The sequence below is a fragment of the Agelaius phoeniceus genome, chromosome 26 (assembly GCF_051311805.1).
Source record: "Agelaius phoeniceus isolate bAgePho1 chromosome 26, bAgePho1.hap1, whole genome shotgun sequence".
NCBI classification, from domain to species: domain Eukaryota; kingdom Metazoa; phylum Chordata; class Aves; order Passeriformes; family Icteridae; genus Agelaius; species Agelaius phoeniceus.
The window spans coordinates 240312-307682 of NC_135290.1; the positions used below are offsets into that span (position 1 = coordinate 240312).

A 67371-nucleotide genomic window follows, 5' to 3' on the forward strand; every position below is an offset into this window, starting at 1 on the left:
ATACAATATTTACACACAAACCCCACAGCTCCCCACCCCAAAAAATAACCAAACACACCCAAAAGTGCATTTGTGGTTCATATCAAAACCCATCATTATTAATATTATTATTATTAATTAATTTTTTTTCATTAAATCTGAAAGATTGGCCTGCAAAGTCCGTTTGGTTTTTTATTATTATTTTTTTAACCATTTAGTAACTTTTCTCATATATTTATGAAAATAAATTATACAGCCACTATTTGAATAAATTAAGCACACACAAAAAAAAATAAGATTAAAAATTAAAATTAAAAATTAAAAAAAAAAGGGGGATAAAAATAAAAATAAAATTAAGCAAAAGCTGCATTTTTTTTTTTAATTCCAAAGGGTGATTCCCAAAATCCTGGGAATCTCCTGCCCTGGGAGCTGCTGGAATCTGCTCATTCCTCCTCCAAAGGTGAGGCTGGATCCCGTGAAATTCCTGGGATTTGGGGTGAAGCCCTGGACTGGGAGCACTGGGAGCACCCCAGGCTGGATTTTTAAGGACTGGGATTTGCCCAGGTGGATTTTGGGACACTGGGAGCTCCCCAGGATGGCAAAAAAAAAAAAGCCCCAAGAAACCCCAGCTCTGCTTTTCCCTGATCTGCTGCTCCCCTTCCCAAGCCTCTCCCATTCCCAAAGAAGAGTGGGAATGCTGTCACCACCGCTCCATGGAGAGAACAGGAATTTCCCTGGATTTTCCCTGGATTGACTCTCACCTTCCCAATTCCCTGCATCCCATTATCCATCCCTGATCCATTTTTCCTTATTTTTTTTTCCCAAGGTCTCTTTTATTTTTATTTTTTTTTGGGAAGAAAAGCTGGAGCAGGCCTGGTTCTTGGGAAGGTTTTCCCTCACACAGTCCCATGAGGTATTTCCATGGATGTTCAGGCTCAGTTTCACCCAGAAACCTGGAATTTTTTTAAGGATTGTGGGTTTTTTTCCCCTCCAAATCCCAGCTGGAGGAGGCAGGCAGGGTAGGGTTTGTAGCACCTTTTATGGCAAAGCAGCTTGGAATTTTTTCCATTGAAATCCACAGGAATTCCAGGACTGGGATCGTCCTGGCTGCTCCCAGGGCTCCGGGGAATCCTCAGATCCAGCAAGAGGGGGCAATTCCTTGGATTCAGAGCACTGCCAGGAATGCTGCTCCTCGAAACACAGCAGGGAAGAATTCTCCCCATGGAATTCCTGCTCGGGGGCTGGAGCAGCAGCCCGGGATCCCAGGGGGTGAGGGAGGGAATTTGGGCCCAGAATCAGGGAAGGAGCCAAAACTCTCCTGGATTGGCTGTTCCTGGTGTCCCGGGGAGAGGAGGGAGCTGCTCCAGGAGGATGCTCCAGAGGGAACCACTCCATTCCCAGCCTCTGGAACCCACCAGGGACAGGCTGGGAGCGCCCATCCCAGGTCTGGGGTCCCTGCAGGATCCAGGGGCAGCTCCAGCAATTGCAGCAGCAGCTCCTCCACCTTCCCAGGGCTCCAGGGGAACCCCCACAGCCCACGCTCCTCCCTCCTTCCTTCCTTCTTCCACGGCTCCAAGCTTTTCCCAGGACGCTCCTGCCACTCCTGGAGGGTTTGGATCTCTTTTCCCAAATCCTGGGAAGTGGGGGAGCTGTGGAGCTGCTCAGGACTCTGCACTTTGTTTATTCCCCGGGGTTCTTCCGTCCCCCTGGCTCCGTTTGCAGCTCTCCAGAGAGGATCAAAGCCTTGCCACGACGCCTGGGAGCAGATGGATCTTCCCAGAGAATTCCCCCTTTTTCCCTCCCTCTCCCCCACCTGGAAATTCCTGAGGTGGGATCCGAAAATGCGGCTGGATCAGAAAAACCCAGTTTTTCCTCATGCTGAAAATCCAAAAGCAAAAAATAAAAATCCAGAGACGTCCAAACTGAAAGCTTCCAGGAAAACTCGGGAATAGTGCCGTGACATTCTCTGTTCCGCGGGGACCCCGCGGGGCCGGGCTGGGTTCCCCCGGGATTCCTTCTCCCAGGAGCCGGGGCTCCAGATCCTGCTCTGCTGGGCTTCCTGGGAATGCTGGGCCCTCTCCTCCAGGAAAAGAGCAGCAGCAGCAGCAGCTCAGCCTCCTCCCCACCATGGCAGGAGGGCAACATCCAAATCCCTGCCGGGACAAAACACCGGGAACTGGGATCAGATGGGACTGGGAGGGATCCCATCGCGGGGGCAGAGAGGGAATGGGAATGGGAACAAGGGAGGAGCAGGAGGGTGGAGCCCTTCCCAAGGAAAGATGGGAATGGTCAAAGGCCAGGAAGCCTTGTTCCCCTTCCCAAGGAAAGCTGGGAATGGTAGAAGAGCATGAAACCTTGTTCTCCTCTCCAGAAAAAGTTTGGGAATGGTAAAAGACGCCCGAGGGAGCAGCCACGGCTTCTCCAGGGGGGCTCTGAGGGAACAGGGTTGGATCCTGGGATGAGGAACCATTCCCAACCATTCCTGGGGCATTCCCAGCCATTCCTGGGGCATTCCCAGACCACTCCAAACCATCCACGGACCATTCCAGACCACTCCAAACCATCCCCAGATCATAACTGAACCATTCCAAAACCAATCCCAACCATTCCTGGGGCATTCCCAGACCATTCCTGGGCCATCCACGGACCATCCCAGACCACTCCTGAACCACCACCAGATCATTACTGAACCATTCTGAAACCAATCCCAGACCATTCCCCAACCACCCCCAGAAAATTCCAGGACCATTCCCCAGCCATCCCAGACCACTCCCGGACCATTCCAGGACCATTCCCGCACCGTCAGTGCTGGGGCGGCTCCGGCTCCGCTACGTGGAGGATTCGGGCTCCTGCTTCTGTCGGGAGATGAGCTGCGCCTCCTTGAGGGACAGGTACTGCTCCTCCTGCGGGTCGTAGTAGTAGAACTTGCGGATGTAGGAGATCAGGGGCCTGGAAAAACACCGGGAACAACCGGATCCCTGAGCCACAGCCCCTCTGAAACATTCCCAAAACACACCCAGAGCCTCTTCCCTGGAAAAACACCGGGAACAACCGGATCCCTGAGCCACAGCCCCTCTGAAACATTCCCAAAACACACCCAGAGCCTCTTCCCTGCAAAAACACCGGGATCAGCAGGATCCCTGAGCCACAGCTCCTCTGAAATTCCCAAAACACACCCAGAGCCTTTTCCCTGCAAAAACACTGGGAAGAGCTGGATCCCTGAGCCATAACCCCTCCGAAATTCCCAGAGCACAGCCCCTCTGACATTCCCAGCACCTCCAAAGAAACAGGAGCTGCCTGCCAAAGCTCTGGCACAGCAGGGAATTCCTCATTCCCAAGCTGCTCAGAATTCCCACTGCACCCACAGGCCATCGTTCCCGCCACCCCAAAGCTGGAAAAGCCAAGGATTCCCTCCCGGATCTGAGCTCACAGATCCCTTCCCGCTGCCTGGGAGGGAGGGAGGGAATTCCAGGGATGATCCACGGGGGAATCCCAGCACTCACTTGGGCAGCGGGAGCTCGGGAATGTGGTCGATCCGGACCAGCTGCCGGATCCGGAAGCGGCAAAGGTGCTGCAGGGATTTGACGTTGCTGAACCTGGAGACGGGGTACAGGAGCTGGACGGGCGTCGGAGGGAGACCTTTTGGGGGAAAAAAGGAGATTTTGGAGATCCGGATTAGGCAGGATTAGGCTCCCAGGCTCACCTGGAACATCCCATTCCCAGGTTCACGTGGATCACAGGAACGTCCCATTCCCAGGCTCACCTGGATCCCTGGCCCATCCCATTCCCAGGCTCACCTGGATCCCTGGCCAATCCCATTCCCAGGCTCACCTGGCCCATCCCATTCCCATGCTCACCTGGGACCCGGGAGCGCAGGAAGTAGAGGAATTTCCCGTTTTTGGAGTGCATGATCGCCCTCTTGATGAACTCCACCACGGACTGGCAGCGGTCCTCGAACTTGGGGTGGCACCACAGGCTGAAGGTCCCTTCCACGAGAGAAAGAATTCCCATTATTCCAGGGGAATTTTTGGGAAAGCACAGGGGAATTATTCCTGCTATTCCAAGGAATTTTTGGGAAAGCACAGGGGAGTTATTCCAAGGAATTTTTGGGAAAGCAGCTTTCCCAGCACCGCCACACAATCAACAGGGGGAGGATATTCAGTGACAAATCTGGCATTCCCAAAATTCCGTGGAATAGGCTGTTTGACGGATTTGGGAACAGCTAAACTTTTCAATATTCTTATGTTTAATCAATTAAATATTCTTATATTTAGTGAATTTAATATTATTATATATAGGAAATTAAATATTCTCATATTCTGGAGTGTCCCTTGTCCATGCCAACATTCCCAAGGGAAGGTGACCTTGGAGCTCCAGGTGCTGCTGTCCCCATTTCCCAGCCTGGGATCATTTTCCATGGGAGCAGTTTCATGTTCCTGCTCCTTGATTAAGGGGATTGTTAATTAGGCCCTGGGTCACCCTTTGTCCCCGTGCTGTCACCTGACCTGCCAGGTGGCCCAGGATGAAACTGGAGCTGGGGACATCAGAGCTCCCAGTGGGTCTGGACACCCCCTCCTCCCACCAAAATCCGGGAATTCTGCAGGCTGGGAAAGATCCCAGCTGTCCCCTGGACAGCGGTGTCACCGTGTCCCCAGGTGCCACCTGCATGTGAGGCTTGGACACTTCCAGGGTCCAAAAGCCTGATCCAACGCCTGACCACACTTCCCAGGAATAAATTCTCCCTAAAATCTCCATTTGTCAGAATTTCCTCTAAATCCACTTTTCCAGGGCACCGCCAGCCCTTTATTCCTCAGTAGTGCTCCATGCAGGTGTGGTGGGTGATTTATAACCTCCTGAAGCTGGTGAATGGCACCCCAGGGACTTGGGATTCTGGGAATGGCTCACCTCAGTAGTGCTCCATGCGGGTGTGGTGTGTGGGTTATTTATAACCCCCCTGGAGCTGGGAATGCTATCCCAAGGATTCTGTGATCCTGGGAATCACTCACCTCGGTAGTGCTCCATGTGGGTGTGGTGGATTGTTTATAACCCCCCTGGAGCTGGGAATGGCACCCCAGGGATCCCAGGAATCACTCACCTCGGTAGTGCTCCATGCGGGTGTGGTGTGTGGCTGTTTATAACCCCCTGGAGCTGGGAATGGCACCCCAGGGATCCCAGGGATCCCGGGAATGGCTCACCTCGGTAGTGCTCCATGCGGGTGTGGTGTGTGGTTGTTTATGGAGCTGGGAATGCTATCCCAAGGATTCTGTGATCCCGGGAATGGCTCACCTCGGTAGTGCTCCATGCGGGTGTGGTGTGTGGTTGTTTATGGAGCTGGGAATGCTATCCCAAGGATTCTGTGATCCCGGGAATGGCTCACCTCGGTAGTGCTCCATGCGGGTGTGGTGTGTGGTTGTTTATAACCCCCTGGAGCTGGGAATGGCACCCCAGGAATCCCAGGGATCCCAGGAATCGCTCACCTCGGTAGTGCTCCATGTGGATGTGGTGTGTGGTTGTTTATAACCCCCTGGAGCTGGGAATGGCACCCCAGGAATCCCAGGGATCCCAGGAATCGCTCACCTCGGTAGTGCTCCATGCGGGTGTGGTGCGTGATGCCCTGCGAGCGGAAGCTCAGGCTCAGGATGTAGCGGGGGTCGGAGCTGTCCCGCACCAGGAAGGACCCGTCCGGTTTCCCCTTCAGCTTCATCTCGGCGTCCTCCCAGTTCATGGGGCCCCAGTACCACCCGCACTGGGAACAGAGAGCGGCGGCTGCACAGGGATCGCCTCGGGAAAGCTCCCGGGAGCCGATCCCCATGGGAATTGCACCCGGTGTGGGCAGCCGGGATTGAGGGACTGAGGGACGCCAGGCCCTGAGGGGACAGAGGGGATCCAGACCCCCCTTCCACACTCAGAAAAGGTATTCCTGGAGCCCAAAATCATGGATTCTCAAATCCCAAACCCTGAGGGGCCGCATTCCCAAAACCCAATCCCTGAGGGGCCACATTCCTAAAACCCAGTCCCTGAGGGGCCGCATTCCCAAATCCCACACTCTGAGGGGCCACATTCCCAATCCCAGTCCCTGAGGGGCCGCATTCCCACATCCCACACTCTGAGGGGCCGCATTCCCAAATCCCAGTCCCTGAGGGGCCGCATTCCCAGTCCCAGTCCCAAGGGCTCGGATTCTCCCCCTGTCCCCGGTACCTTCTCCAGCTCCCTCAGGCTGGCGGCGAAGCTGCTGGGGTCAGGCCGGGCCAGGGGACACTGCAGGTGCGGCGGGGGCGGCTGGCCCGGGGCCTCGGGGGGACGCAGGGGCACGATCCGGGGAAAGGCGTCTGCAGGGACAGACGGACAGACAGACAGGGTCACTGTCACTGTCATTGTCACTCAGACACAGCCAGGGTCACTGCCATTGTCACCTACAGACAGCTGGGGTCATTGTCACTGTCACCCAGAGACAGCCAGGGTCACTGTCATTGTCCTTGTCACTCAGACACAGCCAGGGTCACTGCCATTGTCACTGTCACTGTCATTGTCACCTACAGACAGCTGGGCTCACTGTCACTGTCACACAGAGACAGCCAGGGTCACTGTCATTGTTGCTGTCACTGAGAAACAGCCCAGGGTCACTGTCACTGTCCTTGTCACCCAGACACAGCCAGGGTCACTGTCATTGTCACCTAGAGACAGCCGGGGTCACTGTGACTGTTACACAGACACAGCCCAGGGTCACAGTCACTGCCATTGTCACCCAGACACAGCCAGGGTCATTATCATTGTCACTGTCACCCAGAAGCACCTGGAGATTGCAGGAGAGAAAAAGTGGGGACTCCAGGAGGGGAAAAGGGGGAGATTCCCAAAGGGAAAAAAGCAGAATTCCAGGAGAGGGGAAAAAGCAGAATTCCAGGAGGGGGGAAAAGCAGAATTCCAGGAGGGGGGGAAAAAGCAGAATTCCAGGAGGGGGGAAAAAGCAGAATTCCAGGAGGACAGAGGCAGGGCTGGCCAAGCTGAGCTGACCTGGGGCGTGGGGCGGAGGAGGCGGAGGCAGAGGGAAGGATTGCAGGGAAGAGCCCATGGGCCCCACAAGCACAGCCGGAGGCAGCGTCCCACTGATGTCATCTAGGAGAGAGCAGAGACAGGTCAGGAAACAGAGAGAGAGCAGCCCCAGAGCCTGGGAAACAGCCTGGAAAAGGGAATCTGAGGATTCCCCATGGAGCCCCAGAAAACAGCACGGAAAAGGGAATTTGGGGATTCCCCATGGAGCCCCAGAAAACAGCACGGAAAAGGGAATTTGGGGATTCCAAGCAGCACCTCCTCTCTGGTTTGGGTTCTAGAGGGATCCCTTTCTCAGCACTGGGATTCCCAGGGCTCCAGGGATGAATCCCAGGGCCCATCCCCAGGTTTCCAGGGCCCATCCCAGGGCAGTACCCAGCAGGCTGAGGCTCCGGCGGGGCGGCGGCGGAGGGGTCGGAGGGTGAGGGGAGCTGAGCCCTCGCTGGGAAATGTCCACGTCCACCAGTGACACCGTCTCACCTGCGAGAGGAGAGGGAAAAGCCCAGTGAGGACCCGGGATGAGCACGGGGAAAGGAATTCCACAGGGTTTGGGAGGTTTCCCCCGTTTGCTGCTCCCAAAATAAATTTCTCTTTGAAGAGGCGTTGAGTGAATTTGCCCCAAGCCTAGCAGCTGGATGGGATGAGGAGGCTCCATAGGATTTTTCCCAGCGTGGAATTTCCAGACAGAGCAGAGCTGATCCATGTGTGCCACCAGGGACACAACCATTTTAAAAACATTTAAATTTTTAAAGTAATTTAAAAATAATCAGATAAACGAATAAATAATGAAATCAACCTCCCAAATTAAAGTAAAAATTTGGCATCTCCAGATTTTGCTCTGCAGATTCCTTTGAGGAGAAGCAGCTCCTTTCCTGGGGGTCTTGGGCTCAGATCCTCTCCCTGGGGTCTCCTTTAGGGTCTGAGGCCAGCAGCACCAAGGCACACCAGAGATCGCAGTACGGGATCCCACAGAAGCGAAATTCCCCATTCCCGGCTCATCCCACAGCAAAACAAAAAACCCCAAACTCGCACAAATCCCCCCCAATTCCTCACCTGTGAAGAGGGGGCTGAACACAACCGGGGAAAAGGCACTTTGGGTTCTTGTCAGTCTGTGTTTCCTGTGCGGGAAAACAGCGGAAAATGGGCTGAGGAGAGATGAGGGGACTCGGAACTCCCAAAGGGAAAAAGCAGAATTCCAGCAGGAAAAACAGGAGAGGCTTTTCCACCAGGAGAAACGTCTCATTCACCAGGAGAAACCACCTAAGGACCCACCCGGGCCCGGCTCAGCACCATCCTGGCCCGGCTCAGCACGAGTCACGACCGGACTCAGCACCACCATGCACCGGCTCAGCACCACTCAGGACCAGGCTCAGCACCACCATGCACCGGCTCAGCACCACCCCAATCCGGCTCAGCACCATTCAGGACCGGACTCAGCACCAGTCAGGACCGGACTCAGCACCACTCAGGACCGGACTCAGCACCATTCAGGACCAGGCTCAGCACCACAGCACCACCCCAACCCGGCTCAGCACCATTCAGGACCGGACTCAGCACCACCATGCACTGGCTCAGCACCACCCCAACCCGGCTCAGCACCACTCAGGACCAGACTCAGCACCACTCAGGACCGGACTCAGCACCACTCAGGACCGGACTCAGCACCACTCAGGACCGGACTCAGCACCACCATGCACCGGCTCAGCACCACTCAGGACCAGACTCAGCACCACCCCAACCCGGCTCAGCACCACCCCAACCCGGCTCAGCACCATTCAGGACCCGGCTCAGCACCATTCAGGACCCGGCTCAGCACCATTCAGGACCCGGCTCAGCACCACTCAGGACCAGACTCAGCACCACTCAGGACCGGACTCAGCACCACCATGCACCGGCTCAGCACCACCCCAACCCGGCTCAGCACCACCCCAACCCGGCTCAGCACCATTCAGGACCGGACTCAGCACCACCATGGACCGGACTCAGCACCACCCCAACCCGGCTCAGCACCAGTCAGGACCGGACTCAGCACCATTCAGGACCAGGCTCAGCACCACAGCACCACCCCAACCCGGCTCAGCACCATTCAGGACCGGGCTCAGCACCACTCAGGACCGGACTCAGCACCACCATGCACCGGCTCAGCACCACCCCAACCCGGCTCAGCACCACCCCAACCCGGCTCAGCACCATTCAGGACCGGACTCAGCACCACTCATAACCCGGCTCAGCACCACTCAGGACCGGACTCAGCACCAGTCAGGACCGGGCTCAGCACCACTCAGGACCGGACTCAGCACCATTCAGGACCAGGCTCAGCACCACTGAGGACCAGGCTCAGCACCACCATGGACCGGACTCAGCACCACCATGCACTGGCTCAGCACCATTCAGGACCCGGCTCAGCACCATTCAGGACCAGGCTCAGCACCACTCAGGACCGGGCTCAGCACCACTCAGGACCGGGCTCAGCACCATTCAGGACCAGGCTCAGCACCATTCAGGACCAGGCTCAGCACCACACAGGACCGGGCTCAGCACCACTCAGGACCGGACTCAGCACCACCATGCACTGGCTCAGCACCACCCCAACCCGGCTCAGCACCATTCAGGACCGGACTCAGCACCACTCAGGACCGGACTCAGCACCACTCAGGACCGGACTCAGCACCATTCAGGACCAGGCTCAGCACCACAGCACCACCCCAACCCGGCTCAGCACCATTCAGGACCGGACTCAGCACCACCATGCACTGGCTCAGCACCACCCCAACCCGGCTCAGCACCACTCAGGACCAGACTCAGCACCACTCAGGACCGGACTCAGCACCACTCAGGACCGGACTCAGCACCACTCAGGACCGGACTCAGCACCACCATGCACCGGCTCAGCACCACTCAGGACCAGACTCAGCACCACTCAGGACCGGACTCAGCACCACCATGCACCGGCTCAGCACCATTCAGGACCAGGCTCAGCACCACTGAGGACCAGGCTCAGCACCATTCATAACCCGGCTCAGCACCATTCAGGACCAGGCTCAGCACCATTCAGGACCGGACTCAGCACCACTCAGGACCGGACTCAGCACCACTCAGGACCGGACTCAGCACCACCATGCACCGGCTCAGCACCACTCAGGACCGGACTCAGCACCACTCAGGACCGGACTCAGCACCACCATGCACCGGCTCAGCACCATTCAGGACCAGGCTCAGCACCACTGAGGACCAGGCTCAGCACCATTCATAACCCGGCTCAGCACCATTCAGGACCAGGCTCAGCACCATTCAGGATCACATCTCTGTTCCCTCAGGCCCCTCAGCCGCCGCCGCCACCCCGGCCGGCAGGGGGCGCTGCGGAGATATCCCCGGGCCCGCCCCGGCCTGCGGCGGCCGCGGTGCGCACCCGGTACGCACCCGGTACACAGCGAGCCTCGGTGCGCACCCGGTACACAGCGAGCCTCGGTGCGCACCCGGTACACAGCGAGCCTCGGTGCGCACCTGGCTCACATCTGTTATAAACAAAAATCTGCCAGTTTTTTTGTGAAAAAAGGAGTTGCGAAACCAGTCCGACGAGTTGCTGGCAAAGTGAAATTCTACCTGTTTGTTACTATCATCACAAGTCCTTGTAGTTAATGGCTCCTTTTGTAAGAGTACAGGCCCTGGCTAGGGCTAAGTTAATGGCTCTTCTCCCCGGACAGCGCGGGGAAGGGACGGGGGCATCAGAAGGTGCAAAATAACTTCGGGACCACCATGGCTTGAGAAGTGTCAAACTTACGGAAAAGACCCCAAAAACAACGAGCCAATACAGAATTAAGAAATTAGAGTGATGTCTGGACGTGAGGAACAGAGCGCTGAGCCTGCAGAGATGCTGAGAACCTTTGCTGCCCCTCACCCTGAGCAAAGACATCATCTGAAACCAAGACCACGAGCCGGGAGGGGGCAAAGAGTCGAGGTCGGGGTCACGCTCTCCTGCTCCCGCAAGAACAGAACCCCCAGATCAGCCCCTAGTGGACAAAGCTGCGCACATCCTCCTCCTCCGAGTCACCCTGGGAAAGAGGGTGGAGACTGCAGACCCGTCGGGCTTCCCAATCTTGAGCTGAGCACTTTTAATAGAGGCCTTAGAAGGAGAAAAAGTCTCCTGCCCTGTTTATTTCACGCCGAGCCCCGGTACACACCGGGCCCCGGTACACACCCGGTACATCCCCGGTACTCACCGAGCCCTGGTACACACCCGGTACATCCCCGGTACTCACGGAGCCCCGGTACACACCCGGTACAGCCCCGGTACACCCCCGGTACACCCCGATTCCCCCTCCGCGGACACCGCCTCGCCCGGCGCTGCCGCCCGCTCCCATCCCCGGTTCCGCCCGGCCACGCGTCCCGCACGCGCTGCAGCCGCCGGGGCTGCCGGCCCTGAGCGTCCGTGGAGATGGCGGCAGCACCGGCTCGTGTGGGAGCGGCCTCCCCTCCGCACCCGCTCAGCACCGGCTCAGCACCGGCTCAGCACCGGCTCAGGACCCTCTCAGCACCCGCTCAGCACCGGCTCAGCACCCGCTCAGCACCGCCTCAGCACCCTCTCAGCAACCCATCCGCACCCGCTCAGCACCGCCTCAGCACCACTCAGGACCCTCTCAGCACCCGCTCAGCACCGCCTCAGCACCTGCTCAGCACCCCCTCACTCACCACCACCTCAGCACCACCTCAGCACCCCCTGGAAGCAGGGATGGAGCAGCCCTGGGGAGCAGGGATGGAGCTGCCCTGGAAGCAGGGATGGAGCTGCCCTGGAAGCAGGGATGGAGCAGCCCTGGACTGGGCACAGCCGGGACCGAGCAGCTCCTGCCCTGATGGAACAGGGGTGAGAGGCAGGAGGGATCTGTGAGGTCTCAGCCCAAGAAATCCCGGGATTTGTGCCCCCATCCCAGCCAAGCTGGGGCTGGCAATGATTCCTCCTGCAGGGAGGGAGGGAGGAACAGCTGAGCCCCCACAGCAGCCGCTCCTCACGGGAGTGATGCTCCGAGCCCCGCTCCCGGTGCCGCTCCCTGAGGTTTTTCCGCCATCCCCATCAGGGATGCAGGCCTGGATCAGCGCGACCCTGCTCGGCCGGCCTCTCCCGGGCCCCAGCGCTACCGAGTGAGCGACGAGGCCTCGGCAGCCGCTCCGAGAGCTCGATCGCAACCGGGCCCTGCGGGGCGGGATGGCCCCGGAGCCCCGCACCCCCCTCCGGAGAGCATCACAGCACGGCCCCGGGACACCCCCGGGACACCCCCGGGACAACCCCGGGACACCCCGCGCTGCCCCCCCCGGGGGCGGCATCCCCCCCATCGCAGCCCGGTGCCCCCGTACCTGCCCGGCTCCTGCTCCCGGCCGCGGGCCCCGCACACATCCGTGAGGCTCCCGGCGGAGGCGGCGGCGCTGGCGGCGTCCCCGGTGGCCGAGCCGCCGCTGCAGCTCTTGGTGCGGAAGAGGCGGCTGAGGCGGATGCGGAGCGAGCCCTTCCTGCCGCCGGGGCCGGTGCCGGTGCCCGCGGGCGGCTGTGCAGGGCCCGGGGCTGCCGCTCTGCCGGCGGCACGGGCGGCCCCGCGCCCGGGGGACCCCGGCTCGTCCTCGGAGCCGCTGCCGGCCTCGTCGGGCTCCAGCGCCTCGAGCACCAGCAGCGCATCGCTGGTTTCCTCGCCGGCGGGCGGCCCGAGGCACGGGCAGGGGGTGCCCGCCGCGCCCGCCGCCCCCTTCGCCCCCAGCCCCGGCGGGCGCAGCCCCAGCGCCGCCAGCTGCAGCTCCAGCCCGCTCTGCGCCGCCGCTCCCCAGCCCGCCGCCGCTTTGGGCTCCAGCGCGCAGCGGTGCCGCGGGCACAGCTCGGCCCCGCCGCCCCCCGGGACCCCCCTGCCCGCCGCCGCCGCCGCCGCCGCCGCCGGGCCGCAGTCCTCGCCGGGCCGGCCCTCGGCCGCCGCGTTGCGGAAAACCATCAGCTGCGGCCGCGGGCTGCGCAGCGCCGGCCCGGCCCCCGGCAGCCGCCCCCCGCCGCCGGGCCCCGCGCCCGCCGCGCCGGCACCGGCACCGGCGCCGCCCGCCGCGCCCGCCTCCGGCCCGGTGCCATAGCCCAGCAGCCGGCTGAGCACCCGGTACGAGGCCGCGGCGGCCGCCGCCGCATCCCCGTCGCGCTGCATGGCTACGGCCGCCGCATGGCCCGCGGGGACCGGGACCGCACCGGCACCGGCGGCCGCCGCCGCCGCCCTCGCACGGCCGCGGCGCCCCCCCCTCGCCGCCGCCCCGCCCCCGCGCTTCCGCCGCTGGCCGCGCCCCCCGGTGCCGGTCCCGCCTCTCCCGGTGGCTGCGGTCCCTCCCCGGTGTGGAGGCCGCGCCCCCGAGCCCCCCGAGCGCGCGTGGAGGGGCCGCGGGGACCCGCGGGGACGCCCTCGGGACACGCACCGGGCACAGGGAGCCGCTCGAGCCCCGCACCCACCGCCGGCACCGGCACCCGAGGGTGGCTCCGGCACCCACGGAGGGACCCGCTCCGAGCCCCGGAGCCGCTCCGAGCGCCCAGACCCGCGGGCGGGAGTGGTTCCGAACCCCGGCCCCAGCTCGGAACCGGCATCCACGGGGACGGGGGGGTCACGGATGGTGGGGCCGGGGGGCAGCGAGGGCTCCCGGACGCGCAGCTCCAGCCGTGACCCTCGGACTCATCCCCCGCTCCGGGGCCGGGGGATGCGATGGGGGAAACTGAGGCACGAGCACGAGACGCTCCGTACCGCGAGCCCTGCGGGGCTCTTGCCCGGTTCTGGCGGGCAGCGCGTCCCAAGCGGAGCAGAGGGGACGGGGACCGGCTCTCCCCACACCTCCCCGCGGGCTGGGGCTGGGGAAGGTCATCGTTGCTTGAGGCTGGAGCAATGAAACTGAGCGCCCTTCCGTGCCTCAGTGTCCCCCGTGCACCCCGGCTCTGCTACGCGGGACATCCCCCCGCACTTGGGGGGGGCTTCAGATCCCGCTCTTGCCCGCCCCCAGCCCCACAGGGACACCCCGAGTGGGGGACACCCCCCCCCCATTCCCACCCCATGGCCCGGGGGGCGCCGGGCACTGCGGGAGTGGAACCCAGAACCGTATGGGGGCCCCGCGGGCGCCCCGTTCCCCCCGACTGCCGAGGGGCCGCGGGGAGGGGGATACGGGCAGGAAAATTCCGGCTGCCGTTGCCATGGCTTCCCATCAGGATGCGCTTGCATCACGGCCAGCCCGAGGGGCCGGGGCGCGGGGTCCCCTCGGTGCGCGGTGCCCACGGGGCTCAGAGCGGGGGGCTCCGGGCAGCGCTGCCGCCCGAGCGGGAGCGCGGGGGCGGGCGGGGGGGCTCCGGGCAGCGCCAGCCGCTGAACACGGTTTGGAGCCGGTGACGTCTGCTCCGGCATCGCCGAGGGAGAAGAACGAGCGGCAGAGCGCGGGGCCGGCTCCGGGCAGATCGGGGGCTCTGCCCGCCATGCGCCCCCCGCGCCGGCCGGGGGGGCCGCCGGGGGCCGGGGGGCTCCGCTGAGCCATGGGGCCGTGCCGGTGGCCGCTGCTCTGGGGCTTGCACGCCGTGCTGGTGCTCGCGGCGGGGCAGCGCCCGCAGGAGAGACCCCCGCGCCCGGCGGGATGGTCCCCGGCCCCCTCATCGTCGTGGGCGCCCACCGCGGAGCCGGGAGCGCCGGGGGACGGCGAGGGCTCGGCGGCAGCGCTGGCGTTCCTGCGCACGGGCGATGCCGAGCGCCTGGCCCGGGCCAACTGCAGCGGGGGTGTCGCGGCGGGGGCCCCCGGGCCCGGGCCCCCCCCGGCGCTGCGGGCGGCCCTGCGAGCCGCCCCCGAGGCGCTGGCCCACGCCGCCAACTTCCTCAACATGCTCTTCCAGACCAACGACATCCGCGAGGCCAGCGTGGCCGAGGACGTGGAGTGGTACCAGGCGCTGGTCCGCAGCCTGGCCGAGGGGCACCCGTGGGTGCGCAGGGCGGTGCTGGCCCTCGACGCCCACCCGCTGGCCCCCAAGCCGCGGCTGATGCTGCAGGCCACCAGGGGGGACGGGCAGATCCTGCTGCAGGACGTGTCCAGCGCCGCTCCCAGCCTGGGCAACCTCAGCTGGGACAACGAGTGGTTCAACGCCCTCAAGTCGCAGCGGGTGCCGGCGCTCCGCAAGCGGGTGCTCAGCAATGACCTGCGCAGCCTGGAGACGCCCAAGTGGCAGCGGGGGGACAGCTACGTGGGGGACCCGGGCCATGTGCGCTGGTCCCCGCCGTTCCTGGAGTGCCGCGAGGGCCGCTTCCTGCCCACCTGGGCCGTCACGCTCTCCTCCGCCTTCTACGGGCTCAAGCCCGACCTCAGCCCCGAGTTCAAGTAAGTGGAGCCCGGAGGGGTTCGGGGGGTGTCGGAAGGGGTGGGGGGTGCCCCGTGTGTGTGCCGGGGGTGCAGCTGGATGTGTCACCCACCCCGGGGCGTCCCCAGTGCTCTGCCCGTGTCCCTCTGGGTGTGCCTGCAGGTGCGCAGGGGTTTGTACACATCCCCGGGCACGGTGGTGACTCCCTGTCCCCCCTCGGTGTCCCCTATGCCGCCCACCTGGCGCTGCCAGCCCCTGTCACTGCTGCGCTGGGGTGGGTGAGCCGGGCTGGGGGGTCCCTGCTGCACCCCACGGCACGGGAGCCGCAGAGGGAGGCGGTGGGGAGGGAAGGCTCCGCTGGGATCAGTCCCAGGGCCCACGGCCCCATTCCCGCCCCCTGGGCTGACCCCGTCCCTGGCCACAGGGGGGTCGTGCGGGTGGACGTGGAGCTGCGGGACGTGGCCATCGACCAGTGCTCCAGCGGGCCGGGCTGGTTCTCGGACACGCATCGCTGTGACCCCAACAGCACCCAGGTACCGCGCCCCGGCACCCGCACCCCATCCTCTCCCCCGCCAGGAGCGGGTACCCCGCGCCCCCCAGCCCCGGACCCCGCGCTCCGCGTCCCTCCCTCCGGGCTGAGCTTTATCCTCTCCCGGGCGATCCATCTGCTTCGCTCAGCTGCTCTCGCACCGCGGGGAGAGGTTTATTGTGCAAATCTTCCCTCCCCACCGCCAGCCGCGCCGTGTGACCCGGCTGCTCCCTGTCCGGGCACCGCGGGGACGGTGGGGACGGGGCCTGGCAGCCGCTGGCAGCATCACCGCGGCGCCTGCAGCAGAGCCCGAGCGGTGCCCGAGCGTTTCGGGGCTCGGCACAAGCGGGCGGGGCGAACCCCGCAGCCCCCCAGCCTCGGGGTCCATCCGGAGCTGGGCCCAGGCGGGAAAGGCGTCGCCAGCTCCTGTTTCCTACCAGCGATGCCTTCCAGAGGGCCGGGCCCGGGGCCGGGCATCCCTCCAGAAAACAACAATGCCCAGGGAGCCGCCAGCGCGGCCGCCCGGGGCGGGATGCGGCCGGGGGGGATTAGGGAGCAGGGCCCCGGGCCGAGGCTGCCGTCACGGCTGGGCAGGATTAGGGCGCTCGGCTGCATTAGGTGTCCATTTAGGTTTTAGGGAGGGATTTGGGGCCAAGCTCTGGGTTTTAATTCTGAAATGTTTAACCACTGACTCCTCATGGCTCCGGGGGAGGATGGCGTGGGGTCAGGTGCCCGTGAGCCGGGGGCTGCTGGAGCCCCTGGGGCGGGGGATTTGGGGACAGAGGGGACACAGGGGCTGGGGGATGTGTCTCAGGGTGTCTCCTTCAGTGTGTCCCCCAGGAGAGCCGCGGCTTCGTCCTCGGGAGGTACCTGTGCAGGTGCAAGCCGGGTTTCTATGGGACTGATGGAGTGGCCAGCAGTGCCTGGGCAGGTGGGTGCCACCAGGCCCCGGGGTCCCTGCTGTCCCCAGCGGCACACGGACACAGCAGTGGGGACCAGGCCTGGGGGGCTTTGGGGACACAGAACACGTGCCCTGGTGTGGGGGGTGCCACCAGGCCCTGGGGTGTGCTGATCCCACCTGGGGTGTGCTGATCCCACCTGGGAAGTGCTGATCCCACCCGGGGTGTGCTGATCCCACCTGGGATGTGCTGATCCCACCTGGGGTGTGCTGATCCCACCTGGGAAGTGCTGATCCCACCTGGGATGTGCTGATCCCACCTGGGGTGTGCTGATCCCACCCGGGATGTGCTGATCCCACCTGGGAAGTGCTGATCCCACCTGGGAAGTGCTGATCCCACCTGGGATGCGCTGATTCCACCTGGGGTGTGCTGATCCCACCCGGGATGTGCTGATCCCACCCGGGATGTGCTGATCCCACCTGGGGTGTGCTGATCCCACCTGGGAAGTGCTGATCCCACCCGGGAAGTGCTGATCCCACCTGGGATGCGCTGATCCCACCCGGGATGTGCTGATCCCACCCGGGGTGTGCTGATCCCCCCTGGGATGTGCTGATCCTGCCTGGGATGTGCTGATCCCACCTGGGGTGTGCTGATCCCACCTGGGGTGTGCTGATCCCACCTGGGGTGTGCTGATCCCACCTGGGAAGCGCTGATCCCACCCGGGATGTGCTGATCCCACCTGGGGTGTGCTGATCCCACCTGGGATGTGCTGATCCCACCCGGGGTGTGCTGATCCCACCTGGGGTGTGCTGATCCCGCCCCAGTGCCGTGTTCCCCCCTGGCCATCGCTCTGTCCCCAGGTGTGGCAGGGACAGACGGGGGGTCCCGGCTGGGGTGCCGCCCGTGCCGCCCGGGCTGTGCCACCTGTGAGGACGACACGCCCTGCCTGATCCAGGAGGACCAGGTGCTGCGGGCAGCGGTGCTGTCGTGCCAGGCCTGCTGCATGCTGGCCATCTTCCTCAGCATGCTCGTGTCCTACCACTTCCGACGGAGCAAGGCAAGCTGTCCCCCCCGTGTGCCCCTGCTCCGCTGTCCCTCCAAACCCTGCAGGGTCAGGGATGCCCCTGCCCTGGCCCTGGCCCCTCCAAGGCTGCACCCTCACGCTGGTATCCCTGCAGAGGATCCGGACATCAGGAATCATCCTGCTGGAGACCATCCTCTTCGGGTCCCTCCTCCTCTACTTCCCCGTGAGTACCCAGCTGCCCCCAGGGCTGGGAAGCTCCAGGATGGGGTTTCCAGGATGGAGCTGCCCCACGCAGGGCATGGCTCCATCTAATTGTTAATTTTGCTGGCACGGTCCCTGGGGGCTGCCGTATAAACCTTCTCAGAAAACCAAATCCCTTTTCTCCCGCTGCCTGCGGGAATTAATCCCTGCCCAAATCCCCTCTCCCCTCCCGCACGAGTGCAGCGGGAGCTGCGGGGTCACGGGGGAGGTGGCACAGGGCTGGCCTGAAAAGCAGGTGGCTCCCGAGGCTGGGGCAGGTGGGATCCAGCCCGGGTCCCTCTCTCCCACACTCCAGGTGTTCATCCTGTACTTCAAGCCCAGCATCTTCCGCTGCATCGTCCTGCGCTGGGTGCGGATGCTCGGCTTCGCCATCGTCTACGGCACCATCACCCTCAAGCTCTACAGGTAGCTGGGATGGGGGGCTGGGGGCTCGGGACCCCCACAGCAGGAAGGGTTTGGGGCTCAGGACACCCATGGAAGGAAGGGCTTGGGGAGGCTGGGAGGCTTGGGACCCCCACAATGGGGAGGACTGGGGGCTCAGGGCCCCCAGAGTGGGAAAGGTTTGGGTACTCAGGACCCCCAGAGTGGGGAGGGCTTGGGACCCCCAAAATAGGATGGGTTGGGGCCTCAGTGGGATGGATTGGGGTTTCACTGGGACAGGCAGGAGTCCCAGTAGGACAGGCAGGGGTTTCACTGGGATGGGTTGGGGTCTCACTGGGACGGGCAGGGCTCTCACTGGGACGGGCAGGGCTCTCACTGGCACAGGCAGGGGTCCCAGTGGGATGGGCAGGGGTCCCAGTGGGATGGGCAGGGGTCTCACTGGGATGGGCAGGGCTCTCACTGGGATGGGTTGGGGTCTCACTGGGACGGGCAGGGGTCTCACTGGGACGGGCAGGGCTCTCACCCTCCTGCCCCGCAGGGTGCTGAAGGTGTTCCTGTCGCGCACGGCCCAGCGCGCTCCCTACGTGTCGAGCGGGCGGGTGCTGCGCATGCTGGCGCCCATCCTGCTGCTGGTGCTGTGGTTCCTGGCGGCCTGGACCATCGGCATGCTGGAGAACGCCCGCAAGAACATCCCGCTGGTCGTCCGCGCCCAGACCAGCCGCGGCCTGCGCTTCTCCCTCTGCGGCCACGACTGCTGGGATTACATGATGGTCATCGGTGAGACCGGCCCCCGGCACGGCTGGGGGGCCCCACGGCCCCCGGACCCCACCCCGGGACTGCGGGGCTTTCATTCTCTCATCTGTTTAATCTTCCTGAAAGCTGCAAGGACCTGGGGTGCCCACAGCCCCACAACCCCATCCCATGACTGTAGACCTTTCATTCCTTTGTCTATTTAATCCTCCTGAAAGCTGCAAGGACCTGGGGTGCCCACAGCCCTGAGACCCCATCCCATAATTTGGGGCTCTTATTTCTTTGTCCCTTTAATCCTGGAGGTTTCAAGGAGGGTTGGGGTCCCCCAGCTGCCTCCCACCCTCCCCCCAAGCATCCCCTGGGGTTGAGTCCCAAACTTTGGGAAGGCCGTGCTGGGGTTTTCTCCAGACCTGGCTCATTCCAGGGTGAGGGTGGTGGACAGCAGCTGAGCACCCCAAAAGCTGCTGGGGCTGGGTGTGGCCGCTCAGGGTGTGTCCTGCTCTGCCCCACAGCCGAGATGCTGTTCCTGCTGTGGGGCAGCTTCCTGTGCTACGCCACTCGTGCCGTGCCCTCGGCCTTCCACGAGCCCCGCTACATGGGCATCGCCCTCCACAACGAGCTCATGGTCTCTGCCACCTTCCACGTGGTCAGGTAGGGCCAGGAACCGAGGTCCCACCCCCGGGGATGCTCAGGAACCGTGCCACGGTGGGGAGGGTTTGGGTGCCCTGGATCTCCAAAGGAAAGGGGGTTTGGGTGCTCGGGACTCCCGCAGTGGGAAGGGTTTGGGTGGCCAGGCAGGGGGGCTGTGGGGTCTGGAGGTGGGGAGGGGCTGTGGTGGCAGCTGGCACTGCCCTCCTGGTCCCTTCCAGGTTCCTGATTGTCCCCTCACTGCACCCGGACTGGACTCTGCTGCTCTTCTTTGCTCACACCCACGGCACCATCACCATGACCCTGGCCCTGCTCTTCATTCCCAAGGTATTCCAGGGAAGGCACGGAGCTGGGGAAGGGGCTGGAGCACCACAGGAGGCTCAGGAAGCTGGGGGGGCTCAGCTGGGAGAAGAGGAAGCTCAGAGGGACCCTCTGGCTCTCCACAAGTCCCTGACAGGACCTGGGGAGGGTTGGGCTCTGCTGCCAGGGAATGGGGACAGGAGGAGAGGGAACGGCCTCAGGCTGGGCCAGGGGAGGTTTGGGTTGGATACTGGGGAAATTTCTCATGGAGAGGGTGATCAGGCACTGGAACCAGCGGAGTCCCCACCCCTGGAAGTGCTCGAGCAGGTGCAGCTGTGGCACTGGGGACGTGGGTAAGCGGTGGCTTTGCCAGCGCCGGGGGAACTGCTCGACTTGCTGTCCTCGGAGAGCTTTTCCAGCCCGCACAATTCCACGGTCCCATCGCTAACACTCATCCCAGAGGCTCGGGGAGCGGGGCCAGGACCCCCCGAGTGACTGCCCCGTGTCCCCGCGCAGTTCCTGCACACGGGCTCGCCGCTGCGGGAGGAGATCACGGCCGAGGTGTACGAGGACGAGCTGGACATGCGGCGCTCGGGCTCCTGCATGAACAGCAGCATCGCGTCCGCCTGGAGCGAGCACAGTCTCGACCCCGATGACATTCGGGTGGGTGGCACACTCAGGACCTTCTTTTGACGCTAGCTGTGCAGAGTAAGAGGTGCCTTTCGCAATCTTTTCCTGATGCAAAGCAGAGGGAGGGGACGAGGGGGTGCAGGGTGAGCGCACCCGGGTGGGCAAACCCGCTGCGTTCCCTGGGCGGCGCGGGGGCTTCGGGGGCATCGGGAGAACCCGGGGCTCGGCGGGGCGGTCCCGGCCGCAGCCCCCGCTGTAGGCGCTCTCCTCTCTCCCTTCTCTCTGCCGCGTCCCCCCGCCCGCGGCGCAGGAGGAGCTGAAGAAGCTTTACCGGCAGCTAGAGGTGCACAAGACGTGGCGGATGGCGACCAACAACCCGCACCTGGCCAAGAAGCGCAGCTCCCGCCGCAGCCTCGCCCGCTCCATCCTGCGCCGCAGCGGCGCCGAGCTGGCCGAGAGCGCGTCCCGCCGCAGCAGCGCCGGGGACCGGGACCGGGCGGGGACCCCGTCCCGCCGCAGCTCCTCGGCCAAGCGGCTCGTGGATGCCGCCGGGACGGGCCCGAGGATGCGGGACGAGAGCTCCCGGCGCCGCTCCTCGGCCCTGCGCAAGTCCCGCAGCTCCGAGGGGCCCCCGCGGGAGCCCCGCCGAGGGTCGCGCAGCCCCAGCCCGCCCGAGGAGCCTCCGCCGGCGGCCGCGGCGGACCCGGAGCAGTCCGACAGCGACTCGCTGGACGCCGCCCCGCTCCTGTGCAAATCGGCCAGCGCCCAGAACCTGGCGGGGCACTGGCAGCGACCCCCGGGCCGCGCCCCGCCGCTGCAGAAGTCGCACAGCGTTGTCAGCGGGGCGCGGGAAGCGGCGCTGCTGGCCGCCCGCAGGGCCAGCCGCGAGCAGTGGCACGGCGGCCGCCACCTCTCCGCGCCGGCCCCCGGGGTCGCCAGCGGCACCGCGACACCGCCGAGCCCCGCCGAGAGGGGCCCGCAGGAGGACGCGGCCCCGCCGGGCGACGCCAAGGGACACAAGCATGTCACCTACGCGCCCATCAAGAGCGTCAGCGTTGACAGCGCCCACCCGGCCAGGAAGGTGCGGGTGACCGTGAAGAAAACGCCCCCTGCGCCCCCCGTCCGCTACCAGAGCCTGCAGCGCTCGGGGACGCTCGGGGACGGCCCGGAGCCACCCCCGGGCCCCCCGGCACGGGCGGGAGAGGCGCAGGGGACAGCAGGGCCCGACCCGGAGCGCGCGTCCCCCCCGGCAGGGACGGGCAGGCCGCTGGCCCCGAGCGCCAGCGCGGCACACGTCTGTCCCTGGGAGCTGGTGCAGGACGAGATCCTGGGCAGGAAACAAAAAGCGGCCGAGGCGGCCGAGTCGGGGACCCCCGGTGACGCAGCGGCCGCCACCCCCGGCCCCAAGCCGCCCCCCACGAAGAGTTTCCGGAGCCTGGGACTCGCCATCAAAGCCCTCAACCGCTCCAGGGGGAAGAGCGTCCCGAAAGGGAAAAGCGAGGGGAGTCTCAGGAAGAGGGGGAGCAGCAGGAGGGAGAAGTGCGGCCTGGCAGAGGCCTCGGCCGTGTCCCTCGGGGGCGGCAGCCCCGACGGGAGCGGGCAGAGCCTCGAGGTCCCCGCCCTCCAGCACAACAACAATGCCGCCACCGCCGGGGAAGCCGCGGGCTGGGGCGACAGCGGGACAGGAGGACAACGGGACAGCCCGGCCGCGGCCACAGGCGGTGGGGACAAAGCGGCCGAGGAGCCCCGCGCTGCCCGAGCGAACGCGGGTACCGCTCTGGAGCCACCCAGCGCGGGCCACCAAGGGGCTGAATGTCCCCCGGAGGTGGCACGGGTACAGCCCCGGGAAGGGGACCAGGCTCCGGCAGCGGATCTGCAGGAGGACGTTCCTGGGGTCGCAGCGGAGGAAGGGACCCTTGAGGAGCTCGAGGGGACCAGCGGGTCCTGCCAGCCCCGGGAGGAGCAGCCCCGGGAGGAGCAGCCGCCTGCGAAGCCCAGCCCGAGCAGCGTGCGGGGGCCGAGGCCGCCCGGCTGGCCCGGAACGCCGGCAGGAAGGGGAGCCTTGCTGCGCCAGGCCGCGATCGCCCCCCGGGAGGACGGAGGGACCCCAGAGAGCCCGGAGAAGGCGCTGGAAGAGGGGAGCGGCCAGGCCGAGCCCGAGCGGGGCCCCGGAAGGAGCGGGAGCGGGGCCGGGAGCGCGCAGGGCGAGCTCAGCGCTGGGGGAACGCGCGGAGATCCCAGCTCCAAAGCCGGAATCTGCCCCGGGAAGGGCGGCAGCGAGGGGGATTCTCAGCGCTCTCCGGGCATGGAAAAACCAGCAGGGCCGCTGAAAGTGGCCTCGGAGCAAGCCGAGGGCAGGAGGGCTGAGGTGTGCCCGTGGGAGAGCCGGGAACAGGGAAGGAGTGTCCGAGCCGAAATCTGCCCCTGGGACACAGAGGGGGCTCTGCCGGAGCAGGGATCCCCCCGATCTGGAGAAGGTGTGGAGCAGCCTGGGATGGGGCTCGCGGGGAAACCCCCAGCTCTGCCCAAACCCTCATCCCAGCGGGCTGGAACCACGCAGAGCAAAAAGGCAAACATCTGTCCCTGGGAGGTGGAGGATGAGCCGCGCCCAAAGCCAGAGATCTGCCCCTGGGAAGAGGCTGCGGCTCCCTCGGGGAAGGAGAGGTTGAGGCAGGACACGCGTGGCACCCCCAAAGGGGAAGAAAAAGTGGGATCCGGAGCACCAGAAAAAGGAAAGCAGCCCCCAGCCAAACCCCTGCCCAAATTTCCTTCAGGGAGATCCCAGAGCTTGGAGAAGGCAGAGATCTGTCCCTGGGAGTCTCAGGGCTCTAAATCCAGTGACAAAGCTGAAATCTGTCCCTGGGAGGTGGCTGAACCTCAGCTGGAGAAGGGGAGCCAAGACCGAGTGTCCATCTGTCCTTGGGAGAGCCTGGACACGGAGCAGCCCCCAGCCAAACCCCACACCGGGAGCTCAGCACTGCCCAGAGCAGCTCCAGGGAAATCCCAGAGCTCAGAGAAGGCAGAGATCTGTCCCTGGGAGTCTCAGGACGTTGAATCCAGCAGCAAAGCCAAAATCTGTCCCTGGGAGGTGGCTGAACAACCCTTGGGTAAAGAGAAACCCAGACAGGACAAAGAGGATCCACCCAGGGTGAGCAAAAGCCCTTCCACAAGTCAAGGACTCCTGAAGGAAGTGGGAAAGAAGGACCGAGAGTCCATCTGTCCTTGGGAGAGCCTGGACACGGAGCAGCTCCCAGCCAAACCCCAGACTGGGAGCTCAACACTGCCCAAAGCAGCTCCAGGGAAATCCCCGAGCTCAGAGATCTGTCCCTGGGAGAGTCAGGACCTCAAATCCACTGGCAAAGCTGAAATCTGTCCCTGGGAGAGTCAGGACCTCAAATCCACTGGCAAAGCTGAAATCTGTCCCTGGGAGAGTCAGGACCTCAAATCCACTGGCAAAGCTGAAATCTGTCCCTGGGAGGTGGCTGCACCTCAGATGGAAAAAGGAACTGGCCCAGGTAAGGAGAAACTCCCAAGAAAAGAGGAAAGCAAAGCTCTGGAGAAGGGGAGCAGAGAGAGGGAATCGATCTGTCCTTGGGAGAGCCCGGACATGGAGCAGCCTCTGGCCAAACCCCAGACTGGGGGCTCAGCACTGCCCAGAGCAGCTCCGGGGCAATCCCAGAGCTCAGAGAAGGCAGAGATCTGTCCCTGGGAGTCTCAGGACTCTAAATGCAGTGACAAAGCTGAAATCTGTCCCTGGGAGGTTGAATCCAGCGGCAGAGCCGGGATCTGTCCCTGGGAAGCGGCCGAGCCTCCCTGCCAGCAGCCAAAGGCACAGCCGGTCCCTGCTGGGGGCCCCAAGCGCATCAGGCGCCAGGCGGCGCTGGGCAGCCCCGAGAGGCCCCGGGACAGCAGAGACAGAGCGTCCGTCTGTCCTGGGGAGAGCCTGGACACACCACAGCCTCCGGCCAAACCCCAAAGTGGGAGCTCAGCACTGCCCAGAGCCCCTGCAGGGAAATCCCCGAGCTCAGAGAAGGCAGAGATCTGCCCTTGGGAGTCTCAGGGCTCTAAATGCAGTGACAAAGCTGAAATCTGTCCCTGGGAGTCTCAGGGCTCTAAATCCAGTGACAAAGCTGAAATCTGTCCCTGGGAGGTGGCTGAACCTCAGCTGGAGAAGGGGAGCCAAGACCGAGTGTCCATCTGTCCATGGGAGAGCCTGGACACGGAGAAGGGAACAGCCCCAGGTAAGGAGAAACTCCCACCAAGAGAAGCCTCCAAAGCCGTGGAGAAGGGAAGAGAGTCCATCTGTCCTTGGGAAAGCCAAGATGTGGAGCAGCCCCAGGCCAAACCCCAAACTGGGAGCTCAGCACTGCCCAAAGCCCCTTCAGGGAAATCCCAGAGCTCAGAGAAGGCAGAGATCTGTCCCTGGGAGACTGAATCCAGCAGCAAAGCTGAAATCTGTCCCTGGGAGGCAGCTGAACCTCAGCTGGAGAAGGGAACAGCCCCAGGTAAGGAGAAACTCCCACCAAAAGAAGCCTCCAAAGCCGTGGAGAAGGGGAGCAGAGCCCGAGAGTCCATCTGTCCATGGGAGAGCCTGGACACAGAGGAGCTGTCCCTGAAATCTGCAGCAGGGAAGGAGCCATCCAAGAAATCCAGCAGCACGGAGAGCAGGAAATCTGCAATTTGCCCCTGGGAAGCAGCAGAGCCCATTGGGTTGGAGGAGGAGATGTCCCAGGCAGGTGTGCAGCCACAGGGAGCGCAGAGAGGTTCCCCTGCAGGGATGGGACAGCCGGGAGCCAGCGCTGTGTCTCCAACACTTGTGGAAAAATGCAGGGGCAGATCCCAGGGGGAAGGCGAGCACAAGCCCCTGTGCCGGCTCCTGCCCAGCATGCAGCACCCAGGGCTGGGCAGCAGCTCCAGCCCCGGCGCCGGCCTGGCCGAGGTTTGTCCTTGGGACGCTGGAGAGGCTCCAGCAGCACCTGCCAGGCCCAGGCTGGGCATGAGGAAAAGCTCTGAGGTGTGGGAGGAGGAGAGCACGGAGCCCTCCCAGACCCGCCCCGGGCAGGGCAGAGCCCGGGATGGGGATGGGGAGTGAGGGGAGCCCAGCACCAGGGGCTCATCCATCCATGGATCCATCCACCCATCCATCCATCCTTCCATGGATCCATCCATCCATCCATGGATCCATCCACCCATCCATCCATCCTTCCATGGATCCATCCATCCATCCATGGATCCATCCACCCATCCATCCATCCTTCCATGGATCCATCCATCCATCCATGGATCCATCCACCCATCCATCCATCCTTCCATGGATCCATCCATCCATCCATGGATCCATCCCTCCACTCATCCATCCATCCATCCATGGATCCATGCATCCATCCATCCATCCCTCCACTCATCCATCCATCCATCCATGGATCCATCCACCCATCCATGGATCCATCCCTCCATCCATCCATGGATCCATCCACCCATCCATCCATCCTTCCATGGATCCATCCATCCATCCATGGATCCATCCACCCATCCATCCATCCATCCCTCCATGGATCCATCCCTCCACTCATCCATCCATCCATCCATCCACCCATCCATCCATCCATGGATCCATCCACCCATCCATCCATCCTTCCATGGATCCATCCATCCTTCCATGGATCCATCCATCCATCCATGGATCCATCCCTCCACTCATCCATCCATCCATCCATGGATCCATCCCTTTGTCTTTTCCCTCCATCCATGGATCCATCCCTTTGTCCTTTCCCTCCATCCATGGATCCACCCCTCGATCCATCCTGATCCCCCCTGCCCAGCCCCAGAGCTGGGCTGGAGGGTGTGGGGCTGAAGCTCCTGGTTGTGCAATTTTGTGTAAATGCAGGAAATAAACGGAATGAATTATCTTCGGCGTGTGCTCAGAGAGAGGCTCACTGAGAGGTGGGGAGAGCTGGGAAGGGGCTGGAGAGGAAATCCAGCAGTGCAGGGGCTGAGGGACAGAGGCTGGGAAGGGGCTGGAGAGGAAATCCAGCAGTGCAGGGGCTGAGGGACAGAGGCTGGGAAGAGGCTGGAGAGGAAATCCAGCAGTGCAGGGGCTGAGGGACAGAGGCTGGGAAGGGGCTGACTGGAAGGAAAGGCCATTCTCCCAAAAAACGCCTTTAAATTCAGAGTCAGGGCTGGGGAACCCCCAGAACCCCAGGTTTGGAGGGAAGGGACCTTAAATCCCACCCAGGGACGCCTCCCACTGGCCTTGGGCACTGCCAGGGATCCAGGGCAGCCACGGCTGCTCTGGGGATTCCATCCCAGCCCCACAGCACCCATCCGGGGGGAATTCCTTCCAAATATTCCATCTCTCCTGCCCTCTGGAGCCCATTCCCTGTGTCCCTTCATCCCTCTGTCCATCCTCAGGGCTTCTTCAGGGAATCCTCAATGAAGCCACCCCAAAAAAATCCCCTTTTCCTGAACAATCCCCTTTTCCTCTCCCCGCTCTGGGTTCAGGAATTCCATCCCCTCCTGCCCCGAGATCCATGGAGGGGTCTGAGCTCCCACACTCTGCTCCTGAGCGAGGCAGAGGCTCCATGGAGAAGATTTTTTTTAGGAACAGAGGGATTGTGAGACCCCAGTGACATCCCAAAGGACATGGCAGGGATTGCACTGCTGGCTCCTCTCCCAGCACAGCACAAAGAGGAGGCCCTGCCCTCCCAAAAGGAACACTGAGGAGCAAAAAGGAGCCACAGCTCCCCTTTCAACAGCTCTGCAAAGTCTCTCTCAAGGAAGAAATAAAAATTCCCTGAACTCTCCCATGCTCTGGAAGTGGCCGAGTTAAAAAGCAGGACAGGAAGGAGAGAAGGGTTTGTTCTTGGGTGAGCAGGGAGGATTCTTCTCTGTGAGTGAGGAGAACTGGCTGAGCAGAGCAGGAGTAGAGAAGGAGACTCACAGAGGAGGAAAAAGGAACCCAGGCAAAGCAGGGACAGCTGCAAATGTCCCCGTGTCCACAGGATGGTGCCACTCCCTCAGTGACAGCACCAGCTCTGCCACCAACACCAGCCCGTGTGAGGAAACAAAACTGAAATTAAATCCAATTATCAGCTGTGCTGCAGCCCCTCTGGGCAACCCCAAAGGCAGCACTCCCCTCACCACAGAACTTGAATTAAATTTTCCTGGTTTCTGTTAAAAAATAGGAATTTGTGAATCAGCAGAGAAAGAGAGATGGGAGAACACTGGTGAAGTTTTAATGGCTGGGCAGCAGCTCTGTGACCCCTCCCAGGGAGGTGACAAATGTTCCAAGGGCTCTCCCAAGGAATTCCAGGACAGAGGGCGGCCGTGGATGCTCCCAGGGCTCCTCATCCTCAGGGAAACCCCGCGAGGGGGAGGCTGCAGCACATGGAGTGCGGGACAGAGCCGAGCTCTTCCCACAGCTCATCCAGGTCCTGCTCCCTGCTCCTGGAGGGGCAAATCCGGAGTGGCTGGAGCCCATTCCCTGTTTGTTATCCCGGTCCACGTTCCAGAACCTTCTACTTCACTGTTTCATGCTCCTGTGAGGGATCCGGGGCTGGAATCATCACGGTCTGCAAAAGCAAGGGACAAAAATCAGCAGGAAAAAGGGGAGCAGAAGGTTCTGGAAAGGGAAAAAAGGGGGATAGGGGGATCAGAGGGAGGCAGGAGAAGGGAAGGGGATGGGAAGCCTCGAATCACACTGGAGTTCTCCCCTCCTTCTTCTCCACGATCTGTTTTTAGTAACACAGGGAGGCAGAGACAATTATGGAGGTCAGGCAGAAGGGAAATAATTCCCAAAATTATCCCAGACTCGCCCTCAGCCATTCCCAACCCTCGGCCTGCCAGGGAACAATTCCATGGCCATTCCAAACAGCTCTGCCCATGGATGAACCCCCCACCTTCCCCTCCCAGGCAGCTCAGCTTTGTCCAGGATGATCCCCAGGGATTTGCATCTTCCCCCAGGGATTTGCATCTCCCAGCCCTGTCCCACCTTAATGATGGGATCCTTGGGCGGGGCCCACTCTGGGACGATCTTGCCGTGCATCCTCCAGGTTCCATAGGGGTTCACCAGGTACCTCTCAAACACAACATATTCCAGAACATCCTTGGGAATCTCCTCCCCGCCGTACATGAGCCGCCCAAAGCGGTCATAGATGGCCAAAATCTGTCAAAAGATCCAGAAAACGGCCCCAGGATGGACGGGGTTTGGAGCGACCTGGGAGAGTGAGAGGCGTCCCTGCCCACGGGATGGGATTTATGGGATTCCAACCCCAAAAAAAAGCTGGGATTCTCTGTGCTGGGCTGGCAGCACGTTGGGGTTGGTGAGGGAAGATGCAGAGAGGGATTTTCCTAGAAAGAAAGGCTGGGAAAATTGGGATTGGTCATCCTGGAGAAGGCTCCTGGGTGATCCAACTGTGACCTGGGACAGTGGGAGGTGCCCCTGCCCATGGCAGGGGTGGAGTGGGATGGGATTTGGGGGCTTTCCAACCCCAAAAGAGGCTGGGATCTCTGTGCTGGGTGGGCAGAATTTTGGGATTGGTATCACCGAGGTGAGGGAAGATGAAGGGATGGATTTTTCTAGGAGGAAAGGCTGGGAACATTGGGATTGAACATCCTGGAGCCTTCTCCAGGATGATCCAACTGTGACCTCCCAGAAAAGGCTGGGAAAATGGGGACTGTTCACCCTGGAGAAGGCTCCTGGATGATCCAACTGTGACCTTCAGGAAAGGCTGGAAAATGGGGACTGTTCATCCTGGAGAAGGTTCCTGGGTGATCCAACTGTGACCTCCCAGGAAAGGCTGGGAAATTTAGGACTGTTCACCCTGGGGCAGGTTCCTGGATGATCCAACTGTGACCTCCCAGGAAAGGCTGGAAAATGGGGACTGTTCACCCTGGGGCAGGCTGCTGGATGATCCAACTGTGACCTCTCAGGAAAAGCTGGGAAATTTAGGACTGTTCACCCTGGGGCAGGCTGCTGGGTGATCCAAGTGACCTCCCAGGAAAGGCTGGGAAATTTAGGACTGTTCACCCTGGGGCAGGCTGCTGGGTGACGGGGGCAGCGGGAGGTGTCCCTGCCCTCCGGCCCAGGCTCACCTGGCGGCTGTGCATCCTCACTGTCACCTGCCCGTAGAGGTTGCCCCGGTTCAGGATGCCCTCACAGCGCACGTGCACCACCCTGGGCGGCTCCAGGGACTCCAGGAACCTCCAGCGGATGGTTCTGTACCTGTTCCCACGCACCATGTCCTGCCAGCAGAGATCAGCTCGGAATTAATTAAATTATCATCAATGATTTGTTCGCCCCTCCCAGCGAAAACCAGCTCCGACTCTGCTGGTGCTTTCTGGGCACTGGAACAGCCACGACCCCAGAGCTGGGAGGGATTGTTGGGATTGTGCTGATCCCTGGGGGTCCTTTCCATCCAGCTGAGACACCCCAAAATTCCCCAGAATTCCAGGCACTTACGGGGTAGCAGCGCTCGGTCACCAGGGAGTGAAGCTTCTGCTTGTTAAAGCTGCAGAGGAAACGCCCCGGTCACCTCAGCACAGGAAAAGAGGTTCCTCAAAAACTCCTGCTTTCCCCTCAAATCCCACCTTTCCTCCCACACAAATTCCTGCTTTCCCCTAAAATTCCTGCATTCTCCACAAATTCCTGCTATCCTCCCCACACAAATTCCACCTTTCCTCCCACACAAATTCCCTCTTTTCTCCCCACACAAATTCCATTTTTTCTCCCCCCACAAATTCCACCTTTCCCCCCCACAAATTCCCCTCTTTTCTCCCCACACAAATTCCCGCTTTTCTCCACACACAAATTCCACCCTTCCCCCCCACAAATTCCCTCTTTTCTCCCCACACAAATTCCCTTTTTTCCCCACACACAAATTCCACCTTTCCCCCACACAAATTCCCGCTTTTCTCCCACACAAATTCCGCCTTTCTTCCCACACAAATTCCCTTTTTTCTCCCCACACAAATTCCACTTTTCCCCTCACAAATTCCCACTTTCTCCCCACACAAATTCCCTTTTTTCCCCACACACAAATTCCACCTTTCCCCCACACAAATTCCCGCTTTTCTCCCACACAAATTCCACTTTTCCCCCACACAAATTCCTGCTTTTCTCCCCACACAAATTCCACCTTTCCCCCACACAAATTCCACCTTTCCCCCCCACAAATTCCTGCTTTCTCCCCACACAAATTCCCTTTTTTCCCCTCACACAAATTCCCTCTTTTCTCCCCACACAAATTCCCTCTTTTCTCCCCACACAAATTCCACCTTTTCCCCCCACAAATTCCCGCTTTTCTCCCCACACAAATTCCCGCTTTTCTCCCCACACAAATTCCACTTTTCCCCCACAAATCCCAGCTCCCCATGGGCCAGGGAAGGGCCTTACTTTGCCAGGGAGTTGTGGGCCTCAATAAATATCTCCTGGGCTTTCTCAGGGAAGGTTTTGGTGCTGAAATCCGGGTCGTGATCCTTGATCTTCCGAAGGCTGGGAAAGAAAGGAATTAAGGAAAGAACAGAATTCGAGCTGTCCTGGACATTTGGATCCTACAGGATTCAATCCCAGCTTTTATCAGCTGAGAACTTGGGATCCCCCACTAAGACAAAACCTTCAGGTGATCATAAAAGAGCCAAATCCAAAGAATCCTAAAAGAATTGGGAGTGCACAGCGTGGCTGCTCCCAGCAGGAGAGGTGGGAACTCCTGGGGAAGGGGAACCAACAACAAAAATGGGAAAAACAGGGAGGAAACAGCCCCTTAATCCTAAAAATCACCCAGAGATCCCTCAGCCCCCTCACAGAGGGGGTTTGGTGGAGGTTGAGAGGGTGTGGGGGGTTTGGGGGGTTGACCCTGGAGGGGATTTAGGGGGTCCTGGGTGGCTTGGAGGTGACTGGAGGGAACGCAAGGGGGTCACATTGGGGTCCCGGGGGGTTTGTGGGAGTTTTGAGGGGATTTGGGGTGGCCTGGAGGGGAACTGGGGGAGGAGTATCTCCCATGGACAGACCCAGGACAGGCCAAGCAGCAGGTTCATTACGCTAATTAGCTAACGAGGGGTACGTACGCCAGCTGGGAGGCCGCTGTTTGCCTCAGCTTCTGCATCTGCTGCGTCACCCCGTCCTTGGAGAGCGAGGTCAGGCGGGCATCGCCCTCGGGAGGGACGTAGGGATCCATGATCTCAGCTGGGGTGGGGGAAAAGCAGCTCAGGGGGAGGCTCAGAGCCCAGGGGATGAGCAGGGGAAATGGGAGAATTTCTGAGAGACAGCTCCTGGGATAAGCTCATACACAGGTGCTGCTCTCTGCTGTTCCCTCACAATGCACGGAAGAGGGGAAAATGGCTTCAAAATGAAGATTAGAGGGGATTTTGGGAAGGAATTCCTCCCTGAGAGGGTGGGAAGGGGTTGGGATGGAATTCCCAGGGCAGCTGTGGCTGCCCCTGGATCCCTGGAACTGTCCCAGGCCAGGCTGGACAGGGTTCAGAGCCCCCGGTATTGGGGAAGGTGTCCCTGCCCATGGCAGGGGTGGCACTGGAGGGGCTTTCCCAAGCCAAACCCCTCTGAGATTCCAGGATTCAAGTAAAAGGCACCAACAGCTTTGGAGATCAGGCAGGGAGGCCTCTCCCCCGGCCAGAAGGAACAGTGGGGAAGGAATTCAGCCTGATCCTCTCTCTGTCACATCACCGGGGCCAGGCTGAGTGCGCCGTACCCGTGCAAGCCAAGAAGAAGGTGCGCTCCATGCGCTCGTCCGGGAAGATCGGCGCCGCGGACCGGAGCCGCCTCTGCCTCTCCTCGGGGCTCAGCTCCCGGGCCCACTCGGGCAGCCGCGGGCCCTTCCTCCTGCTCCGCACCGGCACAACCACACAGGGCGGCAGCGCCCCGGGACGGAGCAAGGACTCGGCGGCCTGAGGGGAGGCAAAGGCAGAGCCTGGAGTGAGCCCCGCAGCGCCAGGCCTGAATTGATTTCCCCTTACGCCTCGCACGCGCCACGGCCCCCCGCTCTCTCCCTCACCCTCAGCGCCCGCCCCGCTCATCCCGCGGCCCCACGGCCGCTCCCCGTGGCCCCTCAGGCCGCTTTCCCGGCCGCACCTTCCAGCAGAGCCGCGGGGCCCTGCGGCCCAGCCCCGCCGCCATGGCGGCCGCCATCTTTGCCCTGCCGCGGGGGATGGCGGGAACGGGGAGGGCGGGGCCGCGCGGAGGGGGGGGAGGTGTGGGCGGGGCCGCGCGGGGCGCGCGCGCGCGGGAAGGGGCGTGGCCGGCGGGAGCCCGCGCCGCGCCCGCGAGTGGAAAATTCCATCGGCTGCGGAGGCCGGGGGGGGCGGGGCCAGCGCGGGAGGCTCCGCCCACCCCCCGAGCGCGCGGAGGGGGGACCCCCGTGCGTGGTGCAGTGCGGGGGGCGGGGGGGATGGCACTGCCCCCATCCCCCACCCCCCACACGGGTCACGTGCGACACGCGGGACCCCCACCCTGCCCCATGCGGGGGATGCTGCGGGTGTCGGAGCCCCCCCAGACCTGCAGAGACCCCCCCCCGGATCTGTAGTGACCCCCCATGGACCGGCGGAGACCCCCCCCTTAACCCGCGGGGCATTCCCGGACACGCACAGCTCCCCCGGACACGCACAGCACCCCCTGGACCTGCAGAGCCACCCCCGGACCGCCAGATTTGCCCCCCCAGACCCGCAGGGACCCCCCCAGATGTGCATAGCCCCTCCCTCAGGCATGCAGGGCCCCCTCCCCGGATCCACAGAACCCCCCCAGGTTCCTGCACCCCCAGCAGCTCCGTGGGTTTTGTGCGATGCTTTTGGGATTTGCCATCGCAGCAGCTCCTGACGCTGGCGGGGAGGGGGGGATATCGAGGGCAGGGGTCCCTCCAGATGTTCCTGGCACAGCCCAGGATGCGGCACCCCCGGGATGCTGCCCGCAGCGCGGAGGGCTCGGGGGTCCCTCCGAATATCCCGGGGACAATCCAGGATGCGGCACCCGCGTCCTAGAACACAAACCGGCTCATCCCAAACCCTCTTCCCTCGAAACCCCATCCCTGGGAGCCGCCGGGACACCCTGGGGATGCTCGTCACCCGCCCACGCCCGCGGGGCGAGGCCCGCGGAGCCAAAGGCGAGCCCGGCCCGGGGGTGCGAAGCCCGGGGGGGCCCTCGGGGGCCGGGGGCTCGCCGCGAGGCTCTGGCCGCGCTCACTGCGCCTGGCCCCGCTCCCAGTTTGCTTTGGGGACTGTTGATCTTGGCTCCGAGGACGCGTTGCTCCATCGGACAGCTGGTTAATGTGTAGTGACGGCTCCGCTGTGCCCGAGACCGTTGATCCCGGCCCGCGCTCTTATCTGGGCCGGGACGAGCCGGGAGCGGCCGTGCGGGGCCGGGCCGGGGGCGCGGGGGCAGCCGGGCCCCCCTGCCTGGGGGGATCGCGTCTGCTGCCCGCCAGCACCCCCCAAAATTCGGTGTGATGCTCACTGGGGTGTGCGGGGGGCAAAACCAGCAGAGAGCGCTTCCCGCAGCGCCCCGGTGGGAAAAGTGGAGCCCTCTGGAAAACTGGGATGAAGCCCCGGGGCTCCGGAGCCGATCCTGGAGCAGCCGGGGCTGAGTCACCGGCCCCAGAGCTTTCCCACGGCTCCCGACTCGTGGGGCTGGATTTTCCCAGCCCAGCTGGCTCTCCCGGATGGCCCGGATGCCATCCCGGCCGGTTTCACCTCCGTGGGCAGCGCTGACGGGCTCTGGAACCCCTCTGGAGCCACGTCCTTGCCCGTGGGGGGCTCAGCCTGTGAGCATCCCTGAGGAAATTTGGGATGGGGCCGAGGAGATGGCACGGGATGATGTCCCCAGCCCACCTGCGCTCTTCTCCTCGCAAAACCACCACGTGGGGATTTGTCCCGTGGGAGAGCGGGATCAGGGCTGGGATCAGGGCTCGGCACCCGCCCCGAACTGTCCCCGCCAGCTCCAGGCAGGGGCTGGGCCACGTTTGCCTCCATCCTTGTGCAACCTGTCCCAGGTGCCCGGCGGTGAGGCGGGAGGGGACGGGCAGAGCCGCACGCACACGCGGAGAGGGGGAAATCCAGGGAAAACGCCTCCCAAGCCCCGCGGAGCAGGAGGCCCCGCAGCTCGGAGCGCTGCTGTCCCCGAATACCAGAGATTCCAGCCCTAAGCCGGCGGCCCAGACCTGCGGGGCAGGATTAGCCGGTGCCCTCCGGCTGCTCCCGCTCCCGGCAGCAACGGCGAAAACTCCGGCGAAACAGAGAGAAGAAAAGAAAAGCCTCTCATGGGAATTTCTTTTTTTTTTTTTCTTTCTTCCCTCTTTTTAATTTTTTTTCCCCCTTGTTTTTCCTAATTAGAAAGGAGCACTGACAGCGGTTGGTGGCTCTGGGCTAATTACAGCTCCTGGCTTCCACCCCGTCCGTTTGTCCCCGGGCTCTCTGCAGTCTCGCACTACAGGAGAACCCGGTTTGGTCGGGACACGGCGGAGGAGGAGGCGGTGTCCCCCCGGCTTTCTCCGCGGAGCCTCGCTCTTTTTCTCTCTTTCTTCCTTCTTCTTTTTTTTTTTTTTTTTTTTTTTCCCTCTCCTGGATTCTTGCTGACAGCAGCATCTGTCACCTCCCAGCATCTCCCGTGCGGGGCAGCACCCGCGGGAAGCGCCCGGAGCCCTTTGCCAAGCACAAGCCCCGCGGCCACCGCGGCCACCGATCTCCCCCGGCGGGCCAGGAGGGCACCCGGTGACCCCGCGGCCATCCGGGATGGGAATTAAAGCTGAGAGGAGACAATCCCCCCCGCTGCCCTCCCGCGGGGCCCAGCAGCTCCGCTCCAGGAATAGTTTTATCCTGGCCCTGACCTTCCCGTGGCTCTGCCAGGGACAGTCACCCGCGGCCACACGCGCTGCCAGCACCGAGGCCAGGCGGGAGGGGACGGGACTTTTGCCCTGGCAAAGTCGCCCAGCACGGCCGGGGCACAGCTGGGCTTCTCCTGCTGCCGTGGCCTCGGGGTGTCCCCAGCGTGGCACGGCCGGGCTGAGTCCAATTCCGTCCACGCCGGCTGCAAACCGGGCTGCACACGGAGCCTCCTCGCCGAGCCGTGGGGTGCAGCCCTTCCCTCGCTGCAGGGCAGACGGGGCTTTCCGCCCAGAACCCCGCCAGGATTCCATCAAACCCCAAAACACTCCCTGGCCCCGCTCGCAGCGCCGATGTCCCCCGCGCCCCGCCGCGGCGCTGCGAGCTGGCAGGACGGAGCAGGGCGGCAGCTGCCCAGCCCCCGCGCGGCTCCAGCTGTTTCCAGCTGTTTCCAGCTGTTCCCTTGTCTCCCCTTCCCTCCCCGGGGCTCTGCAGCACAATGCGGCCCCTCGGCAGCCCCGGATGAACCCGGGCTCGGCAGCGCTGGGTTTTTGTAACCATCTGCTGAGAGCCGTCTGTACTTTCTCCCTGCCCCAGTTCGTGCCGCCGGCTCCTCCAGGTCTCAGTGAATCCCCGCTCCCTTCCTGAAATCCCTGTTCCCTCCCTCGAACCCCTTCTCTCTACCTCAAATCCTATTCCCCTCCCCAAATCCCATCTCCCTCTCCTGAATTCCTGCTCCTTCCCTCAAACCCCTGCTCCCCCCTGCCTGGAATCTCCACTCCCCTCTTCAAATCTCTTTTCCCTCCTCAAATCCCTTTTCCCTCCTCAAATCCCTTTTCTTTCCCAAATCCCCAATCCCTCCTCGAATCCAGCTCCCCTCCCCAGATCCCTGCTCGCTCTCTCCACTCCCTGATCGATCTCTCCCCTGCCAAGCACTAACTTAGATTTTTTAAACAGCAAAGTATCACTTTTAACAAAAATAAATCTCGTTGGGGAAGGAATAGTGAGAAATAAACTGAAATACAGAGAGCAAAGAGGGAAACCGGGGTGTCCCAATATGGGGGCACCACTCCAGCTCTGCCCCCCGTCTGCACTGGGACACCCAGGAGCTGTCATCCCCCTGAACTGGGAGTACTGGGAGCCCCGCTAACGGGGTGCCAGTGTCACCCCAAAACCAGGAGCCCCTGGGTGCACTGTGCCAATCCCCACCCAGGCCAGCTGCCCTGAGAGCCCACAGTTAACGGGGTGCCAGCATCTGCCCAAACCGGGAGCACCGGGAGCCTCAGTTAATGGGGTGCACTGTGCCAGGCCCACTCGGAGCGGACACACCGAGATCCCCGTTACCGAGATCCCCATTGCTGGGATCCCCATTACCGGATCCCCATTACAGACACACCGGGATTCCCGTTCCCGGGATCCCCATTCCCGGGGCTCACCGGGATCCCCATTCCCGGGATCCCCATTCCCGGGGCTCACCCGGATCCCCATTGCCGGGATCCCCATTCCCGGGGCTGCCCCGTCCCTCAGAACTGGGGAGGGGCGTGGCCAGGCGCGCCGTGAAGGGGCGTGTCCGCGCGGGGCTTGTCTTTGCGCAGGCGCACTCCCCGCCAGCGCTTACGCAACTCCTCCCGCCGCCTTCCCCCCCCACCCCCTCCCCTCCCCGCCCCCCGCGCGCGCTACGTGCGCGGCCGCGTGGCGCCGCCGCGCGCACGCGCACGCGCCGCCCGCGTGCCTCCCTCCCTCTCTCCCTCCCCCCCTCCCGCTCCGCTCCCCGCACTCCCCCACCGGGGCCGCCTCGAGCCGGGAGCGCGCGCGCGCCCCCGCCCCTCCCTCCTCCTCCTCCTCCTCATCTTCCTCATCCTCCTCCTCCTCATCCTCCGCTCCCGCCGCTGCTCCCTCTCGGTGCGTCCGTGCGGAGCCGCCTCGTCGCCCTTCCCGCGCCCCCCCCGCCGCCCCCCGCCCCCCCCCCGCCCCCCCCCCCGCCGCCGCCGCCGCCGCCCCGCCGGGGGGGGCGCAGCCCCGCACCCCCCGCGCTCCCGCCATGCCGGAGAAGCGGCCGTTCGAGCGGCTGCCCGCCGACGTGTCCCCCCTCAACTATGGGCTCTGCCTCAAGCCGGACCTCATCGACTTCACCTTCGAGGGCAAGCTGGAGGCCGCCGTGCAGGTAGGGCCCCCCCTTCTTCCTCCTCATCCTCGTCCTCCTCCTCCCGCCCCGCCCCCGAGGGGTCCCGCCGGCCCGCGCCCCCCGAGGGGACCCCGCAGAGCCCCCGGGGGACCCCTCAATCCCCTCCTCGATCCCCTCCTCATTCCCCTCCTCACCCCCAGGGCTGTTTCCCCCCCGCCCTCAGGGACCCCGCTCCCCCTCAGGGCCCCTCGCCCCCTCCCGGCCGTGCCCTGAGGGACCCCCGGCCCCGATCCCCCCGTTCCCCTGCGCTCCCCCGGGCCCGGCCGGGCAGGTGCAGGGAGGCCCCTCGGGGCTCCCCCCGCCTCTCCTCCGCGTTTCCATTCACGATGGGCGGTCAAACCCCCTCCAAACCCGCCAAGAGCCCTCCGGGACCCCCCGAGCCCGGCCCGGCCCGGGGGGAGCCCCGCCCAGCCCCGCTGCGGCCCCCGCGGGTCCCCCCGGGCGGCTCCTCCCGGGCTGGGCCGGCCCGCGCCGGGATGCGGGAGAGCCGCGGCAGCTCCGGGGTGAGCCCGGCCGGGATCCCCGGTGCCCGCAGCCCCCCGGGGACCCCCCCGTGCCGCGCTCCGAGCGGGCCTGGGGATGGATGGGGATTTTGCTGGAAAAGCCAAATAAGCCGTGAAAGGAGAAGTCCCCCCGTGCGGCTCCCGGGGAGGGTAGGCCTCGGTGTCATGGAGAGGGAGCTGCGGGGAGAGCCTGGGGATGAGAGCCGGGGAAGGTTTGCGGAGCCGAAACGCCGCGTTCTTCTGCAAGGCGAGAAGAATCCTCCTCGCCGTGCTCGTGCTTCAGAGCCGGAACCAGTTCTGTGAAATCCTTCAAGTCTCTCCCAGTCATTCTCATTGGCTGCTCTGCCAAGATTTCCCGAATTTGCTTTCACGTCTTTTTTTTTTTTTTTTTTTTTTTCCTTGCGATTTGAGAGAGGTTCAGAATTATATTAGCACAACTGTATTTTTTGTTTTTTTTTTTTTTTTCCTGAAAATTAGATGGTCGCACAGAGAGGCTTAAAAAAGTATTTGAGGGAGGCTTTAAGTCTTGAGATGTGAGCAGATCAAAGCCTTACTGTGCTGAAGGGATGGTTAAACCTGGTTTTAAATAGATAGTAAATGCAAGGAGGCAATAAAAGCTGCAGGATGTGAAGCACAGGTAGGGAAGAAGGCGAGTTCTTCCCTGGGGAAGGCCCGAGGCTGGGGATGATGGGGGATCTTGTGACTTTTGGGAGCTGCAGGAACCCAAGCAGACATGAGTAACTTTGTGTCATGTGACAGAAATATTGAAAACCTAAATCTCCTCGCGGATTTGATCCTGGCTCAGGGGTTTGGTTCCAGCCTCGGGGCCGCTGCCGCCTCTTGGGCTGTTTCAGTTTGAGAAATTCCCGTTTTCTTCCACTCTAATCCCAGGCACCTATTCCTGTCCTCACACCCCGGCCCTGTTACAGCTGTGGGGCTGTAAATGGGATCACTGAAATCATCCCGGTTAAAAATAACGCTCGGGGGGAGGGGAGCAGTGGCTTTTGAAGCCGGAGCTGCGGAGAGGAGCGGCGGGAGCAGCCCTGGGAGCTCCTCTGGGCCGCAGGGATTGCCCGGGGGTTCCGGGCTGGGCTGCGTGTTTGATTCCCGGGCAGCGTTCGGAGTGTCCCGGCTGTGTCCAGGGGGGCTCCTGGAGCAGAGGGTTCCACCTTGGACACGGGGAATGCTGCCCTTCCCCAGCAGCGGGAAAAGCAGAGCAGAGCAGAGGGTTCCACCTTGGAGATGGGAATGCTGCCCTTCCCCAGCAGCGCCCAGGGCTGAGGGAAAAGCTGTGACCCCACAGGTTCCAGGCTGTAAAACAAAATCCTCCTCACGTCCTGCAGAGCTGCTCTGGGGTTCCCACAGCAGAGAGGAGGGGAAAAAAACCGCCAGCAAAACCCCAGAGGAGGAGGGTTTTGAAACAGATCTAAAGAATGTATCTTTATTTTGGATAACTTTTAGCGCGGCGAAGCCGGGAGGAGGCAGCTCCCAGCGGCCGGGGAGTGAGGGCAGGGAAGGGGATCGGGGTGAGTTCACCTGCCCGAGCAGGGCGGGGAATCTGGGGAGGTTTCCTGGGGCTGCCCAGAGCCCAAAGCACAGGGAAATCCCAGGAGATTGGAGGGGAACTGCTCTGCACCTTGATGGGGAGAGGAACAACCAGCTCATCACAGGATGGTCTCTGTGCAGGGCTTGACGAACAAAAATTAATAACTGTCGGCATATTTCCGTCAGGATGGTCTAGAAAAGAAGACTTTTGGGTGCTTTTGGGGTCAAATTCCTTCAATTTAGGACCTTTTCTACCTGAACCTGAGCCCAGCAGAGATGTTCTGTTTCCAGCACCGCCTGAGAGCTTTGGAGTCTCTGTAAACTCATCGAGGCAAAAGTGGGTTTATGTTAAAACACAAAATTTTTATTTTTGGGTGGGGAAAATACACGTGCTGCCTCCTCTTGGAGATCCTGAAGTTGTTCCTTTAATCCCAGTCAGTAATAATTGCCAGCTCCTCTGCTCCATCCCAGCTGGATAATGGCAATAATCCACACCATGGTGCTTTCTGAGCCTCTGACACCAGAAAATAAAAACGCCTCAAAAGCAGGAAAAAAGTTCCCAGAGCCTGCAAAGTGCTTTGTTTGCTTTGCTATGTGGCATCTTTAGGAGCAGAGTGGAATTAGTGCAGGCTGTTTAGTCAAGGTATTACAAGTAAACACTTGATCATTCTTACTCACTCCACTAATAGGATTTGCAGCCCTCTGTGGAGAATTTGGGGCTTTCAAACCCTAAAAAAACCAAAACGTCCCAGCCTTGGCTGTGGGGCAGGACACTTGTGTTGGCTTTAGGACCTATAAATAACCTGAAGCACTTTGTGCCTCAGTAATAAATGTTGCCCCTTGCATGGCAGCTCCAGATAATCTTCAGGGGATAAAACCTCTGGTGATGCAAAAGATAAGAGGTGGCAGCAGATTCCAAAGCCTGGAAGGAGGAGCGGGGACCTGCTCGTGGTTTGTTCCCGTGTCCTGCTCGGGGAATTGTCCCCCCTGGAGAAGGGAATGACCCTGAAGCCTTGGCAAGTTGAGTTTCACAGCCCTTGTTTTGGAGCTGTGCTTCTGGAGGCTCTGGTAACCCAGCTCTTACAATTTTGACCGGTTCTTCCAGATTTTTAAATAATATAATTTGTGGCCACATGAACACTTTTGAAGTCCGTGCAGTTGTGTAACAATTACATAAACTGACAGTACATAATTCCCATTTATCACAGCTGAAAACCCCAAAAAATCCTTAAATGAACTGTTTCCCAAGGAGCCCTGCTCCCAGCTGGGACAGAGCGTGGCTGTGGGAGAGCCGGCGCTGGAACGGAGGCTCCTGCTCACACTCCTGTGATTGTTCTGCCACTTATGTCATCTCCCAGCATTCAAACTTGATTTGTTGAGGGCGTGGGGATGCCTCTCCACGAGCACAATTAAGATTGTGGGGTGGAAATGGTTCATTTTCATTATTCCTCTGTTGGCTGGAGCTTTAATTACGCCAGCCTTGGCTCTCAGGGCCTGGTTATCAGCACAGGGCACTTGCATTACTCAGTGTCTGGGTCAAACTTTATTTTTTTTCTTTATTTTTTTTCCCCTGCTTTTTTGGCTCTTGGGAGGGTTGGAACAAAGAAGGGATGTGTGGCCCTGGTGTTGTCCAGCAGCAGAAGCAAAGCTGCCTGCAGCTCTCAGGCTTTGAAATGGAATTTTTGGATGCTGAGAGGATCACCTGCGAGGGGCAGGGCTGCCTCCCCTCTTCCTGGTGTTTCCCTGCCCATAAATTCCCTTCCTGGGAGCTGGGTCACTCCCCTGCCTGGAAACTCCACCGAGGTGCTCCTTGATCGTGGGACAACTTATCTGGGAGGAATTTACAGCCTGGGCTCTCTCGAACCCTGCTGCAGCGTTTAATGCACCTCTGGCAGGTTTAGCAATATTTAACTGCTTGTCTGCTGCTTTTTATAGGTTCATTATGCAATATCTGCTGGCCTAGGGAATGTATGGAGCTGGTTAAAGATTAATGCTGACACTGTGGGGTGGAATCCTGGCCAAATGCAGCTCGCTGGGTGTAGTATTTTAGTATTTGTGCTCCTGGGGAGCTGGTCCAGGATAAATCCTCTGCTCTCCAGCCTTGGAATTCGCATTTCCAGCACATGAAACTAAACCTGCAGTGGAGGGTTAAAGGGCTGGCAGCCCCTCAGGGCTCTCCTCACGCCATCAGCTCCAAAACTGGGGTTTTTAACCTTTTTCCACCCCCCAAAGGCTCCTTGAACCCCATAATTTCCAAGATTGGGATGGTCACAAAAGGGATTCGCTCACTCACCCCTGTGGATCCCACAGCCCTGGAGCTGGATGTGCTTTGGAACCAGGGGAATTTTTCCAGTGGGCCAATTAATCCTGGTGTTGTTAATTTTACTCCTCGGCCACTGGAATTTGCTGGAGATGCAGGTTAATAAATCTCTTTATTGCTCTCCTCATTGAGGCTTTGAATTCTTACAAAAGACACGCCCTGGAACTCGAATCCAGAGTAAATTTAGGTGTCTATTTTTAGAGAGAAAATTGCTAAAAACACACGCAGTTGTTGTAGTGCTGCTTTTAGAAAAGGGCTCTGGAGCCGTGTGACAAGACTGGAATTATCTGGAATTAATTTTGGCTCCAGGAGATCCCTTTGGATGCACCTCAGCCTGTGCTTCAGGTAGGCTGCAGTTCAAATCCCTGTTCCCGATATCCCAAAAAATTGGGAAAATATTTTCCATCAAATCCTTTCCCGCTTTGACCACCAAAGGCTTTACAGCACCTTTAGGTCTTGTTTGGCAGAGCTAAATAATTGACATTGTTAACTTTTCTTCCATCAAATATTAAACTTTTGGGGGGGATTTCAGCTGTTTTCTCCTGCTGGATGAATTTCCCTTTCCCTGCTCATGGTGCCTGAGTCTGACCTCAAAACAGCGTTTGAATTCTGGTTAATTCAGTATTCAATTGAATTCATCAAGAGCCAGGAGTTTCCAGCCCTGAACCATCCCTTCCCTGCAGAGATTCCTCTTGGCCCACCTGATTTCTGAGCAGCGCAGAACTGCTCTTCTCTCAATTAATTAAATTAAATCATTTTCCTTGCTGAAAAATATATTTCTTACATATTTCTGACATATTTCTCATATTCCAGAGCAAGGTGAAGCAGGGTGACAACCCCACACGTTGCTGACTGCTTCTACCTTATGCAGTAATCTGCTTTTTTTTGGCCTTTAATGCATAAAAATCACTGCATTTACAGAAAATCTGCCTTGCAGAGCGTGGCATTTCGGAGGGATAAAAATTCATTTTTTTAAATGAGTTCCTTTTTGAGCTGTTCCTGCTCATGAGTGCCCCGTGCTGGGGCAGGTTCTGCTCCTGTTTTGTTTTTGTTCCCACAGGTGTGGCTGCACCTCCGTGGAGCAGGGAGGAGGCCCCTGCTGCAGGAAAAATTCATTTTCCCCTCGGAATTAAATTCTCAGGAGTCTCAGCAAACGCTGAGCTCTGCAGGCAGAATTTCTGCCTGCACGGTGAATCTCACCCCTTTTTTTGGATAGCTGGAAAACTGAACTAATTCCCCTCCTGGCTCATTTTAGGTATTTCCTTCTATGCTGCCCTCTCATAAAACTGGCTTGATATTGGTAGGAAGGGAGGAAAAATATCTAAAAATAGGTAATTGCCTGTTTAAGGAGCCTCTGGATTTTCTCTGCTTAAACCTAAAGTTTCTTATTCTGCAGGCTCAGTGCTGCACTGAAAGTTGTGTCCTGGAAAAAGTTGTTTTTTAAAGATCAAGCCCATTGTTAAACTCACATTGTCTGCAATTTGGACAGCTCTGAATCCAGAGAGATTTGGGTTTATAGATTGAATAAAGGTCTCCAGACACTTATAAAAAGCTTTTCTCATCCTGATTTTTCTGCGTTTTAGAAAAACCTTTTAAAACCCCCCCCAGCTCCAGTATTGTGGTAAAAACTGTTGAGATTTGATTTTTGGGTTTGGGGCGAGCTTTGTAATTTTTCAGTTTCATGCACTCGGAATTTAACAGAAACAATGGATTTCAGGTTGTAAATCTTTCCTGGGAAAACCAGGTTGACCCTGCCTCACCTCAGCTGTTGGGCTTGCTCTCAGTGCTTGACACAAACATTGCTTCCACAGGCAGGTTGGGTTCATTAATTGGAATGGATTTGATTTTAATTCCATCAAGAGGTGAAGGCAGCCCGAGTGCTGCACCTCTCGGTGTGACACGGCTGCAGGGAGCAGGCACCAGCAGTCCCTGCTCAAAAGGTGTAAATGCATCACATTTCTTTGCATGACATTTGTTAATTAAACAATGCCCTAATTGGGGACAAGCCAGGGGTATTGGTCAGGTCAGAGGGGACAAGGGGAGGCTCCTGGCTGGGTTGGGGTGTGTGGGGCTGGTGCTCCCTACATCACTGGTGCCTCAGGGATGGACCATCCTGCACCTCTGAAATCCCAAATTTGGATTCCTCGCTCCTCCCTTCTCCATGGATGGCTCAGATTCGGGGTTCCTGTCCCAGATGGACGAGGGACATCCCTGAGGGACATCCCTGAGGAACATCCCTGAGGAACATTCCTGAGGAACATCCCTGAGGAACATTCCTGGTTTATTCCCAGCTCCTCCTCTGGCCCAGGCCCCAGTGGCCCAGGGAGCACTGGGGGACACCTGAACCTTTTCTTGTGGCTTTGCAAACCAAAGGAAATCACAATTTGTGTGCTGCCCGTGGGTGAGCTGGCCTGAGCACGCCCAGGGGCTCGGGCTGTGGAACTGGGGCTGGAAGGGACCCTAAATCCCAGCCAGGGCCACCCTGCACGGGCAGAGGGCACAGTGCCAGGGTGAGGGCAGCCAGAGCTGCTCTGGGAAGCCCACCCCAGCCCCTCCAGGGCAGGATCCATCTCAGCATCCCCCCCACCCACCCCTGTCCTCTGGCACTTCACCCCATTCCCCCTTTTCTCTTGGAAACTCGTTCATTTTCCTTCCTGCCTCCTTTCAGGGAGCCTCAACCCAGCTCAGCCCTAGACCTGCTCTGCTCTGGGCTGAACAATCCCCCTTCTCCCAGCTTTTCCTCCCAGCAGAGCTGCTCCATCCCTCTGATCAGCTCCTCTGGGCTCTCCCTGCCCAGAGCCCAGAGCTGGAGGCAGCTCCAGCAGGTTCCTGGCTCCCAGCTCGGATGTGGGCACCTGGAATGATGGCCCCAGGAGTTCACAGGGCATTTTAGGGTTATAATAGTGGGGAAAACAAAACAGGGATGGAGTCTCTCAGGCTTTGGTGAGCTGATTCTGGGGCAGGAAGCAGTTTCTCTGTGCCTGTGTTAAATCTGGTTGGTCATTACAGAAATTTTTACTCCTTTATTTAAGAAACTGCTGGTGCCTCCAGCTAGAAATCCTATCCTGGACAAGCAGGATTCCCAGCTTGATCCAGCCTGATCATTCTGGTGCTTCCAGCCATAAATGTCTGAATAACTCCCTGGTTTAACTCCCAAATATTTTACCCCTTTGTAATTAATTTTTATTTAATTTGAATTCCTCTGTATTCAGGCTGTCGCATTCAAACAGAGAACTGGCACAGCCCCACGGTTTATTCCTACGCTGGGAGCTGGCACTGGGTAAATAAAGCAGAGAGTGTGGAGCCAAGAGCTGGCACAAGGGGAGCTCCCAGGGAAGGAGGAGGAGAATCTCCTGGCAGATGTTTTTGGGCTGAGGAGCTCTGGGAGCCTGGAGCACGCACAGAGGTTGTGTTGGTGATGTCTCCAAGAGAGGTTTTCACCCTGGTGTCCCTTAGGCCATCCCCAAAGGAGGCTGACGGGCTCAGGGTCTGTTTCTATTGGGTTTGGATTCCCAGGCCTGCACAAGGGCCCCATTGTGAAGTTTCCAGCCCTGTTTTTTACCCAGCATGAAATAATTCCCAGTGGAGGTGAGTGGCTGAGCACAGCTCCTGCTCTGCGGTACCTCCTTCTCCATCCCAGACACCCAACTCCCCTTCAAACAGCTGGAGCTGCTTTTTAGATGGATGGGAGCTGAGAATTCCCATTTCTTCCCGGTGCTGATGGAGTTTCTCTTGCAGGTGAAAAATGCAACCAACCAGATCGTGATGAACTGTGCCGACATCGACATCATCACCGCGTCCTACGCCCCGGAAGGAGACGAAGGTGGGAGCCCTGCCTGCTTTCTGCTTTCGTTTCTGCCCCTGCAGCTGCTGCCAGCAGCCCAGCAGCTCTGATAACAAAATGATGTCATGCTTTGATAAGCTCAGCCCTGCCCCTGGAAGCGCGGAATTCCTTATCTTGGTTCCATGCCGGCTCTCGTGGCTGCCACTGGTGTCGTGGTGCAGGAATTCCTTCAGTTGTGGTGAAGGAATTATTTCAGTTGTGTTATGATAGAGGAATTCCTTCATTTGTGTTGTGGGAAAGGAATTCCTTCAGTTTTGTTAGGGTAAAAAATTCCTTCAGTCTCCTCCACCTCTCCTGGGTGGGGGTGAGGGCAGAGGATGCTTTGATATTATTTTTATATCTGGATGTTGTGTAAACCTCTAAGGACATCACCTGTGCCTATGGATTTGGGAATATTGACCAAATGAAATATTGACAGGGAATGCACCAGTAAGAGCCTGCAGTAGGAAATGGTCCCAGGAAATGGTTTGGAGAGCACAGAAAACGCTTCATTGGCATTCAGCAGGATTTTCTGAGTGTTGGGTACCGTGGAAAAGGGTGATTGTGAGGAGCAGTCCAGCTGCTCCTGGAGCCCTTCAGGGAACAAAAAATGCTGCAGGGCTCCCCTTCCCACCAGGGAATGCCCCTTTCCATATGGAAAATTCCACAAAAGGGTTGGTTAGAGCCATGGTTAGGGGTTAATGGGGTGATCTTGGTGAGGGTGGCAGGAAGGTGCTCTTTGGGGAGATGGAAGCTTTGTTCTTTGTGCAGAGGCTGGGCAGAGGGGAGGGGAGGGTTGGGGACCTGAGGAAGGGGAGGGATGTGCAGGAATTTGTGCAGTGGGGCTGACTCCAGCTCTGCTATCCCAGGGGTTTGTGCCAGGGCTGGCAGCACCCAGGGACAGTGGGAGGTGTCCCTGCCATGGCACAGCTGGCACTGGGTGGGATCTGGGGTCCCTTCCCACCCAAACCATTCCATGGTGCCACCTTCCAGGTCCTCGTAGCATTGCTCCACTTTTACAGGGGGAGAAATGCACTCAGGAGGGGATTTTGGGAAGGAATTCCTCCCTGTGGGGCTGCTCAGAGCCTGGCACAGGTGCCCAGAGCATCCCTGGAGCACTGGGACAGGGCAGAGGTCCCTGCCCTGCCAGGGGTGGCACTGGGGGCTTTGGGGTCCCTCCCATCCCAAAAGGTTCTGCAGTTCAGGATCCCAAGCAGAGCATCCCCGCCCAGCTTTGCCTTCCAGCAGCTTTGGTTTCTTTCTCGATTTCCAGGGGTTTTTGGGCGTGAGGAAGCTGCTCTGGGAGGAGGGCGGGTGTGGAAAAGCAGAGCTCAGCTCAGGAAGGGCCGGGCAGGATCCTGGAACGGGGCCACCGGGCTGGGCAAAGTGTCCCCAAGTGCTCGGGGCTGTCCCCTGGCACCTCAGGGCTGGCCCTGCCACTGTGGGGGGGTTGCTGAGCATTTATTAATTGGGAGTTATTAAGAGAGAATGACACTCGGGCCCTCACAAACTGCTGCATCATAAACACGCCAGGTACAACTTGGTTGCAATTCATCTTAAAAATAGAATTAATTTCAAATTAAAATTAAGGTGTTTAAAATAGAATGAAAACGCTAAAAGGAAAATAATAGAATTTAAAATGTTAAAAGGAATAAAATGGAAATTAACAAAATGGAAATAAATAAAATGGAAATAATAAAATGAAAATACTCAAGTATATTAAAATTAAGAAAATGAAAAAAGAAAATAATAGAATGAAAATGAAAAAATAAATACCTTCATTCTAATTAAGGTATTTAAAATAGAATGAAAATGATAAAAGGAAAATAATAAAATTTAAAATGTTAAAAGGAATAAAATGGAAATGAATAAAATGGAAATAATAAAATGAAAATACTTAAGTATATTAAAATTAATAAAATGAAAAAAGAAAATAATAAAAATAATAATGTTAAAATTAATCTAATTAAAATTAAAATATAATAATTCAAATTTATAATTAAAATAAATAGTTGAAATTACAATTAAAATAGCTTAAAATTAAAAATATTTATAAATTTAAAAAAATAATGAATTGCCACCATCCCACCCAGGCTCCACAGGGTTAAAACCAGATCCGTGGGATTTGGGGAGGTGCCAAGGAGCAGAATGGCTTTGGAAGGAGAATGGCATGGAAGTGGCACCTGTTGATGCAGATCCTGCGGCTCGCTCTGTGCTCGGCCTGGGGATGGGCACAGAACGAGCCCTGCAAGGAGCAGCCCTGGGCACTCACTCTTGGAGGTTCATGGTGGTTATAGAGAGTTGTCACCCTTTGTTCTGTGGGCAGGCGTTTGTCTCATCCTCACCAGAAACAAAAAATAATTGGGAATTTGTCTCCTTTCCAGGCCTGGAAAGCAGCTGTGGGAATGAGATTTGATTTAGCAGATCCCAGTTCCCTGTTTAAGGAGCTGACCTGGTGACTTTAGTGCAGGATAATTTGATTTTCCCCCATCCTCGTCAGTGCCCCTGGTGCTGATGGGCGCAGCTGAGGGCAGCACTTTGGAATCTGAGTGCGGATTTGCAGGGAGAGCAGATTATTGCCCAATGTTTGACAGGAAGCTGAGGGAGGATCCCCACAGCTTTAAAGTCAAAGTGAGGAATTTTTGCTGTGTAATCCACAAAGGAGCAGCAAGAACTGAGTAACAAAACCAGCAGAGGTTGAGCACTGGGGAGCAGAAATTCCTCAGTTTCAGCCCAAAACTGAGATTGCCAGGGAGGGCTCTGGGTTCCCTCCGTGCCAGCAATGCTGTAATGGAACAAAGCTGCTCAAAACTCCAGAGTTTTCCATGGCTGAATTCAAACTGGTTGGATATTTTTATATTTATTTTCTCCCCAGAGCTGTTATTTTTTTCTTTCTTTTGAACATTTCCAGTGGAATTTTAGCACCAAGGTGTGCGCGTGTCCAGATGGACGCCTTGGCTCAGCTGGAGTTTCACATAAATGTCATTTTTTTGGAGGGGTTGGGTTTCATCCTCGGGGGGTGTGAAGGAGTCTGGAGCTTCCTGTGAATCCTCTCCCAGCTGTGAAACCGTGCTGGAACTGGGGAATTGGCCTGGAATCCCTCGGATCCAAAGGAGTTTCGGGGATTCCTGCAGGGTTGGCAGCGTCCCCGGGAGTCCCAGCGGCTCTGGGGGTGTTTGTGCAGCAGGAGGAGCACACGGAGATTTGGGCTGGGCTCACACCGAGGAGGTTTTTGGGTGCAGAATTCGTTATTTTGGGTTTTTCCTCCTCTGTGTGGTGGGGATGGGCCTGGATGTTACAGCAGGGATTTGGGTGGTGGTTAACACAGAACGAACAAGAAAAACCCCAAAAAACCAAAAGAAACCAATCAAAATACCTGAAACCCAAACCAGATCAGCCAAAAAGAAACTCCATACCAAACCAACCAAAAAACCAAACCAACCAAGAAAAAACCCCCAAACCAAACCGACCAAAAAACCCAAACAAACCAAAAAAAACCCCCAAACCAAACCGACCAAAAACCCAAACCAACCAAAAAAAACCCCAAAACCAAACCGACCAAAAAACCCAAACCAACCAAAAAAAACCCCAAAACCAAACCGACCAAAAAACTGAATCAACCAAAAAGAAAACCCCAAAACCAAACCGACCAAAAACCCAAACCAACCAAAAAAATCAAACCCAAACCTTAATTACCTGTGACTTCTCCACAGCACAGAAGGGATCCTTGAAAAAATTGCATTTTGGAAAAATTGCATTTTGAAAAAATTGCATTTTGGAAAATTTCCATTTTGGAAAATTTCCATGGTTTGCCCTGAGCTTTGTGCTGGCCTGGGGTCCGGGCCCTGTTGGGAAGCAGCTCTGAGGGCTCAGCAGGGTTTGGGATTGTCCATGGCTGCAGCCCTTTGCAGGAAATGTGATTTATTCCAAATGCTGCTGGAGCAGTTGAGGTGCTCCCACTCCAACCCCTCAGACCTGCAGCAGCCCCTCTCTATTCTGTGTATTTGTTCTGATTGAAGTGGTAACACGTCTCACTCCTGGCTGCTTCCTCCCTTTATTTTTTCATTTTCTCATTTCTTATTTTCTTTTTCTCCATGACAAAAAAAAAAGAAAAAATTAAAAAAAAAAACAAAAAACAAAAAAAAAAAAATCCCTTTTTCTTCCTCCAACTCCACAGCAGCTTTTTCCTTTCCCAGCCCGGGCTGTGCTGTAATGTGCAAGTGATTAACTTGCAACCTTGCAGTGCCAAGGAGCTGGGCTGGTCCCTCCAGGAGCTTTTGTTCTCCAGCCCCAGGAACGGAGCCAGGCCCTGCTGCACTCACGGATTGGTAGCAGCAGCTCCCTTCCAGCCCAGCAAAAAGCATTGTCCAGTGTTTGCCACGGTCCTGCTGCTCTGGATTAAATTATTGGCGTTGAATGAGGAGTTTAAACAGCAACAACGAAAAAAAAAGCAAACCCAAAAACCCTGAAACAAAACAAATAACCAAACAAAAAAAAACAACCCCAAAAACCAGCCAACCAAAGAAAAAAACAATAGGAAAAAATAAAAACAAAAACACCCCAAAAACCAGCCAACCAAAGAAAAAAACAACAGGAAAAAATAAAAACAAAAACACCCCAAAAACCAGCCAAGCAAACAGAAAAACAACAGGAAAAAATAAAAACAAAAACACCCCAAAAACCAGCCAACCAAACAAAAAAAACCCAGGAAAAAATAAAACCCAAAAAACCCCAAAACATACCACAAAAAACAACAACAACCAAAAAAAAAAAACCCAAAACTCAAAAAGGAAACAAGCAAACAAAAAAAAAAAAAAAGAGAAAATGTAATCTGGAATCTTTGGTTCATGTCCTGTTGCTTTGGGGTTTGGTTTGGAAGGAGCTGCCTGGAGATTTAGCAAACCCTGAAGGTTTCAGTGTTTCATCTTCCAGCCTTGGTGATGCTCACCTCTGGGTTTTCGGGACAAGTTAAAACTTCCAGAGCAGCAGAAATTCCCCAAATTCAGCCCCAAACAGAGAACTCCAGCTGGGAGAGGAGGGGGCAGCTCGATGTCCATTGTCAGCCTTTGGCAGAAGCTCCACGTGAGGAATTCCTGTGTGTTCCCGAGTCCCAGGAGCCTGCAGGATCAGATCCTTGCCTTTGGAAGCTGTAAAAAAACCCAAACATGTTTTTATATTGTGGCTTTGCTGTGGTGGTGTTCGAAAATCCCCAGAAAATGCCCCAAAATGCAGGTGGGGAGCGTTGCTGCGTTCCTGGGCTGATCAGGGACCCTCTGAGCTCCTCAATTGATCAATTTGTGATGATTTATTTATTGATAAATCAGTGAGTTCCCAGCAGATGTGCAGCCCCTCTGTGGCCAGGGTCGCCCTCATTGCCCTGGTGGGCTCTGGAAATGACCAGGATCAAAGGCAGCACCCAGCTCCTCTCTGCTGGAGCCCAGTCCCATCCATCGGGGTTGTTCTCCTTCCAATCTCCCTCTCCTGCCTCGTTTCCTCCTCTCCTGCCTCGTTTCCTCCTCTCCTGCCTCGTTTCCTCCTCCCTGGACCATTTTCTGCCTCAGCATCCCCAGTTTGAAGAAGAAATCTCAAACTTTATTTTTGGTTTCCTGATATTTGCTGGCAGTTGGGCGTCCTTGGGTGGATTCTTCTTCAATGCTCAACTCAGGTGATTTGTAAAATCTTGGAACTCCTCAGCATGGATCAGGAGAGCCTAAAATTGATCCTGTAAGGGTTTATTTTTGTAATTTATTCCAGCCTCGTGTTTTTTGCTGGTTTTTGGAGCCTCTCAGTGTTCTCTGCGCCCCAGCACGGTGGTAACTCAGGTTAAACCCTGAGCACAGCTCTGTGAAACCTGTACTTAAACCTAATCCATTCCTGCAGCTCCTGCAGTGAGCAGAGGTTGGAATGAAGGCTGAGATCACAGTGCTGCAGGATAAACAGCCCTGGAAACTTCACCAGCATAAAACAAGCACGGTTCCAGTTCCCTTTGTCACTCCTGCGGGGCGCTGGGGCTGAAACCCAACGCTGGGAGCGACACCTGAGCAGCAAAACGAGTCCTTTTGTGGCTAAAATTGTCACTTCAGGCCGGCTTTTGTCATCCGAGCGGGCTTTGTTTGAGCGGCAGGGTTTCCTTTGGGGATGGGAAGTGCCTGGCTGGGTCCGGGCTTGCCGACTTTGGCAGCTGGAGGCGCTGGTTTGGAGCGGGTTGAAAGTTCCTAAATAAAGATAATTTCTTACAGGTTGCAGCAGTGGCTGAGCACGGAGGGAGCAGCACCTGCAGAGTGAGGTTCTGTGGGGCTGTTCCAGGTTTTTTCAGCTGAGTGAGAACAGATCCACATCCCCTTGGAGGGTGTGATGAGTTAGGAAGGGAGGAGCAGCTCCAGGTGCTCCAGGACTGTTTCATCTCCCTGCAGATCCCCAGCCTGGCCTCACAGTTTGGATTTTTGCATCCACAAATAGTTCCTGTGCTGTGTAAATGCCAAATTTCCTCGTTTTTGGGTGCCTTTGGGACCCTCTGCCTGAGCAGGGCGGGAACCCCAAAGCAGGGCCCTGCTTCTGAAGGCATTTCTGAAATAAAATCAACATTTATTTTGTGGTTGAGTCCAAGCAAATCCCCCCTCCCCATTGCTGTGGAGATTAATGGGATTTTCCTAGTGAGAGCCACAAATTAGGTCAATAAATCCTAAGTATCCTGTTTGGGATAATTAATGGGAATCCTGCTGCCCTGATGGGAGCATTTAACAGCAAGGGGGGATTTGGGGCTGTATTTCACCATTCCTGGCATACACATCCCGTTTCTCCTGCAGGTTTGGGGTTTTTCAGCCCAACTTCCACTCCTGGAATTCCCATCACGAGGTTGTTCCTGTAGTTCCTCACACAGAATCGCTCAGAATTCATTCTGAGCTGTCGAGCTCAGTGCTTGGGGTGAATCTGCAGAGGTTTGGGCCCAAAGCCCTTCCCAGGGTGGTTCTGATCCTGGTGCTGTTTTCCCTTTGCAGAGGTTCACGCCACGGGGTTCAACTACCAAAACGAGGATGAGAAGGTGACGCTGTCCTTCCCCAGCACCCTGCAGAAAGGTAGGAGCCCTCCCTGCCTGCGGGGCCTTGAGCAGCAGCTCCTTCCCGGGGTCCCTGCCCCGGAGCCTCTGCAATTGCGGATTTGGGCTGATTTCTGCTCAGATCCGTGACTGATTTGCCACAGTTCCTTAAATCCCAGACTTTGCAGACTTTGCTCCCAGTTTCACTGGAAGATGGAACTGTTGAGGTCCCTCTTGGTCGCTGCTCTGTTCAAAACAATCCAAAACTCCTGTGGGGAACTGTGGGGGGTTTATTTTGTTTGGGGAGCAGCCCCAGAGCAAAGCCGGTGTTGGCACCTGCCCAGGTCTGTGTGCTTGTGTTGCAGGGACAGGGACACTCAAGATAGACTTTGTGGGGGAGCTGAATGACAAAATGAAAGGGTTCTACCGGAGCAAGTACAGCACGCCCAGCGGGGACACGCGCTACGCCGCCGTCACCCAGTTCGAGGTAAGCCTCTCATCATTTTCATTTCTTTTATTTTATTTTTTTTTAATTTTTATTTTTATTTTTATTTTTATTTTTATTTTTTATTTTATTTATTTTTATTTTTATTTTATTTTTATTTTTATTTTATTTATTTTTATTTTATTTTTATTTTTATTTTATTTTTATTTTCATTTTCATTTTTATTTTTATAAAATTTTAATTTTTATTTTAATTTTTATTTTCATGTTCACTTTAATTTTTATTTTCATTTTCTTTTTTATTTTCATTTTAATTTTTATTTTATTTCAAAATTTTAATTAAAATTTATTTTAATTTTAATTTTTATTTTTAATTTTAAATTAATTTTAAATTAATTTTTATTTTAGTTTTAATTTAATTTTAATTTTATTTTTATTTTAATTTTTATTTCAATTTTATTTTTATTTTCATTTTTATTTCAATTTTATTTTTATTTTCATTTTTATGTTCATTTTCATTTCTAGCCAGGATTTATACTTACAACAGGCAAAGATGCATTTTCTCACCTTCCCCCATCCCCTCTGGATGAATATCTAAAATTCACATTATTTTTCATCCTTGTCCCTCCTTACAAAGAGCTCAGGGCTGGGCTGGTGCTGCCCAGGGCACTCCCCCAGCACAAACAGCATTTCTGGGGCTCTTTTGGACAAATTTGGGGCGGTTTGTGCACATCTGGGTGCCCTCAGTGCTTCCCCTCCTGCCGTGCCTCTGCTCAATTTGGGTCATTTTTTACTTAAAATCAGGAGTGGAAGAAGAATAAAAACCTGATTCAGAGGTCAGGAGTGCAGTGGGGAGACCAAACCACGCTTCTCCCTTTTTTTGCTGGAAATCAATTGAATTTCTGTGGTTTTTACCACAATCTGCTGGGATTTATTTCTTTAATTCTCTTTATTCCAGGCCACTGATGCTCGCAGGGCTTTTCCTTGCTGGGATGAGCCTGCAATCAAAGCAACCTTTGACATTTCTTTGGTGGTTCCCAAAGACAGAGTAGCTTTGTCAAATATGGTAAGTTCTAAATATTTTAATTGAATATGGCCTTGATAATTAAAATTTTGCCTTGATAACAGCTGGGAATAAAATCGGCAATAAATGGAGAGAGAAACACAAAATCTGATGTCAGGACAAACCTGGTAGTTTTAAAAATAAATTAAAATTAATTTTATATGCTGCTTGATTAAGAGGGACTGGGAAAAAATCCTTTGTGAGTTTTCCTGTCTGGGTTTCTGTCCAGACCTGGAACAAAATGTGGAAACAGAGTAAACACAAACAAAACCCAGCATTTTTTATTTGCTGCCTGCACGTGTTTATAGGTGATGTTGCTGGAGAATAGGTTTTAAAATATGCTTTATTTTAATATGCTTTATTTTTATTATTATAAATAATAATAAATAATAATAAATAATAATAAATTTATTTCAATTTATTTATAAATAAATAAAGCCTAGCCTGGCCCTGCCACAAGGTGTTTGTATCTGGATTTAGGGGGTGCCTTGCTGGGATGGCATTGATGCTTTTTAGTTCCTAATGGGATATACCTGAAATATAAACAAAAATTTATTATAATATCAATAATATGCTAATATTATCAATATAAATATAATATTAGATTATATATATTATATGTATTCTACATAATAATTATAATTATATACAATAGTGTAATATTTATAATTACATTATAATTCATATTACTTATTAATGTTTTACTGTAATAAAATCACACCTCCAGCTGGGATGGGGCACTTCAGCCACGAGAGAACTGCTTGAAAACACCAAATCCTTTGAATTTGGGTTTTTTTGTGGTTTTTTGTTTTGTTTTTATTTTTTTCCCTGGGCTTTTTCTTTCTTGTTTCCTTGCTTTTTGTGGGTTTCCCTTTTGGGATTTCAGTGCTGAAAACCCAGAATCTTTTGCTAAAAACCTGGGCTTTCTCTGCTAATTAGACCTGACCTTCCTCTTCCTATCGCAAAGAGCTGCTGGAATCCAAATACCCCACAGCTTGTGAGGTTCCTTGCATTGTAAAGAAACAGCATTGGGGTAAAAAAATTCCCCTTTTGGAGCCCCAAAGCTGCGCTGGTCTGGATTTGGGGTTGAGAGATTTTTCTCAATTTTTCAAACTGAGATTTGAACTTCCCCTGGAGTTTCGATTCAAGGTTTTGATTGGAAATTGAAATTTCAATTTGAAATTGAAGAAATGTGTGAGGCAGCATAAAGAAATCCCGTTTAAAAATTCCCTTTTTGGAGGTTTTTCCTCTTATTTTCAAGTCTGTCTTTCTGAACCTCTTTGCATCATAAAAGCCCCAACGCTGGGGTAAAGCATTGCGGTTTGGGAGCCCCCAGCCCCATTTCCGTGCACGCCAACCCCACCCTCCCTGTGCTGCCCCAGAACGTGGTGGAGCGGCGGCCGTACCCCGACGACGAGAGCCTGGTGGAGGTGAAGTTCGCGCGCTCCCCGGTCATGTCCACGTACCTGGTGGCCTTCGTGGTGGGCGAGTACGACTTCGTGGAGGCGCGCTCGCAGGACGGCGTGCTGGTGCGCGTCTACACGCCCGTGGGCAAGGCCGAGCAGGGCAAGTTCGCCCTGGAGGTAAATCCCAGACAGGTTTGGGGTTTGGGGGGTTTGGGGTTTGGTCACTCAGTGAAATCAGCGAGTTTTGGGTTTTTGGTGGGTTGTAGATGCACACACACCGTGCTGGTGCGCGTCTACACGCCCGTGGGCAAGGCCGAGCAGGGCAAGTTCGCCCTGGAGGTAAATCTGGATTGGGTTTGGGGGGTTTGGGGGGTTTGGGGTTCGGTCACCCACTGAAATCAGGGAGTTTTGGGTTTTTGGTGGGTTGTAGATGCACACACTGTGCTGGTGCGCGTCTACACGCCCGTGGGCAAGGCCGAGCAGGGCAAGTTCGCCCTGGAGGTAAGGGTTCGGGGTTTGGGGTTTGGTCATGCATTGTAATGAGCCTTTTTGGGGTTTTTTCATGGGTTTCTGGTGGGTTGTAGATGCACACACCGTGCTGGTGCGCGTCTACATGCCCGTGGGCAAGGCCGAGCAGGGCAAGTTCGCCCTGGAGGTAAATCTGAGATGGGTTTGGGATCTGGGGGGTTTGGAGTTTGGTCACTCACTGAAATGAGCGAGTTTTGGGTTTTTTCATGGGTTTTTTCATGGGTTTTTCATGGTTTTTGGTGGGTTGTGGTCACATGCGGAGTCTTGGTTCGCACCTGCACGCCCGTGGGAGAGAAAGGGGGAGCAGGGAAAGTTGGCCCTGGAGGTGAATCCGAGACAGGTTTGGGGTCTGGTCACTCATGAAAATCTCAGAGTTTTGGGGTTTTTTATGCGTTTTTGGGGTTTTTTGTGGGCTGCCCATTGAGTCCTGGCACGGGTCTGCATGCCCATGGGCAAGGCTGAGCAGGGCCAGTTCCCCCTGAGGGTAAACCTGAGACAGCTCTGGGGTCTGGTCACTCACTGAAATCAGCAAGTTTTGGGTTTTTTCTTGGTTTTTTGTTGGTTGTATTCCTGGTTTTTGGGGCTTTTTTGCCCAGAAGGGCAAGTTTGCCCTAGAGGTAAATCCGAGTTGGGTTTGGGGGTTTGGGGTCTGGTCATTCACTGAAATCTGGAAGTTTTGGGGTTTCTTTTCCTAGTTTCAGTCATAATTCCTTAGTTTCAATCCTAATTTCTTAACTGCAGTCACAATTTCTTTGTTTCAGTCAGGATTTCCTAGTTTCAACCAAAATTCCTTAGTTTCAGTCATAATTCCTTAGTTCCAGTCACAGTTTCCCAAGTGTTGCCCAGTTTCAGGTTAACAGAACATTTCTCCTCTCGTTTCTTACAGGTTGCTGCTAAAACTCTGCCTTTTTATAAGGACTACTTCAATGTTCCTTACCCTCTTCCTAAAATTGATCTCATAGCTATTGCAGACTTTGCTGCTGGTAAAGTAACTCACTTTATTGCTGAAATTGTATTTATTTGATTTTTTTTTATTAAAAAACCTTTAGGAAGAGGTGTGGATCAATATCAATAAACCTTTGTATTTATTTTATAAAGGTGCCATGGAGAACTGGGGCCTTGTTACTTATAGGTATGATGTTAAAATACTGTCTTTCCCCCTCTCTGTTCATTAATTCTTGGAGTTAATTGGATTCGTTTGAGGCAGCTCTAATTGCTGGGTGTCATCCCAAATCAGACAGAATCAATCCTTTCAATTTTTAGTTTGGTTTGGATGATTTACGGTGGTGTTACAGCTTAGGAAGGCAAAAAGCAGCCACTGGCTGAGGGTTTGAAATTGAAAAAACCTTCTTGGCCCCTTTTTTCTCCCATAAAATCTCCTGACACGGCTGGGAGAGTTTTATTTTACCTCGTAGGTAAATTTGGCAGCCACAGAGTAAAGGTGTGGAAGAGGGAAAATCAAAAATATTAACTCGCCTTCCTTTGCAGTTTGATTTTTTTTTTCCTTCTTCTGATCAAGCTTTTGCACTTTTGCTTGATATTAATTCGTTTTCTGTGCTGGTGGTCAGGAGGATTTCCCTGAATTTCGAACAACTTGTAAGCTTTGGACTTTAAACCCTGAAATAATTTGGGATTTCTTCTGCTCAGCTTTGAATTTGGCTTTAAAAAAAACCAAAACAAATTTGAGCCCAGGTTTTAAACTTTTCCCTGCTTATTGCGATTCTGATGAAATCCGATATTTTATTCCTTGTGGGGAAAACAATTTAAATGTATTTATCCTGGATGAGGAGCATTTTTGGGATGGAGCTGTGAATTTTTGCCCCTTTGTGCTGAGTTTGCTCTGCCCCATTTGGGGACCTGCAGGCCCCATCCTTGGGGAGGCTTTTCCCTGGAATTTCAGCATTCCAGAGGTCCCTGAGCAGGGCTGGAGGTGCCACAGAGGGGAAATTGCTGTTGGCACCTCCTGGAAGAGCCAGGATTCCTTTGGGAGCACTGAGGGGAGCAGGATCTGAGCACAGAGGGAGCTGAGCTTCCAAAAATTACCCAGGGGAGCATTTTGATCAATAAAAACTGCATTTCCCTCCTTCTGCCTGGGTTTTTTTTTTTTCCTTCCACTTCTTGCATGCCCTAAAATAATTCCTGCTCCAAAGCATTGCAGCAGCAGCTGTGGAACTCACCCTGACAATTCCATGGCTACACTGAGAGAAATTTTGGGTCGGTTTTTTTGGGGGGTTTTCTCCTCTCTTAGGTAATTTCACCTCCTTTGGGTTGTGGTTTTTTTGTCCTCCTGGGGCCGTCCCCACCGTGCTGAGCTCTGATTTCTCTCCTCCACCACAGGGAGACTGCTTTGCTCATCGACCCCAAGAACTCCTGCTCCTCGTCCCGCCAGTGGGTGGCTCTGGTGGTGGGGCACGAGCTGGCTCACCAGTGGTTTGGAAACCTCGTCACCATGGTACCTCAGCCCCCCAGAATCCCACTTTTTGTTCCACTCTGCCTCCTGTCCTGCCCAAAATCGGGGTTTGCATGCCCCTAAACGGCAGCACGTTGTGTTAAAATAGTTAATTTAATATTGGAATGGAGGTATATGGTAGTTGACCCTTCAAAATTTCATTTTTTATTTAAATAATCTGCTTCCTATCCTGTCCAAAATCTGAGTTTAGATGCTGTTAAGCAGCAGCATGCTGTGATAACATAGTTAATTTAATATTTAAGTCGTAGTTTATGGTACCTCCAAAATCCCCTTATTTAATTTAAATTTCCTTCGTATCCTGCCCAGAACATGTGTTTGTGTGCCCCTCCATAGCAGCACACTGTGATAACAAAATTTAATATTTAAATGGTGGTTTATGGTACCTCCAAACTCCCCTTATTTAATTTAAATTTCCTTCGCATCCCGCCCAGAACATGTGTTTGTGTGCCCCTAAACAGCAGCACGCCGTGTTAAAATATCTAATTAAATACTCCCAGTGGATTTTGCCCTTTATCCCTGGTTTGTGTGCCCCTGCAGGAGTGGTGGACCCACCTGTGGCTGAACGAGGGCTTTGCCTCGTGGATCGAGTACCTGTGTGTGGATCACTGCTTCCCCGAGTACGACATCTGGACCCAGTTCGTGTCTGCTGACTACACACGGGCCCAGGAGCTCGATGCCTTAGACAACAGCCACCCCATCGAGGTCAGGCCTCATTTCCCAGCCTTTTCCCCCCTTTTTCCCCTGTCATTAAAAAGGGAATTTTGTGGTGGCCGCTGAGCCCAGCAGAATCCGCGGCTGGGGCTGCGCTCTGTGGGTTCTGCTCTCGCTGTGCCCCAAAAAGCTCCCTTGGAATTGCTGGGAATTCTAAACCTTAAAGATCTAATTCCTAGAGATCCAATGCCTGTGGATTCTAATGTTTTGTAAAATATTTGGTGAAATAAATTTTGGGCATTAACCTTGTCCAGCAGGGCGTTTTAGAGTGATTTACTCCCTGAGCGTGCCTTGCCCGCTATTCCTGGATTTAATAATCTTAATCTTAATTTAACAAAAGATTTGCTGCTTTTGGGAAGCCAAGGATTGAAGGAAGATCCCCAAATTTATCTGATCCAGCACCAAAACATAACTTAAACCATGTTTAACTTCCAAACCAGCCCTGACCCAGCCATATCTGGGGCATTTTCATTGTCCGGGGGCAGAGTTTGCTCTCAGACAAATCCAGCAGTGGGAGAGGAAAGAATCCCTCAGATTTTCGCCTCTAAAAATGATTTTCCCTCACTTTTTCACCTCCAAAACGGACATTTTCCCTCAGATTTTCAACTCTAGAACTTTGCCACGAGCAAAATGCAATTTTTTGGCAGCCCAGATCCTTCTCACTGTGGGTTGTGGTGCTTCCCACAGGTCAGTGTGGGCCATCCCTCTGAGGTGGATGAAATATTTGATGCCATTTCCTACAGCAAGGGAGCCTCTGTGATCCGGATGCTGCACGACTACATTGGGGATGAGGTACAGGGATGGGAACTGGAGATTTTCAGGGCATTTTTAGCAGCTAAAATTACCGGGGTTTAAAAAAAATGAACTTGTTCTGTGTTTTGAAAATTTCTCCACTTCAAGCTCTGTTTGAACTTATCTGGGAAAAAATAACAATGGGAAATACAGAAGGAATTGGTGATTGTAAAGATTCCTTGCCTGATTCTTGGGGATAGATGCAGAGTGGGAGGCTGGGAGATCCCTGTGACATCTGCACTTGTGCATTCCCAGGATTTCCGGAAAGGAATGAACCTGTACCTGACCAAGTTCCAGCAGAGGAATGCTGCCACAGGTAACTGGGTCACTGGGATGGGCACAAAAGTTATTTCTGGACTCAAAACTGCTGGTTTTGCACCTGAAATAATTGAAATTCCTGGAAACTCCTGGCTTGCTCCCAGCTTCATGCCCTGCATGGGAAGGATTCAGCATGCCTGGGGAGTTTCTGTCCCTGGAGTGTGTGGCTGAGGTGATCTCCAACATTTGTAGGATCTTTTTCAGTTACCACTGAAAAATATCTTACAAATATTCTTTGGTTTGCCGAGAGATCCTTCTGCAGTATTGATCTTGTGATTAAACAGGTCAAAGTCTGATATTTTTGCTTTTAAACCTTCTATTTTTGTGGATCAGGCACAAATGTAGAAGTGGGGACATCAAAGCTCCATCAGCCAAATCCAATCTGTGGTGTTTGGTCAGCGATTTTTGACATAATACATAAAAAACCCAAAGGGAAATGTTGTTCTCTTTTAATATTTAATGTTAATTTTTGTATCACAATGTGTATTGATTGGGTTTTTTTAGCAGTAAAGAAGTTGCTTTTCCCCTCTCTCCTTCCTGAGGAGGTTTAAACTATTTCCTTTTTTTTTTTTTTTTGCCTGTCATCTGTTAAATTTCAACAAAACACAAAAGTGGAAAAGGTGAAGTAAGAACCCAACTTTCCCTATGCTAACCCTAATAAAACCTAATTCAAATCCTTTTCTCCTGCAGAGGATCTCTGGGAAAGCCTGGAAAAAGCCAGTGGCAAACCCATTGCTGCTGTGATGAACACGTGGACCAAACAAATGGGATTTCCACTCATTTACGTGGAGGCTGAACAGGTGAGAATGGAATTGTGCTTTAATTTTGGATCAGATTTAGCAATATTCCCTGATTTTGAGTATTCCCTTGGATCAGGGGTGGTAAAAATTGAATTTGTGCCTTAATTTCAGATCAGATTTAACAGTATTCCCAGATTCTGGGCATTCCCTTGGGTCAGGGGAGGCTCCGTGTGGGCTCAGCTCTGGTTCTGACGGGTGGGAGGTGCCGAATCCCTGCGGATTCACCCCAAAACTCCCTGGATCCCTGGGGTTTGCTGCCTTTGGCGAGGGAATGATTCCCCCGCACTTCTGCTCCTTGCCCAGGCCTGCAGGGTGAGGGAGGATCCGGGGCCGGGGCTGCCCTCAGGCCGCAGGTCCAGGCCGCGGGTCCAGGCCGCGGGTCCAGGCCGTGGGTCCAGGCCGCGGGTCCAGGCCGCAGGTCCAGGCCGCAGGTCCAGGCCGCGGGTCCAGGCCGCGGGTCCAGGCCACGGGTCCAGGCCGCGGGTCCAGGCCGTGGGTCCAGGCCGCGGGTCCAGGCCGCGGGTCCAGGCCGCGGGTCCAGGCCGCAGACCCAGGCCGCGGGTCCAGGCCGCAGGTCCAGGCCGCGGGTCCAGGCCGCGGGTCCAGGCCGCGGGTCCAGGCCACAGGTCCAGGCCACGGGTCCAGGCCGCGGCTGCTGGAGCCTTTTCTGGCAGGAAAAACCAAATTATTCCATGAAGCAGAGGGCAGTGACACACAGGGACTGAAATGAAACGTGCTAATCGTCCCCTTTTCTCATTTTCTTGCCTTTTTTTCTTTTTTGATTTTTTTTTCCCCCTCAGCAAGAAGATGACAAAGTGTTGAAGTTGGTCCAGAAGAAATTCTGTGCCAGTGGACCATATACTGGTAAGAGGAGAGCTGGGAGCAGGAATGGGTGGGCACAAAACCACAAAATAGCCCAATTTTGAAGGGATATTGTTGGTTTTTTGTTGTTTTTCATCCAAAATCAGCAATTTTGGGAGCTGGAACAGCCCCAGGCCTGTGCTCTGCCTGGATCCAGGTGGGGAAATCTGAGGAAATCCAAGTTTGGGCCTTTCCCACTTGTGGTTTCCATATCCTGGCATGGAGAGCAGCATTCCTTGTCTCAAAATTCCTTCAAAAATGTCAATTTTAGGGCCAGGGCCCTCTGAGGGGCTGGGGAGCAGCTGGTTTGTGGTGGTGCTGAAATAAATGAAATAAAAACACCTCAGGTGGGCACAACCACTGATTTCAGCACTGATTCCATTTCCCTTCCGTGCTTATCCAAATTAAAATATTTGGCTTGAAAGTTGATTTAAAGATTTTGGGGCTTTTAGCTCTAAAACTGTAATTTCCCTCATATTTTCAACTCTAAAACTGACATTTTACTCCAGATTAAAACTGTCATTGTCCCTCAGATTTTTAAAAACGGACATTTCAGATTTGGACCTTTTTTTTCCAATTTCACGTTCAGTGCTGAACCTGGGCTGTTTTTGAGCTGTTTCTCAGTGTTTTGCACCCAATTTCCCCTCGTTTTCCTCCGTTGCAGGGGAGGATTTCCCCATGTGGATGGTGCCCATCAGTATTTGCACGAGCGAGGACCCCAGCTGTGCCAAAATGCAGATTTTGATGGACAAACCCGAGCTCACCGTGGTGTTGAAGGACACCAAGCCAGAGCAGTGGGTCAAGGTGAGGCCTCAAATTTTCATTTTCCTCCTCCTCCTTTTATTTCCCTTTCCCCTCGGAATTCTGGTTTTCCTCTGGAAAACCTCCTTTTCTTCCCTGTGCTGCTGTGGAGTTTTGGTTCCCATTCCTCCCCTTTCTTTCCCATTTCCTGACAACACAACTGCAATTTTTTGAGAATTCAAACCTGGAAAAAAATGTGAAATTAAAGGCAGGATTTGAGTTGAGGTGTGGTGGCTTTTTTAGTCATTGTTATCATTATTATTGCAATTATTGTTATTATGGTTATGGTATTATTGTCTCGTTACCATTATAATTATAATTACTACAATCATTATACACTTTATGCCATGTAGTAAATATATTCTCTTACTATAATAAATTTATATTTAAATTCTTAACTATATATGTAAGTCTATGCATTATATTATTTTAATGAATATGAAGATCTACAATATATTTCTATTTTTAAAAATTATAATTTTTATATGCATATATATATATATATATATATGCATAATTTAATATATTGATTTTCTATATATAGTTTTCCTACATATGCTTCTCATATATAAAACACATATATGGACATAGGTATTTTAGATTAATATGAAGATGTATTTTAGATAAATATGCATAAATACAAAGGCATATTTTAAATATATAACAATATAAAAATCTTTTAGATAAATATATATGGATACAAAGATTTTTTAAATAAATGCCTATAAATAGAAAGTTTAGATAGATAAGTATAAATACAAATACATATTTTATATAGATATAAATTGATACAAAGACATTTTAGACACATATACACAACAATATATTAATATAAATCACATTTTATAAAACCACATATAACAATAAATGACATTTTATTTAAATATACAGACATAAACCAAATTTTATTGAAATCTACACCAGCACAGCCCCTATTTTAGCCACAAACAGCCATGAGCTGTGTGATTGCTTGCTGCTGAGCCCCTGGGTGTTTGTGCTTTAGCTGAACCTGGGCACCGTGGGGTTCTACCGCACCCAGTACAGCCCGGCCATGCTCGAGAGCCTCATCCCAGCCATCAAGGACCTGTCCCTGCCCCCCGTGGACAGGCTGGGGCTGCAGAACGACCTCTTCTCCCTGGTGAGCCCTGGGACGGGGAAAAACAGCTGGGAACAGGGGGGGAATCATCTGAGACTGGGGCAGAATCCTCTGGGAATGGGGGGGGAATCATCTGAGATTGGGGCAGAATAGTCTGGGAATGGGGGGAAAATCATCTGAGATTGGGGCAGAATAGTCTGGGAACGGGGGGAAAATCATCTGAGATTGGGGCAGAATAGTCTGGGAACGGGGGGAAAATCATCTGGGAACGGGAGGGGAATCATCTGAGACTGGGGCAGAATAGTCTGGGAATGGGGGGGGAAATCATCTGAGAATGAGGGGGGGAATCATCTGAGACTGGGGCAGAATACCCTGGGAATGAGGGGGAAATCATCTGGGAACGGGGGGGGAAATCATCTGAGATTGGGGCAGAATAGTCCGGGAACGGGGGGAAAATCATCTGAGATTGGGGCAGAATAGTCCGGGAATGAGGGGGGAAATCATCTGGGAATGGGGCAGAATCCTCTGGGAATGGGGGGGGAAATCATCTGGGAATGAGGGGGAATCATCTGAGATGGGGCAGAATAGTCCGGGAATGAGGGGGGGAAATCATCTGGGAACGGGGGGGAAAATCCTCTGGGAATGGGAGGGGGAAATCCTATGGGAATGGGGGGGGAAAATCATCTGGGAATGAGGGGGGAAAATCCTCTGGGAAAGGTGGGGGGGAAATCATCTGGGAACGGGGGGGAAATCATCTGGAAATGGGAGCAAAATCCTCTGGGAATGGGGCAGAATCCCCTGGGAATGGGGAAGAATCATCTGGGAACAGGGGGGAAAAATCATCAGGGAATGGGGCAAAGTCATCTGGGATTGGAGGAAAACCTCTGGGATGGAGAAAATCTTTCGGGACTGGGGAAAAAATCCATTGGGACTGGGGTCAGATCCTCTGGGATTGGGGCAAAATCCTCTAGTATAGAGAAAATACTTTGGGATTGAGAAAAACCTCAGGGAATGGAGCAAAATAAATTGATGAGCAAATAAAAAATCAGATTAATCCCTTTTTTCCCTTAATCATCAATAAAATAAATGGATGAGCTATTAAAAATGGAATTAATCTCATTTTTTGTCTCCTCCCCAGGCCCGAGCTGGAATCATCAGCACCGTGGAGGTGCTGAAAGTGATGGAAGCGTTCGTGAACGAGCCCAACTACACCGTGTGGAGCGACCTGAGCTGCAACCTGGGCATCCTGGGCACGCTCCTGTCCCACACAGACTTCTACGAGGACATCCAGGTGTTCGTCAGAGACGTCTTCTCCCCCATCGGGGAGAGGCTGGGCTGGGACCCCAAACCTGGAGAGGGTAGGAGAGTCTGCTGGGGCTGCAACCTGCTGGGGCTGGGGGAGCACTGAGGGGAAACTCAGCGGGAAATGATGGGAAATCCAGCTTGGGGTTGAGTAAAAATCATCAGGGGTTTGGGGGGGAAAGGATGGGAAATCCAGGTTGGGATTGAGTAAAAATCATCAGGGGTTTGGGGGGGAAAGGATGGGAAATTCACCTTGGGGTGGGTGAAAATCATCAGGGGTTTGGGGGAAAGGATGGGAAATTCAGGTTGGGATTGAGTAAAAATCATCAGGGGTTTGGGGGAAATTATGGGAAATTCGGTTTAGGATTGAATAAAAATCATCAGGGGTTTGGGGGAAATGATGGGAAATTCATCTTAGGATTGAATAAAAATCATCAGGGGTTTGGGAGGAAATGATGGGAAATTCAGTTTTGGGTTTGGGAATCTTGTGTATTAATGAATCATCAGGGATTTGGGGGAAAATTTCTGGGAAATTCAGTTATGGAGTTGGGAATCTTGTGTCAATAAATTATCAGGGATTCAGGGGAGAGAAGGGAGGAAAGTGAGGCTGAAAGAGGCATTCGACCACCCCTGGAGGCCTGGGTTCTCTGCATGTCCTCAGGGATTGTCCCACAGCTGCAATAAAGCTTCAATGCTGAGTTTTGTCTCCCAAATATTCCCATTTTTCTCTTCTTCCTCACTCCTAGACCCTCCCGAGGGGTCTGGTTTTGGGAAAATTAGGAAAAGCTCCAGATAATCCCATTTTTGTGTTCTCTCTCTCTCCTAGACCCTCCTGAGGGGGCTGGCCTTAGGAAGACTGGGGAAAGCTCCCAGTCAATGCCATTTTTGTGTTCTCTGTCTCTGCTAGGGCACCTGGATGCCCTGCTGAGGGGGCTGGCCTTAGGAAAACTGGGGAAAGCTCCCAATCAATGCCATTTTTGTGTTCTTTCTCTCTCCTAGGGCACCTGGATGCCCTCCTGAGGGGGCTGGTTTTGGGCAAGCTGGGCAAAGCTCCCAATCAATGCCATTTTTGTGTTATTTCTCTCTCCTAGGGCACCTGGATGCCCTGCTGAGGGGGCTGGTTTTGGGCAAGCTGGGCAAAGCCGGGCACAAGGCGACGCTGGAGGAGGCGCGGCGCCGCTTCAAGGAGCACGTGGAGGGGAAGCACGTCCTGTCTGCTGACCTGAGGAGTCCTGTAGGTCCTGGGGGGCTTGGGGGTCCCCTCAGGCTGTCCCCTCCCCCTGGCAGGTGGATTCCAGAGGGTGGGGAACGAGAGGGGAGCAGGCTGGGAGATGGGAGCCGTCCCTCCTTGTGTCATCCCGGCCTTTCCGCTTTTGGAATTGCCAAAATCCTCCTGGAACGGAGGGAAACATCCAAGGGTTGAACTCCATCTCTCCAATGCAGAGTTGAAGCCCTGGTGCTTCCAGATGTGGGAATTCCAGCCCAGTTCCATACAAATTGCTGCTTTTCCAAGAGTGTGATGGTTCTATTTCCAATTTCCTCCCAGGTCTATGTGACTGTGCTGAAGCACGGGGACAGCTCCACCCTGGACACCATGCTAAAGGTGGGTGCTCGCTCTCCAAAACCCCACATTTCCCCCTAAAAATCCCTCTGGGCTGGGGTTTATCCACACCCAGTCCCTGCTGGTGCGAAATTCCCTTGGGAATTTCTCCCTGTGCTGCTTGACCTTTATACAAAGCGGTGGAAATCACTTTGTTCCTT

The 67371-nt window shown here is 56.0% G+C and overlaps 4 protein-coding genes across 16 annotated transcripts in view; 2 read left to right on the forward strand and 2 right to left on the reverse strand.

The window, feature by feature from the left end:
- Positions 1-810: 810 nt before the first annotated feature.
- Positions 811-13696, reverse strand: SOCS7 (suppressor of cytokine signaling 7). The gene is made up of 10 exons (XM_077190987.1): positions 12376-13696; positions 8080-8144; positions 7402-7506; positions 6991-7092; positions 6178-6308; positions 5557-5725; positions 3837-3965; positions 3483-3618; positions 2780-2928; positions 811-2132 (listed from the first exon to the last, which is right to left on the reverse strand). The coding sequence occupies exons 1-9, from the start codon at positions 13194-13196 to the stop codon at positions 2808-2810; spliced, it is 1779 nt and encodes a 592-aa protein (XP_077047102.1). The 5' UTR covers positions 13197-13696; the 3' UTR covers positions 811-2132; positions 2780-2807.
- Positions 13697-14350: 654 nt separating this feature from the next.
- Positions 14351-26692, forward strand: GPR179 (G protein-coupled receptor 179). Of its 13 annotated transcripts, XM_077190933.1 has the most exons (14): positions 14351-15381; positions 15786-15894; positions 16719-16821; positions 17650-17846; positions 17968-18036; positions 18370-18479; positions 18994-19232; positions 19718-19856; positions 20075-20180; positions 20670-20816; positions 21094-23649; positions 24496-24543; positions 24838-24950; positions 25005-26692. In XM_077190933.1, the coding sequence occupies exons 1-14, from the start codon at positions 14552-14554 to the stop codon at positions 25873-25875; spliced, it is 5637 nt and encodes a 1878-aa protein (XP_077047048.1). In that variant the 5' UTR covers positions 14351-14551; the 3' UTR covers positions 25876-26692. The 13 variants fall into 13 exon arrangements, with proteins under 13 accessions (XP_077047048.1, XP_077047047.1, XP_077047049.1 ...); XM_077190932.1 differs by having other exon boundaries at positions 24496-24950; XM_077190934.1 differs by lacking the exon at positions 24496-24543.
- Positions 26693-27996: 1304 nt separating this feature from the next.
- Positions 27997-32979, reverse strand: MRPL45 (mitochondrial ribosomal protein L45). Its single transcript, XM_054649382.2, has 8 exons — positions 32869-32979; positions 32489-32684; positions 31848-31965; positions 31177-31275; positions 30244-30292; positions 29877-30026; positions 28774-28947; positions 27997-28354 (listed from the first exon to the last, which is right to left on the reverse strand). The coding sequence occupies exons 1-8, from the start codon at positions 32923-32925 to the stop codon at positions 28301-28303; spliced, it is 897 nt and encodes a 298-aa protein (XP_054505357.1). The 5' UTR covers positions 32926-32979; the 3' UTR covers positions 27997-28300.
- A 4553-nt stretch (positions 32980-37532) lies between these two features.
- NPEPPS (aminopeptidase puromycin sensitive) overlaps positions 37533-67371 on the forward strand; it is a 34503-nt gene continuing 4664 nt past the window's right edge. The window contains exons 1-19 of the mRNA XM_077190782.1: positions 37533-37770; positions 45898-45982; positions 52981-53058; positions 53384-53505; positions 54421-54528; positions 55908-56108; positions 57346-57442; positions 57558-57591; positions 58797-58911; positions 59467-59631; positions 60328-60432; positions 60688-60748; positions 61441-61550; positions 62351-62414; positions 63076-63215; positions 64216-64350; positions 65447-65666; positions 66702-66844; positions 67157-67213. Coding sequence (XP_077046897.1) covers positions 37648-37770; positions 45898-45982; positions 52981-53058; positions 53384-53505; positions 54421-54528; positions 55908-56108; positions 57346-57442; positions 57558-57591; positions 58797-58911; positions 59467-59631; positions 60328-60432; positions 60688-60748; positions 61441-61550; positions 62351-62414; positions 63076-63215; positions 64216-64350; positions 65447-65666; positions 66702-66844; positions 67157-67213 — 2163 coding nt within the window. The 5' untranslated portion in view covers positions 37533-37647. The remainder of the gene's footprint in view (positions 37771-45897; positions 45983-52980; positions 53059-53383; positions 53506-54420; positions 54529-55907; positions 56109-57345; positions 57443-57557; positions 57592-58796; positions 58912-59466; positions 59632-60327; positions 60433-60687; positions 60749-61440; positions 61551-62350; positions 62415-63075; positions 63216-64215; positions 64351-65446; positions 65667-66701; positions 66845-67156; positions 67214-67371) is intronic.

Bases quoted from the DNA above. Each gene is read 5' to 3' on its own strand.
- SOCS7 (XM_077190987.1), bottom strand. From the start codon at position 13,196: ATGCAGCGCGACGGGGATGCGGCGGCGGCCGCCGCGGCCTCGTACCGG. The intron at 7,093-7,401 runs GTACTGCCCTGG...GCTCTCTCCTAG, and splicing joins CCGGAGCCTCAGCCTGCTGG to ATGACATCAGTGGGACGCTG. The intron at 5,726-6,177 runs GTACCGGGGACA...CTCTGTTCCCAG, and splicing joins GCCTGAGGGAGCTGGAGAAG to TGCGGGTGGTACTGGGGCCC.
- GPR179 (XM_077190923.1), top strand. From the start codon at position 14,552: ATGGGGCCGTGCCGGTGGCCGCTGCTCTGGGGCTTGCACGCCGTGCTG. The intron at 18,480-18,993 runs GTAGCTGGGATG...CCTGCCCCGCAG, and splicing joins ATCACCCTCAAGCTCTACAG to GGTGCTGAAGGTGTTCCTGT. The intron at 19,857-20,074 runs GTAGGGCCAGGA...GGTCCCTTCCAG, and splicing joins GCCACCTTCCACGTGGTCAG to GTTCCTGATTGTCCCCTCAC.
- MRPL45 (XM_054649382.2), bottom strand. From the start codon at position 32,925: ATGGCGGCCGCCATGGCGGCGGGGCTGGGCCGCAGGGCCCCGCGGCTC. The intron at 28,948-29,876 runs GTGAGCCTGGGC...ATCTTTTGACAG, and splicing joins TGAGGATGCACAGCCGCCAG to ATTTTGGCCATCTATGACCG. The intron at 28,355-28,773 runs GTGGGACAGGGC...TTGCTTTTGCAG, and splicing joins CCAAGGATCCCATCATTAAG to ACCGTGATGATTCCAGCCCC.